Source organism: Nuphar pumila, chromosome 5, assembly GCF_984573655.1.
Source record: "Nuphar pumila chromosome 5, dmNupPumi1.hap1.1, whole genome shotgun sequence".
In the NCBI taxonomy this organism is placed as follows: Eukaryota; Viridiplantae; Streptophyta; class Magnoliopsida; order Nymphaeales; family Nymphaeaceae; genus Nuphar; species Nuphar pumila.
Genome location: NC_143253.1, coordinates 12,289,779 through 12,361,867, shown reverse-complemented (window position 1 = coordinate 12,361,867; position 72,089 = coordinate 12,289,779). Strand labels below are relative to the sequence as shown.

The 72,089-nt window shown below is 37.1% G+C and overlaps 2 protein-coding genes across 2 annotated transcripts; one reads left to right on the top strand and one right to left on the bottom strand.

The window, feature by feature from the left end:
• Positions 1-22,298: 22,298 nt before the first annotated feature.
• On the top strand, positions 22,299-49,092 carry LOC149836809 (uncharacterized). The gene is made up of 3 exons (XM_090005590.1): positions 22,299-22,553; positions 22,644-23,053; positions 48,462-49,092. Exons 1-3 carry the CDS (start codon positions 22,389-22,391, stop codon positions 48,901-48,903), a joined length of 1,017 nt encoding a protein of 338 aa, XP_089861716.1. The 5' UTR covers positions 22,299-22,388; the 3' UTR covers positions 48,904-49,092.
• Positions 49,093-51,100: 2,008 nt separating this feature from the next.
• Positions 51,101-52,969, bottom strand: LOC149836808 (peroxidase 7-like). Its single transcript, XM_090007916.1, has 4 exons — positions 52,745-52,969; positions 52,440-52,619; positions 52,025-52,187; positions 51,101-51,507 (listed from the first exon to the last, which is right to left on the bottom strand). Exons 1-4 carry the CDS (start codon positions 52,967-52,969, stop codon positions 51,101-51,103), a joined length of 975 nt encoding a protein of 324 aa, XP_089864042.1.
• Between the last annotated feature and the right edge of the window lie 19,120 nt (positions 52,970-72,089).

Below are 72,089 nucleotides of genomic sequence, written 5' to 3'. Positions count from 1 at the left end.
CAAGTGACTCAAGTATGACAAGAGGAGACACCCAACTACACACTCAAAGATAGTGCAAGCCATGTTTTACAGAGTCTTTGATTCATTATTAAGAACCAAAACTTGAATCTTACTCACATTCATTTTCAAGCATGAGGCCTCCCCAAAACACCTTAGTAGCATGCATGAAACAAACATGTTCTCCTCACTAGCCTCCCCAAACACCTTTAAATTATCCTCAAAAATCAAATAATTAATAGAGATTGAGTTGGAGACCATGCACCTATGAAACAAACTCGCTCGACCAACAAAGTCAATCATGACAAATAAAATTTCCATAGCCAAAATAAATAGTAGAGGTGAGAGAGGATCACCTTAATCCTCTCTTCAGTTTGAATGGAAGACCCTTCTCACCATTTATGGAGACTACAATAGAGGAAGTATGGAGAAGTCCCTATACCCAAGATAACTAATTAGTATCAAAATTTATGCATCTCAAATAATTAAGCAAAAAACACCAATCAAGAAAATCAAATGTTTTTTCAAAGTCAATCTTCAAAATGAAAGAAAGCTTACCCCATAGCTTGATGGAATGAATGGATTCATATGCCATGATGCATGCCTCATGAATCCTCCTACCCAAAATGAATGCACTTTGCGATGGAGAAACAAACATTTTGATACGACTCTTCAATCTAGTGGCCAAGACTTTTGAGATAATTTTGAAACATGTTTCAATCAAAGAGATGAACAAAAAATGAGAGATGTCAACTGCATTAGCCTCCTTAGAGATAAGAATAAACATCGATCTTCCCATAATTGCTGGGATCTTGGCATTCTCATAAAAGTCAATCATCAATACAAATAACTCCCCATTAACACATTCTCAGTTATCTTTAAAAAACTTTATAGGGAACCCATCGAGGCTAGGTGTCTTGCCATGCGGAAGTGACCAAACTTGTAACGCCCTGAAAGAGCGAGAGAAGAGATGCGGGATGAGAGGCAGAGGAGAGCGAGAGAGTCAGATTTGAGGTCCCTCTTTGTAGGGGAAAACCCAAGAAGAGAGGAGCTCTCCTCCGGTGGCTACGCTCCGCCTCCCTCCCCATCATGATTCTTGTGTGTTAGGGTTCGTTCAGAACCCTAACAACCTATTCTTTTATCGGGCAACCCGTATCGGGTTGCCTTTAAGCTATTCCATTTTTTTGTAGGGTGCGGGCCGAGTCCAGATCTGAGATCCAACCGTCCTGGGTCTGCACCTTACAGGCAATATGGATCCATAGGTTGGATCCGAATGGATCCAACTGTGGATCCTTGTATTAAACTCCTTTCTTTTATTATGATTATTATTATTTTCTTTCCTAATATATATATATATATATATATATATATATATATATATATATAACTTCGCCTGTGTATAATTGTTTAGTTATCCACTGCCGATCCCAAGCCCGGATAAAGGAGGAGGGTTGCGGTAGGCCTATGACAGCCAACATAAAAACTTAGTCATACCTTATTAATATGAACCAATATGAGAATTTCGTTGGGGCGTTCCCTACTGAGCGACGCGTTGTACTCTATAGGCCCGGAGGCAGTGATAAATGAGCAAGGGTTGCTAGGTCGTCGCCCGAAAGTGACGCGTCACACCGGCGCCCGAGTGTGGTGTCAAATAGGCAAGGGTTCCCTCACTTTGGTGGACGGGTGGGGGTAAAGAAGTTAGTCCAAGACCATAAAATTAGGTTAGCCACTTGGAACATAGGATCTTTAACTGGTAAGTTGGTAGAGTTAGTAGATGTTATGTGCAGGAGAAAGATTGATATTTTATGTTTACAAGAGACCAAATGGGTAGGTGAGAAAGCAAAAGTGATAGAACCTTGGGAATATAAGATTTGGTACACAGGAATAAATAGGAATAGAAATGGAGTAGGGATTGTTATGAGTCGTGAGTTTATAGATAATGTAGTTGAGGTCCGTAGGAAGGGTGATAGGATTTTACTTATTAAATTAGTATTAGGTTCAAAGATTATTAATATTATTAGTGTTTATGCACCTCAAGTAGGTTTAGATGATTCCATTAAGCGTCAATTTTGGGAAGATTTGAATGGAGTAGTACAAGGGATATCTTATGGAGAAAGGCTTTGCATTGACGGTGACCTTAATGGGCATGTAGGCATCAGTAGGGATAGATTTGAGAGTATCCATGGAGGCTATGGTATAGGAGAAAGAAACGAAAGTGGAGAAAGGATTTTAGATTTTGGTGTGTTCTATGATACGATCTTAGCAAACACTTGGTTTAGGAAGAGAGAGTCTCACCTGATAACATTTAAAAGTGGGGTTAATTCGAGTTAGATATATTTTTTCCTACTTAGAAAGAGAGATAGGGGTTGTTGCATCGATTGTAAGGTTATACCGGGAGAAAGTGTAGCTACACAATATAGAGTCTTAATTTTAGATCTTACAATTAGAAAATGCCACAAAAGGGATAGACATAGGATAGATCCTAGAATTAAGTGGTAGGCACTGAAAGGAGCTAAACAAGGAATGTTTGTAGAGAAGGTAGTTAAGGAAGCTGATTGGTGTCTCGAGGAGGATTTAGAATCAATGTGGAATAAGATAGCGGGTGGCATGAGAAATGTGGCTAATGAGGTATTGGGTGAGTCTAAAGGCGGTGCATCGCTAGGTAAGGATACATCGTGGTGGAATGAGGATGTCAAATTAGCTATTAAGGTTAAAAGAGAGTGTTATAGAAATCTAAGTAAGAGTCGTGATAATGAGAATTTGAAGAAGTATATGATAGCAAAGAAGGAAGCTAAAAAAGTAGTTCAGAACGCGAGGGATAAGGTATATAAGGAGGTTTATGACAAGTTTGATACCAAAGAGGGCGAGAATAATATTTATAGGCTTGCAAAGATGAGAGATAGGAAATCGACGGATCTGGGTATGGTTAGATGTATCAAAGATGAAACACAAAGGGTTTTAGTCAAAGATGAGGAGATTAAGGAGAGATGGAAAGATTATTTTGATAAGCTATTTAATGAAAGTCATGCTCAAGATCTTGGAGACTTGTCCATTCCTTTTCATGAGATGAATCGTGACTTCATGCGCAAGATTCAAAAGAAAGAAATTGCAGAGGCTTTGAAGAAAATGAAATCAAGAAGGGAAGTTGGCCCAGATGGTATACCTATCGAGGCTTGGAAATGCTTGGGAGAGAAAGGTTTAGAATGGTTGACAAATCTTTTTAACAAGATTTGGCAGACAAATAAGATGCCTAATGAGTGGAGGAAGAGTACTTTGGTGCCTCTATATAAGAATAAGGGTGACATACAAGATTGCACAAACTATCGTGGTATAAAACTCATGAGTCATACTATGAAACTTTGGGAGAGGGTGATTGAGTCTTGGTTGAGGAAGATTGTCATGATATCGGAGAATCAATTTGGTTTTATGCCTGGAAGATCAACTATGGAAGCTATACATCTTCTTAGACAACTTATTGAGAGAAATAGAGAGAGGAACAAAGATTTGCATATGGTTTTTATTGATTTGGTGAAGGCATACGATAGAGTACCTAGGGACGTTCTCTGGTGGACAATGATGAAGAAAGGTGTTTCTCTCAAGTACATTAGTATAATTAAGGATATGTATGAAGGAGTAGTAACCAATGTCCGCACTTGTGGAGGGGTGACAACCAATTTTCCTATAACGGTTGGGTTACATCAAGGATCTGCTTTAAGCCCTTTCCTATTTGCTATAGTGATGGATAAGCTTATGAGATCAATTCAAGAAAATGTGCCATGGTGCATGTTGTTTGCTGATGATATTATTTTGATTGATGAGTCTAGAGCTGGGGTTAATGCTAAGTTAGAATTATGGAGACAGACATTGGAAGCAAGAGGTTTTAAGTTGAGTAAGACAAAATACATGGAATGTCGGTTTAGTAAGCAACGAAGTAGTGATGGAAGTGTAGTGAAGCTTGGTGAGCAAGAAATACCGGTGGATGATTCTTTCAAATATTTGGGATCTATCATTCAAAAGTATGGAGAAATTGATGGAGATGTAAATCATAGGATAAAGGTTGGGTGGATGAAATGGAAAAGTGCAACTGGAGTATTGTGCGATCGTAGAATGCTATTGCGGTTGAAGGGAAAGTTTTATAGGACGACTATTAGGCCCGCTTTACTATATGGTACGGAATGTTGGGCTGGCAAGAGACATCATATTCAAAAAATGAGTGTAGTTGAGATGCGTATGCTGAGATGGATGTGTGGAAATACAATAAAAGATAAGATTCAGAACGAGGAGATACGTAAGAAGGTAGGCGTTGCACCCATTGAAAATAAGATGAGAGAGAATCGTTTACGGTGGTTTGGACATATTCGGCGAAGGCCTAATGATGCTCCACTTAGAAGGATGGAGAAATGAGAAAATATATTAGTTAAAAGAGGTCAAGGTAAGCCTAGGAAGACATGGATGGAGGTGGTAGGAAAGGATATGAATGCTTTGAACCTCACCGAGGACATGGCATTGGATAGAAATGATTGGAAGAGAAGGATTCATGTGGAAGACCGAGAATGATTTTCTTTTTTGGTTCATATCGCCGACCCCAATTGTTTTGGGATGAAGGCGTAGTTGTTGTTGTATATATATATATATATATATATATATATATATATATATATATATATTACTTATGGATCCTAGATCCAAAATGCGGATTCCAGCCCAAATACTGATTATCTTGCAATAATTTAATTATATGTTTTTTTTTTAAATGAGGTTCTTATATCCACTCTCTTAACCTCATCCATACTAAAAGCCCCCTTTAAAAAATCTCGACCAGCAACACTAAGATGGTAAAAATCCATACAAGAGATATTATATTGCCCCATAATTATTTGTGAAAAATAGGCTTTTGAAATATTCAGATGCTTTAGAGAGTATATCGGGTCCTTCCCATACTTGGCCTCTAATTGATAATGACAAGATCTTATTTTTTCGCAATCTAGTAGAAGCCCTCATATAAAAATATTTGGTGTTCATCTCCTCTTATTGCAGCCAATGGGCCTTTGCCCATTGTTTCCATCTCAAATTTTCTCTCACTCGCCATTCACTAATTTGCTTGGGTAATTGCTCCCATTGTTAATTTAATGAAGCGGCTTCCAAAGCATCACTCACCAGCCCCTTTAGCACTGAAAGAGATGCCAACTATTGCTCCCACTCTTTGAGGGTTGCAAATTTCTTGGCAAGGTTGTTCTTGCTCCACTCGATTCACTTGCTTTGAGTAAAGGCAAGTTTAGATAACATATGTTGTGTCACCCGCCTCCACGAAGATGGTGCCGATTTCCAGTAGTTTTAGATATGATCAAATATACTTGGAACCGTAAACCACCAAAGCTCTAAACAACTCACTGGAGCACCCAACACATTCCTAGTGAGCCAAATAGGCGCATGATCTAAAATAACAATTGGATCTGACCATGCCTTCATGTCATGGAGTTGATGTAGTGATAGAATCTCGTGATTTTGGGAGAATGGTTGACACATTTTATTTTTGAGATCTCATTGATATTGTTGGGAGCTATCATTAGCAACTTCCTAATATCGTGTAAACCCTCATCTTTATCTCTTACTGGTGCTCTCCTATTTAAAAAGTCCACCATGACAAACTAAATAATGAAGCAGTGTGCCGTTCTCCACCGTGGATGTAGGTCAAATGACCGAACCACGTAAAACCTGCTCTTTATCTTGCTTCTTGTTCTCTTTCCTATTTTTTTGTGTTTATTTCTACATGGTATCTGGTGTGAGTTTTATAAAAACTCTTTTTAAAACAATATTTTTAATGAAAATCCAGTGAAAGCCAGAGACCACAAATATAAAAACCGGCTCACACGAGTGGTGGAGTCCGGATCAAACTCAGGGAATGGGAAATACTCTTATTCAAACACACAATACACTACTCTATTGCCAAAATAAAGAAAATGAATTAAATAAATAAATGAATATCTAAAGAGTACTGCCCTACGCAGAGGGCTTAAACAAATAATTAAAGTGCCTTATTACAAACCCAAATGAATTGAATTAAATGAAATAAAATCCTAATCTAAAAAAAAGAAAAGCAAGTCTTCAGTGCTTGAGACTTTCTGTCCCTTCTTGACGTAATGTATGTTTTCTTGAACTTTGGCTTTTCTGAGGGCGCTTTATAGGTTTGAAATTACTTCTCTTGCACATCCAAACGCTTTCCTGCAAAACACAAAACAAAACACGAAGCAAAAACAAGAAATCTACAAGAATATCAACAGTAAATATGACAAAACAAAAAAAAATCACAAAAATATAAAGTAAAGACATGAACTATAAATGCACCACTCACATTGGATGACAAATAGCAACACTATCTAACACGAGAATTCAAAAGCTATTTTCTACAGACTACTCAAGAAACTAACTAACAATCTAACTACTTCAAGAAATCACGAGCTCCTAAATCACAAAAAAACTAAAAGATCACGAACATACTCAGCTGAACTACAAAATTAATCTAATTAATCAATCTACTATGCACATATAGATCACATGAACGAGAACTATCAAGATTGGCTAATAGAGACTATAAAAATTGGTAAGGTTGCTTCAAACAACTTTAATGCTAATTGCGGATGGAAACAAAACTACGCTAACTTAACTCAATATGACACACACACCTGCTGACCTTAATACCCAACACAAGAAAAAAAAACAGAACTATGTGCTGAAATAATTGAGCTATATATGTACGTGAGAGGTCACGTTACTCCTTAAAGGCATCGGCTCTTGATATTGCAATAACTCTACTTATGAAGGAATTAACTAACAATCTGATCTACTATCAAATTTAACACACAGCTAGCACACATTAACATGATTTGAACTAACTAGTGCAACTAATTAGACAACAATATGTAAAACAACTAAAGCTAATACATTAACCAATCTATGGAATTCACAAAAAGAAGAACGTGACATTACCCATCACCGATTGAACATTTTATGCAAGAGATGCCACACTAACTACGTCAAACTTAAAACAAATAAAATTAAATAAAAAAACTAAAATGTTATATGCTAACAACGTCAAAAAAAAAAACTAACCTATATGAACTTGAATTACTAACTAAACAGACTACAAATACATCAAAAAAAATGCTGGACCTAAATGGTAAACACGGTGCAACTAATAACAATATAAATGACTGACAAAAAGAAAAAAACTTGCTGAACCTAAATATGAATCACAAAAGAGAAAGAAAGAAAATGTTCAGACTAATAACAAAACGCTACTAACTTTACTCATTTTTTTCTTTTTTTTTCAGATGATACCAAAAATATGCAATACAGTTATGAGCTAATATGCGTGATGCGACTTGCTTAAAGAACTAACAATATGCTATGCAGTGTACTACGTGAGGGAAAAGGAAGAAGAGGGAAACAACCTATTACAGCTTGTTCCAACTGATGGGTTGAGGAAAAGAGTGGTCTCTCCCAATGAGATCGTCCCGCTGCACCCTTTGATGAAGAAAGACGAAACTGCCGAGGGGAAGAAGGGTAGAAGAAGAAAAGAAAGAGAGGAAAAGAAGTAGAATAAAGAAGAAGAAGAAGAGAGGAGAATAAGAAACCGGCTGGGAAGAGAGAGAGAGAGAGCTTCAAAGTGGGAGGCGTGAATTCCCAAGAGAGAGACCCCTTTTTTTCTGTTGTAGTATACTATTTATAATATTATATTAGGGTAAAACAAAATTTTCAAAATAAGTCCAACAATTTTCAATAATTTCCAAAAGACCCACTTTAGTAAAACATGTTTTATTGTCTAAAAAACAAACTTCCTAAACTAATTAAAAATTACAAATTAGCTAATAAAAAACTGAGTTATCATCTATAATGAAAAATCAAGGAAATGCAGAAACCATTATTCTGCATGAAGCCTTAAATCCATCTAGCAAAAGCACCTCAGCTTTGTTGAACAGATCCGGGAACTATTTGGCATGGGCTAGATCTGCAATGCTTTATCTTAATGGAAAGAAGAAAGCGGATTACGTCATCGATGACCTTTCGCAACTAGTAGTAAATGATGTCAAATACAAGAAATAGAAGGCCTCTAATGATATCATCATGTCTTGGCTCCTAAACTCTATGGAACTCAAAATATCATAGAGTTTTATCTTCCTCGAAACTGCAGAGGACATGTGGAGAATGGCTCGGGACTTATATAGCGAACAGAATGATATTGCTCACATGTTTCTTCTGTCTCAAAGCATCAATGAGCACAAGAAAAAGACTCAATCCTTCAGTGAATATTTAAGCAACCTGAAAGGTATGTGAGATGACTAGATTATTATACGAATATGTCATTTGGTTTGAGATCTATTCATAAATTGAAGGAACAACAAAAAATTTCCCAACTCCTTGCGGGTCTTGGGCCTGAATACGAGCCCATTAGAAGTCAAATTTTAATGTCTCCTGAACTGCCCTCTCTTAATATAGTATGTTTTATTTTAATAAGGGATGAGTCACAAAAAAAAAGGTAATGAATCCATCCATGTATGAAACTAGTTCAAATGATGCAAGTGATAAGGTTGCGTTTGCTTCTATGAGTCATGAACGTTTTCAGTCAAATAGAGAAAAGAACATGGTGCAACATTTTTGTTCACATTGCAAGAAGGATGAACATATCAAGGAGAGTTGTTGGATGTTGCACAACAAACCAAAATTCAAAAAAAGGGGGAGCGAGTAAGAAACTGCATCACCCAAATCTGCAGAGTCGATGCAGTCTCCTGACCTAGTCGACATAATAGAAAAGCTTAATGAAATGATGGTCTGCCTTAAGGATAAACCATAACTACATGCCACTACCGCTTCAGCCAATACTACTAAGGTTACAAGTAAAAGTGGTAAGGTTTTTTTTCCTACATGTTGGATTGTGGACTTAAGTGCCAGTGAACATATGGCACAATCTCAAGAAAATATGATTAACTACAAGAGTAATCCTCTTAAAAATGTGGTCACTATAGCTAATGGCTCTACAATGAGTATTGAGGGGCACAATGATGTCGCTTTTATGAATCAGAGATTCCCTTCAAAAGTCCTATACATGCCTCAACTTGCATCTAATTTATTGTTTGTCTCTAAAATTACTAAGGATCTCAATTGTAGAGTCATCTTTACCTCAACAAATTTAGTGTTTCAAGAACTTCAGACGAGGAGGACGATTGGTGAGGGATGGATGTTGAATGGCATATATGTCTTGAAGGAAACACCAAGAGCCTTGATTTCACAACACAAAGATAGCACTTTATGGCATAAGAGATTGGGTCACACATCCAGTCGGCGTATGAAAGTCTTATGTCCCACTTTGATTTTTGATAATTCCATATGTGAGATGTCTAAATATGCTAAAATGAGTAGACCTCCATTTCCTATTTCTATTAATGAGTCAACCAACTGTTTTGATTTGGTCCACTCTGATATATGGGGACCGGCTCTCACAGACTCTTATTTGGGTTTTTGTTATTACTTATCATTCATTGATGATTTCTCAAAAAATGCATGGGTTTATTTGTTAAAATCAAAAGAAGAAGTGTTTGAAAAATTTCAAGACTTTTACAAGATGGTAGAAACGCAGTTTCATGCTTACATAAAAGTTCTCTATACCGATAATGGCACTGAATTAAAAAATCATATGTTTGAGCAATTTGAAAAAAAAATGTGGTCTCATACATCAGTTTAATTGCGTCCACACGTAACCTTTTTTTCGACCCCATTTTTTTTAGAATGAAAAGAGAAACAAAGAAGAAAATGAAGAAGAAGAAGGGAAGAAGCCTTACCTCATTGCCGGTGAGAATCGATAAACCCTCAACCTTTTTTTTTCTTCTCTCAGTCGTTCTCTGCTGCTTCCTCTCTCCCTTTGTCATTCGTTTGATGCGAGGTAGAGGGGCTGCATGAGGGCTTTTATAGCCCTCACGTTGGGTGAGGATAAGCCTTGATCATGCATATATTTTACATTTTATTCATCTTATTTTATGCATGATCCATGATAAAACAACATTAAAAACTCATTTTTATCATTAGTTTTGAGAAATTGCATTGAAATAAAAATTATCAAAAAAGCATCAATTTCAAAGCTTGCCTTGCGTTTTTCAATGTTTTATTTAATTTGTAGTTTAATTAGATTAGGAGAGTAGTTACTAATTTTAATTAGTTTAGGAAAAACTGTTTTGAAAAACACATTTTTGAGGAAGTCTTGTTTTGGAATTTCTGAAAAATTTTTAGACTTTCATAGAAATCATGTAAACCTAATATTTGTATTATAAATAGTATTTTCTAGCATAAACCCACATTTTTCCTTCTTGGAAAAATGCAGACCTCTTCTCTTCTCTTCCTCCTCCTCTTTGTTCCCAGCCAATTCTCGCTCGTTCTCTTCTTTTTCTCCTCAGATTTGTCTTGCTTCTAGTGTATCTCCATCTTCGATTCTTCTTGCCTTACTCAACAGAGGCACGTGCTGCTCAAAGAAAAATCTACCTTCTTCTTCTCAACCCCTCCATCGGAAGCAGATCGTACGATTTGTTTCTTCTTCTCCGCTTCACTGTAGTTTTAGTTTTTGCATGTCATAAATCATAGCATTGCATGTAGTTTCGTTCGATTATTGCATATTCATCATATTTAGATTAGATTAGTTTAGATTCAACATCTGAAAGTATAAAAAGGAAAAAAATATATAGCTTAATCTAGTTTAGTCATTTTTCTTGGTTTGCGCATAAAATAAGATTATTTTATTCAAATCAGTAGATCTAACATAGAGTAGTTTTATGTTTTTCATGAGTTTTACTTCAGTTTAGGTTCAGATTTAGGGTAGATTTAATTTAGATCATGTTCTTTATTTTTGGTGTTTTATTAGATAAATTAATTCAAATTTCTTAATTAATCAATTTAAGGCTTTTGTAGTTTCTTTTATTTCTTTTTAATTCTTTGTCAATTAGATATGAATAATTTATGTTTATTTTTAGTATCAGATTATTTTAGTTAGTATTTAGTTTATGTTCTTGCTTTCTATTAATTTCTTAAATTAGTTTAAATTAGATAAATCGGTAGATAAATAGATTGGTCATTTTAATTTTTATTATTCCAATTGAATAGATAGTTTATTTACTGATTTTATTGGCTAGTTAAATAATTATTTACTTTCAAAAATTAATGTGTAATAGGTTAAATTAGGAAATCGTGTTTGCGTTTAAATAGCATTTTTCGTTAAATAGATTAAGTAACCAATTTAGGTAGATCTAAATTCTAGCAAGTAGTTAGTTTTACTTTCATGTTAAATCTGATTTTTTACATCAATTAAATTAATTAAGTTCAGTTTATGTCAGTAGATTATTTAGTTAAATTAAATTATTTGAATTACATTAGTCGATTTTCATTATTGAATTAAATTATTGATTTTGGTTAATTAGTTAATTTGTTGCTTGCTTGCTTAATTAGTTGATTAAATTCCTTTTTAGAATTCAGTTAGTATAGCATGTAAGTTAAATTAATTCAGTTTATTTTATAGTTTATGCTTTCTTTTAGTAGTTAATTAGTTTAGTTTATTTCTTGTTATTTGCATTAGTTAATTCCATAAATTGTTTCTTGTTTCTTGTTAATTAGTTATGCTAATTTATCTTTTAGTTAATTGATTCATGTTAGTTCTTAGTTAGTTATAGAATTAGTGATGTTATTTTGTCTTATAGTGTTGTGTTATTTCATAGTTTATTTAATATTTTTGTGATTTTTCGTAAAACTAACATTTAATATTTTTGTAGTTTTTTATCGTATCATTGTGTTTTGTTTGTTAATTTTTGCAGGAAAGTGTTTGGACGTGTGGTGAGCCCTCAAAAGTACTCCTAAAGAACCCTCTGAGATCTCCAAAAGGTCTCCTCAAAAGACCCTTCAAGCCCTTCAAAGAGCCCTTTAGAAGGACCACAAAGTGATATGCAAATAAGAAAAGCAAAAGATCAAGAGGACTAACGACTCGAAGAACTGAAAACTCTTTTCTCTTCTTTTTTAGCTTAGGCTTTTATTTTATTCTATTCAATTAATTTGGTTTGTAATAAGACACTTTATTTTTATTTCTTTATGCCCTTTACAAAGCGCCACATTCTTATTTATTTAGTTAATTAATTTTTATTTTCAAGGCAATAAAAAGTAGCTTAGTTATTTGTAGAATACAAAGTATTTTCTCGTTCCCTGAGATCGACCCAAACTCCACCACTCATGCGAGTCGGTTTTTATTCTTTGGTGTCTGGCTTTCACATTGTTTTGACATAAAAATATTGTTTTAAAAACCGTTTTCCAAAACTCACACCAAATTTTGCCAGGGAATAGCGAGTAATATGAGTATTCACTTTATTGCCACTATTTCTTCATGTTTTATAGGTTGTTAGTTTCCCTTCTATTTTCTGTTTATGACTGCTTAGTTTAAATTCTGTTGATTATTTCAGATTGTTTAGTTTCTTTTCAGTATTTAAGTTAGAACCATATGTTTGCGTACTCTAGATACCAGCTTACCTTTCTTGCACGACCCACCTATTAGGATACCCTTAGAGGTGATTGCGCACGATTGGTACCGTACTCTTAGTTTATTTTCTAAAAGATATCTATTGAGTACAATTGTGTGATGCTTGTTTACTGCTTTTAATATTATTTTTCTTTTATCTGCTTTGTGGTTTGTTGTGGTTTGGACACACTGCACGTTAGGTAGGTAGGAAACCAATGTCTTAGGACGGTAGCTGCATCGATTTACCCTCAAGTGCATGCATGAGAGACGCTCGCTTGACCCCGCACTTGCAAAGATAATCGAGGACCCAGAATCCCTCATTAGGAAAGCCCATCTATCCAGCCCCATGATAGAGGATCAACAATTGACCTGTCTTTTGAGGGCGTATTTCATTTCAAATGAATATACTCCCGCCTCTTGCATCGCTAGACACATTGTAAGAGCCAACCAATTCGAGATAAAGGCCAACATTATACAAATGCTATCATCTTTCTATGGCCTGAGCAACGAAGACCCCTACCATCATCTCGATGAATTTCTTGAGATCTGCTCCACTATGTGAATCAATTATTTTGTAGATGACGTATTGAGGTTAACGTTGTTTCTGTTCTCCCTCAAGGACAAAGCCAAGCACTGACTGAAGACCTTAGATACGGTTCAAATTACCACTTGAGAATGCATGCAAAGGGAGTTCCTCAATAAATACTTTCTGATTTATAAAATGAACTAATATCGAAAAGCCATCACCAATTTTTCTTAAATTGAGGAAGAACAATTCCATGAGACTTGAGAGAGGATAAAAGATCGTCTCCAGAAGTACCCCCACCACCAGGTATCTCGTTGGCAACTAGTGCATTACTTTTATGATGGTCTGACCGAGAAGGAAAGGAAAATGGTTGATTCTTCGTGTGGGGGCACGTTTATGCTCAAGAGCGAGGATAAAGCATGGGCCCTATTCAAAATGTTGAGCGAAAATGCTATGCATCATGCCATGTCTTCTCGACTTGATAAGACCACACATGTTCTTAGTGGTCCTAAGAAGGGAGAGATTTATGAAGTTGGGTTCGTGCATGATCTGCAAATCAAAGTGGACCAGTTGACCATGAAAGTTGATCAATTACTGGCCAACCTTGCTTCATTAAATCCAGTAGGAAAAGTGTGCGAGCTATGCGCTAGCCCTGCACACTTTATTTCTGAGTGTCCGGCAGCAAATCTATATCCTTAATTTGTTCAAGAACAAGTAAATGTTGCCCGAGGTTTCGTCAGACCGATGCACGATTCTTATGCACCCACCTATAACTCGGAATGACAAAATTATCCCAACTTTGCATAAAGAAATCTACAAGAGTCAACCCACATGCCTCCCCAGACACAACAAAGATAGGGTAACCTCCCACAAGGTTACCCGCATTCCACATTTCCACAGGCCCCTCCTTAGTTTAGCTTGCCTTCTCCTCAAGCGCACACATCAAGCCCATCTTTTCAGGAGAAGCTGCTTGAGACCTTTTCTGACATTAAGGCTAACCTCAGTTCTCACATGCAGTCGATAGCGAGGCTAGAGACTCAGATGGGACAATTGGCTGAGGCCTTAAGCGGGTGAAGCGAGGAAAGTCTCCTCGGTCAGTTTGCCATCAACCCGAAGGGTAAGGAACCCATGTATCACAACCTACACCTCACAGAGTCCCACCAAGAGCAGGCCAACTCTGTTATGACCCTTTGAAGTGGAAGGCATTCCACCCTACTCAAGAGTCGACTAGCGAGCCCACTGTCATACCTACTGACCAATCGATCTCCTCCACCAGGCTCAAGGAGAACGGGCAAAGCCTATGACCTGTGCCTTCTTTGTATATTTTCAGAGCCCCTTTTCTTGAGACCTTGGCCAAACTACATGATTTTGACGAGGAGGCGCGCATGCACAAGATGCTTGACATGTTTAAGCAGGTTCATATAAACATCCCTCTACTTGATGTCATCCAACAATTGCCTATTTATGCAAAGTTCCTTAAAGAACTTTGCACGGAGAAGAGAAAATCGAGGTTGTTGCCCAAGATAATCTTTTTGACTAAGCAGGTGAGCTCTGTGTTTCAGCAGCAAGCCCTGCCCAAGCTCAAGGATCCTGGGGCACCGATCATCTCTTGTGTTATAGGGAACAAGACCATCGAGCGTGCATTGCTCGATCTTGAGGCCGACGTGAATATTTTGCCGGGTTCCTTGTATGACACTTTTAAGATTGGGGATCTGAAGCCCATGACTACTGTCTTGTAGTTGGCTGACAGGTCTACCAAGCATTCAAGAGGAATCTTGGAAGATGTGTTAGTTAAGTTTGATGACTTCTACTTTCCTATCGATTTTCTTATTCTAGACATGGAGGGCACTGATGTCGCTCACTAGATCCCCATTATTCTAGACAGACCGTTCTTGGCCACAACCCATGCTCGTATCGATTGTTATATTGGGGAGATGAAGGTTTTTTTTTGGCAACAAACATGTACGATTACATATCTTTGATGTTGTCATGAGAGTGACAGAAAATGATGAATGCTTCCACGTGACATACGCCACAGGGAAGCAATCCGATCTACAGTTGGATGTATGTTGTTTGGTTTATGACTCTTCATCTTTTGATAATAGCCTCCATGTGAAGACTAATCTCGTTCTTTCTACTAGTTTAGAGAGTCATCATAAGATACTTAGGGGTAGAGTTGAATGAAACATACTACACAGTGTCACAGATGACACTCTTTTTCTCAGAGCCACCTGATTGAGCATGACTTCACGTCCATTGATCTCATGGATGATGAAGGGTCTTCAGAGATCCGTCTGGCTGAGGATGTAAAACCTAGCATTTTATGGGAGGCAACCCATATTTATGATATATTATTAGTAGCTTTAGTAGTTTTTCTATTTTTCTATTTTTTTTCATAAGCATAAATGATAGAGCATGTATGTATTGCATTTTTATGTATTTTTATGAATTGCATAACAGGTAGACAGGTGAAACCTATGTAGAGCCATTTACATGCCGTATCAAGTAAGATTCCACAACGTGGATAAGGTGTCTTCTACTACTTCTCTCTCGTTTATTTTTGTTCTCATATGCATTCACTCAGTTTTATGCAAGCATGAGAGAGTGCCACTGAGGACAGTGTCATTCAAACATGGGGGAGGGTATAGTTTGCACACTCAAACTTTTTCTGTCTTTGTACTTGCACTTTTGATAACAACTCATAAAAAATAGGTTTTTAAGGAATGTGTTTGACCTTATATGAATGCTTTATATAATCTAACGTTTTTAGAGAATTTTGAAGTCCCCCCAATTTTTTTTTTGACACTGATCTAGAAAACCGTAGTTATTTATGTGGATTTCAAAGAAATGGTGATAGATGCATGTTAGAGTTTATTTTAAATCATAAGTATGAATATGCACAGTTTTATTTTTGAAAAACTAAACAAATAAACAACATTGAAAATAAGAACTCAAAAGTTAAAAAGGGCATACATTTAGTTGCACGATCTCTTTATATTCTCCAGTAACTTAGCTTAGACACAAGTTGAAGTATTTGAGTTCCATGACGAAAAATATAACAAAGGAAGCCACTTCTTTGTCTAAGTTGATATATGTGACCTATTTTGTTCGAGCAAGTAGAGCCTGAGGGGTGTTTACACCTGGTGCCCCAAAGCCATCTGGTTTGGGAGCCATCGGCTTGAAAGTCCGCTACATGGACTTTATAGAGAGCCTAATTGATGTTGACATTGTATACGACAAGAAGTAGACTAAACATAAAACTATGAAAATTGAAGGTCTAGTGACTTGAGCAAGTAAGTCTGAGGGATACTTAGTATCTGATGCCCTAAGGTTGTTTGACATGGGAGTCACTGACTCAAAGCTCATTACACGAGTCACGAAAACTGAAAAATTAATATAGTGCTCAGCAAAAAGAAAGAAAGAAAATAAAAAACTTTTGAAAATCAAGAAAAAGAAAAGAGCATAAAAGAAAAAGTTCACTACTTAGAAGTAAATATTAAGAAAACCTGTGCAGAAAACATATGAGTGAGAATTAGTAAATAATATGCACATATTTAATTTTCTGAGAATAAAGTATAAATAATTATGATATTTAGAAAGGTGAAAGAAAATGTTTTATTCTGTGATGACCTATAAAAGACTCTAATTATGTTTTGATAATGTAATGACACAAAATATTTACGAAAACAAACTCCTTAACTGCCTAAGGGTTTTTTAAGTTGGTTATTTTATGCATACATGACAAAGATGTTTGTGGGTAACATCACTGCAAACCCTCACGAGACCTTACTCATCCTCAGGGGTAACCCAAGGAATGAAAGGGCTTATTGCATATGTTAAATGCAACTGTGATTCCTACGAAAGTAAGTTAGGTTTTTGCTTTAATTAGTTAGTTTATTTTTGTCTTTTGCTTCAGTTTGCTCGAGGACTAGCAAACAATAAGCATGGAGTAATTTGATCATGCATATATTTTATATTTTATTCATCTTATTTTATGCATGATCCATGATAAAATAGCATTAAAACCCTATTTTTATCATTAGTTTTGAGAAATTATATTGAAATAGAAATTATCAAAAAATCACCAATTTTAAAGCTTGCCCTACATTTTTCAGTGTTTTATTTAATTTAGGAGTTTTTAATTTATAGTCTAATTAGATTAGAAGAGTAGTTACTAATTTTAATTAGTTTAGGAAAAACCTCTTTTAAAAAACATATTTTTGAGGAAGACTTGTTTTGAAATTTCTGAAAATTTTCTAGACTTTCATAGGAATCGTGTAAACCTAATATTTGTATTATAAATAGTCTTTTTTCAACATAAACCCACATTTTTCCTTCTTGAAAAAACACAAACCTCTTCTCCCACTTCCCTTCTCCTCCTCCTCTTCGTTTCCAACCGATTCTCCCTCGTTCTCTTCTTTTTCTCCTCGGATTTGTCTTGCTTCTAACGTATCTCTCTCACCGATTCCTCTTGCCTTACTTGATGGAGACACACACTACTCAAAGAAAGAGTCACCTTCTTATTTTCAACCCCTTAATCGAAATCAAACTGTACGGTTTGCTTCTTCTTCTCCGCTTCACCATAATTTTAGTTTTTGCATATCATAAATCATAGCATTGCATGTAGTTTCGTTTGATCATTGCATATTCATCATATTTAGATTAGATTAGTTTAGATTCAACATCTGCAAATATAAAAAAAAAATATATATATATATAGCTTAATCTAGTTTAGCCACTTTTCTTGGTTTGCGTATAGAAAAAGATTATTTTATTCAAATTGATAGATCTAATATAGAGTAGTTTTATGTTTTTTGTGAGTTTTACTTCAATTTAGGTTCAGATTTAGGGTAGATTTAATTTAGATCATGTTCTTTATTTTTGGTGTTTATTAGATTAAATTAATTCAGCTTTCTTAATTAATCGATTTAGGGTTTTTATAGTTTCTTTTATTTATTTTTAATTCTTTGTTAATTAGATTTGGATAATTTCTATTTATTTTTAGTATCGGATTATTTTAGCTAGTGTTTAGTTTATATTCTTGCTTTCTATTAATTTCTTAAATTAGTTTAAATTAGATAAATTAGTAGATAAATAGATTAGTTATTTTAATTTTTATTATTCCAGTTGAATAGATAGTTTATTTACTGATTTTATTGGCTAGTTAAATAATTATTTACTTCCAAAAATTAATGTGCAATAGGTTAAATTAGGAAATCATGTTTGTGTTTAAATAATGTTTTTCGTTAAATATATTAAGTAGCCGATTTAGGTAGATTTAAATTCCAGCAAGTAGTTAGTTTTACTTTCATGTTAAATCTGTTTTTTTTTACATCAATTAAATTTAATTAAGATGAGTTTATGTCAATAGATTAATTAGTTAATTTAAGTTATTTGAATTACATTAGTCAATTTTCATTATTGAAAAAAATGATCGATTTTGGTTAATTTATTGATTAAATTCCCTTCTAGAATTCGATTAGTATAGCATGTAAGTTAAATTAATTTAGTTTATTTTATAGTTCATGTTTTCTTTTAGTAGTTAATTAGTTTAGTTTATTTTTTGTTATTTGCATTAGTTAATTTCATAAACATTTTCTTGTTTCTTATTAATTAGTTATTCTAATTTGTCTTTTAGTTTGTTGATTCATGTTAGTTTTTAGTTAGTTATAGAATTAGTTATGTTATTTTGTCTTTTATTGTAGTGTTATTTTATAGTTTATTTAGTGTTTTTATGATTTTTCGTAAAACTGACCCTTAATGTTTTTATAGTTTTTCATTGTATCTTTGTATTTTGTTTGTTAATTTTTGTAGGAAAGTGTTTAGACGTGCAGTGTGCCCTCAAAAGTATTCTTAAAGAGCCCTCTGTGGTCTCGAAAAGATTCTCTCAAAAGGCCCTTCAAGCTCTTCAGAGAGTTCCTCAGAAGGACCACAAAATGATATGCAAATAAGGAAAGCAAAAGATCAAGGAGACTAAAGACTCGAAGCACTGAAGACTCTTTTTTCTTCTTTTTAGCTTAGGCTTTTATTTTATTCTATTCAATTAATTGAGTTTGTAATAAGGCACTTTATTTTTATTTGTTTAAGTCTTTCACAAAGGGTCGCACTCTTATTTATTTAGTTAATTAATTTTTATTTTTAAGGCAATAAAGAATAACTTGGTTATTTATGGAATACAAAGTATTTTCCTATTTTCTGGGATCGACCCAGACTCCACCACTCGTGCGAGCCAGTTTTTATTCTTTGGTGTCTGGCTTTCACATTGTTTTTATATAGAAATATTGTTTTAAAAACTGTTGTCCAAAACTTACACCAAGTCAATGAGGCGGTTCACACAAATGGGGAACCGTCTCTCTTTTTTTTTTTTAAGAGATACAAACAATTATTTTTTTGGATGTAGCTACCAAATGTTAGATCTAACGATATAGATGTGTTTATTACAATTTATTTAATATGTTTAGATTTTTTTTAGATAATCCAAAGAAAGAAAACCATCACCAACCTCATATTGACTAGCCACCGCTTGATAAAACCTTGCATGTTTGGAAGCCATAAAATTATAAGAAAAATGCAAGTAGGAAAGAAAAAATGACAACTTTTCTTTTTTGAAAGGAAAGGTTTTCTAAAAAGTGTGATTTTTGAGAGAAAAATTTTCTCCACCTAAGGGAGTGACTGGAACTTTTTCTATAAAAATTTCTTTTTGGTTACCCCACAACACATCTCATCTCATGGGCTGCCACAGGAAAAACTTTCTCTGTCTTCATCTTCCTGTTACTACCACCATATCCAGGTCTCTCTCTCTCTCACACACTTTTCATTCTGTTTTTTGCATCCTACACAAACATGTAAAATTTTTTTATTTAGAAAAGTTATCATATCAAAACATATTATGAGCAAAACTTTCTTTTTCTGTGAGTATTTTTCTTGCTTCTAAAAGTGCCCTTGAGGTCATCCTTGCCCACCAGGGAGTCTGATGTCTTCAATTTTAAGATGGATAAAAATCAACTATTTACAATTCGACCAACTAAAGCCTCGTTTGTTTGGTAGGAACAGTTTAAAGGAAGGTTGCAAGTACAAACCCCATTAGTATGGGTGGTTGAATAACTATAGCCACTAGTAGGGCTTGTCTACGGGAAAGGAGGGGGGCTTAGTCTCATAGCTTGTTCATCAAAAAAATAAAAAGCCGATAATTCATAAAAATAATAAAGGATTAAAAACAAACAAAACATCCTGTTGAAGATAATTTTATGACATAAAAATAGTAAATAAAACATTATTCAAATTTAGTTTTTAGTTTTGGATATCATATGTTGGGTGTCAATGGGTCGGGTTTGACTGGGACCTGTACCAAACCCTATAGGGTTAGGGTTTGGTGATAAATAAAAAGGTTCTAATAGAATCTGGGTCGAACCCAAAGGATCTCATTAATATATGGAGCTGGGTGTGGTTTGTAAACTTTGGTACCAGACCTGAGTTTGATCCAAGTTCTGGCTAAGATCTACAAATTTTCAATATAAAAGAGATACAAAAATATAAATTTATTGGGTATGGTTATGCTTTGATTTATGTAATCCTTATAAGATCTAGGTACGGTTTTTCTTATGATAGATCTCATTGAACTCGGATCGAGACCCGGTACCAGCATCTTAAATCAGATTTGGGTTGGTTCTACCTGGGTTCGAACCAATGTTGTCAGTATTGGTGCGTATCGTCTGGGCATAAAATCAATACACTTTACCTTGAATTAAATACAAAAATATTTAAAATTATTTTTTATATATCATTTTAATATTATTTTAATAGCTATAAAACGTGTCATGTTTTGATGGACACATAATAATTTTTTAATTATTTTTTGGTGGGTTAAGAACAATTCACTTGAATATCAGTATCAATCGATTCACCTGAATAGTTGGCCAAACGATAGAGGGTCGATACTGATACTAACAACATTGGTCTGAACCAAACCTGACCCATTGACACCTATTAGATGTGTGTAAATCAAGTGTGTCGGAAGCACTCAATCAATATTAATTTTATTTTACCCGTTACACTTAGGGGTGTCAACGGGCCTGGTTTACTTGGACTCGACCCGATTAAGACCCGAGCATGGTGATAAATAAGAAGATCCGATTAAGACCCAGGTCCAGACCCGAAGGTCCAATTAATACACGAATCCAGGTATAGTTTGTGAAATTTTATATGAGACACATACCCGACACGAGTTTCGATTAAGGCCTGCAATTTTTAATGTGAAAACGATTTTAATGGGTATGGTCCGGGTTTGGTTCATGTAGTTCTTATCAGGTCCGGTATAATTTTTTTTATAGTGGACCTGGGTCTCTCGACTCAATACCATACCCAAAAATCTGGTTAAGTCTGTTTCACTTGGATCCGAACCAAACTAACACCCCTTAATTACACGTAGCTAAGTGTAACAATAAATAAAATCAGTTACACATGCCACGGAGACGGAATCAAGCTGATTGTTGTAATCTATCATCATTGTCATTGTTTATTATATTATTATTTTTTCTATTATTATTAGGCGAAAGAAAAGGAAATAAAGGAAAGGGTAGGAAGTAGGAAAAGCAGATAGTTGTAATTACCAATATTATTGTTTGTTATATTACTAATTTGTTCCAATTATTATTAGGCGAAAGAAAAGGGAAGGAAACTACGAAGGCAGTAAAACTAGGGCGCAGATCAGGTCATGCTGAAGCTGACATCGTGGCCGTCTGTTTTCATTTTGGATAATGCCACGTGATTTTGTTGACTTTTGACCTTTTAAAATGCAAATCGGATGGCCACGATGTCAGCATGAGCAAAAACGCTCATGTTCAGCATGACCTGATCCGCTTCCGTAAAACGATGGCTCTGGAAGTTTCTGGATGGCTCTCATCTCCTCAACTTCCACTCTTGGTTGCCTTCGAAGTTGTTTGTAGTGCACGAATTCTCACCCTTCCTACTTTCGCTTGTCCTTCCGTCTGCTCCTCCACCACCACCAAATCAAAACAAACCGCCCTTTCTCTGCAAAAGGAGAATTACTTAAAAGTGAAACTCAACAAAGCGTTGAGTCCCACAAGCACAAACACAACAGCAAACACAAAAAAACAAAAACAGAAAAACCCGAACACAAGGATCGGTTTGGGGCCTTTGAGATATATGCGTAAGATAGCATACACAACACCAAATCAAAACAAGCAGCCCTTTCTCTGCAAAAGAGAGAGAGAGAGAGAGAGAGAGAGAGAGAGAGAGAGAGAGAGAGAGAGAGAGAGAGAGAGAGAGAGAGAGAGAGAGAGAGAGTAGAATCGGGGCGGAGATATGGGCGTGGATTACTACAAGATCCTTCAGGTGGACAGGAACGCCAAGGACGATGATCTCAAGAAGGCCTACCGGAAACTCGCCATGAAATGGCACCCCGACAAGAACCCCAACAACAAGAAGGAAGCCGAAGCCAAATTCAAGCAAATCTCCGAAGCCTACGACGTACCCATCTCCTCTCCTTTTCTCTCTCTATCTCTCTCTAGATTACGTTCATCGTAAGGTTCCACCAAAGTGAATTATGCTTTTGATCAGGTATTGAGCGATCCCCAGAAACGTGCGGTCTATGATCAATATGGAGAGGAAGGGATCAAGGGGCAAGTGCCCCCACCGGGATCCGGTGGCTCTTCCTTCTTCTCCACCGGAGAAGGTGGCCCCAACGTCTTCAGGTTCAATCCCAGGAACGCTGATGACATCTTTGCTGAGTTCTTCGGGTCTTCTGGCCCGTTTGGTGGCGGAGGCGGCGGGTCGCGGGGTGGTTCTCGGTTTCCGGGTAGCATCTTTGGCGATGATTTCTTCGGGTCCTTCGGTGAGCCTTCGATGAGTCAGAAGCAACCGCGTAAGGCGCCTCCGATAGAGAACCATCTGCCCTGTAGCCTGGAGGATCTCTACAAGGGCACAACGAAGAAGATGAAGATCTCGAGGGAGATTGCTGATGCGATTGGGTAAGTTGGTCAATCCATGGAATTAGTTGAATAGCCCTTTTGATAAAGATATGATATGAATTGGGTTCTGGCTAGATTGTCCTATACTGTTTATATCCTCTGAGATAGCCACATTTAGAATTGATTAACTAACAAACTTAAGCTTCTTGTTTGCACCAATGTAGTGAAAACCAAAGCCAAATGCCTTTTTCTTTCTCTTTAATGCGTCATTTGGTGTTTTCGAGCTTCATTCACTTGGATTAGGATGGCGTCGAGTAGCTGAGGCGCTGAAATATCCTAACTGCTGTGGCCTACGTTGCTCTGTTTTGATGTCTTCCAGCAACTTTGCTTGTTGAGTTGCAAAACTGTGTTAAAATTGTTAACATAAAACATTAACATTCCATTAATTGGCCTGAAGCGTACTCTTTGATTAGGCGAACTTCATATCTGGAATGATTTCAAGTGACTGGAGAATGTGCTCTCGACTTCTCCTATATCCTTCCGAAATCTTGATTAACAACTGCTTTATGTGCTTCATTATGCAATTATGCTTAAATGCTGCAACAATATTTCTGTTTCAACAGTTCACTTCCAATGGCCACAATAAATGGCCATATTAAAAATTAAACTTCTTAGTCAGCTGGTTCAGCAGCTATATAGAAGTCCTAGGTACCAGCGGTTTCATTTCCCTGATTTCTTATCTTGATTCTGTCACCAATTGTTTAACAAAGTGATACCAATTTTCCTGTAAAAATTAAACTTCTTAGTCAGCTGGTTCAGCAGCTATATAGAAGTCCTAGGTACCAGCGGTTTCATTTCCCTGATTTCTTATCTTGATTCTGTCACCAATTGTTTAACAAAGTGATACCAATTTTCCTGTCTCACGACTCGTAAACAAAAAGAGAAAAGAGAGAGAGGGGAGACCACTTTGGTGAATCAAAGTATATAACATTTGCAATGACATTTTCTTGCTATTTATCTAGTGCCTCGACCTATACACTGCTTTTCCAGGATGACATATACACAGCCGTGGCTGCTTGAAAAGCTCATGCAGAAAGGTTGTCAGACATGCAGTTACTTAACGATCCCTTCTATTAGGGCTAGAAAAAGAGGTCTTGTGGACACTTTTTCTATTAGTTGGGGCCTTCTGTGACCAAGTTTCACTTGCAACACTCAGGTTCCTACTTTGTATATTTCGCTTACTGCCATAAGATGGTGTTCTATATTTTGTTAGTTTCATCAATCTGATCCATGTGCAATTGCTCTTAGCATATCACAGTTTACATTTTCCTTATATTCAATATTTCAGACAAATCCATTTGAAAAGCATGCTGGCTAACTTTGGTAGGTCACAGGTTGATGATTATGTGTTTGAGTTGATCATTCTTGTTTCCTCATGTTTCCTTTCTATATGCCTATTCAATTGATTGATTTTTATGGCCTGTAAGTTGGTTTTTCTCATGTTGATAGGTAATTTTATATTCACCAACCATTAGTATATTCGGAAGAAGTGTCATACGGTTCTCAAGGGCATCAACAAGTGTCTCAGCTGGTGTAGAATTATTTATCCGTCACATGTGATTCCGTGCACACAAGTTCTTTTGGCCTTTGATGTTTACAAGTTCCAGGAATGTAGTTTTCCAGCCTTTTTTGCATCCAAAGCTGGTGTCTGTAATTGATGGCCCAGGTGCCATTGACATTCTCATACAAAGTTTCTCAGCAAGTATATATGTATCCCTATCCCGATATGATTCAGGAAAGCTAGTTTCTCTTGGCCTTTCATGTCTGGAAGTTTCAGGGATTTGGTTTGATCTGTCCCATCCAAAGCTCTTATTATGTATGATTGAAGGAAGCAAGTCCTCTTGGCCTTTCATGTTCATAAGTTTCATGGATGTTGTTTTCAAATGCTCTGACCATTCAAAGCTATTGTTTTCTGGCCCAAATGCCTCTAGCAGTCTGATAAAGCTCTTGCAACCATGTCATAGTCCTTGAGTTGTTCTATTTCTGTCATGGGAAACTCATATAGGCCTGCCTGCATTCCACACCAGAATAGTTAAAGTTTACCTAAAAAACCTGCTAATTAACTCTGTTAATTTCGATATATAGATCAAACTTACACTTATTTGAGTGTATAATGTGAAGATCAACAAACCGGACAATGTTTCTAAATGTGCTAGGCCTACATGTGGAATGTATGAGTGTAAAATCTTGCCTTATTCTGGAAAGTGATTCAAGTACAAAACGGGCTAGTATCACCTTTGATATAGTTGGTAACTCCCAAGATGAGCATAAGATTCTTTACTTAAATTGGAAAAAGAATGGTCATCACTCATCAGCAATGAGATGCAAAATTGTGAATTTTTTGTGTGCTTGAATCTATTCTCGTTCAATATATTTTTGAATGTACTGTTGTTTGGTAGCAGACTGCTAGTGTTGCTGAGATGATCCATCATGTGCATTCTTTCTATTTGCAGCAATTTACTATTCAAAATTTTGTGGTTGTCCAAAGACATTCACAAAGGGACATTTCTTTCCATATTTGTAAGTTGTGCAATATGACTGGATTGCATCTCATGCCTTAAAAGGTGGAAGTCATTGCTTAGTTGTAGATGTCTAAATGCATTAGACTTTTTTCAGTCATGTAAACATAGGAAAATCATCAAATACTTACATTTAAAATTGAGGATTTGAGGACCAAAATCAGGGCTGTACACCTGTACCTCATGAACTGTAGTAACAGTTGAAAATATGATGTTGAATGTTAATTTTACATGTAGTAGAACTTCAAAGTTTTGACCCATTTGGCATCCAACTCACAAAAGGTGATCATAACATTTAACCATAGCTCCTTAAAAGAAGACAAGCTTTAACAATGGGAAGAACCATCATTATTTGGAATAACTTTAAAACCTTTACCATATAAAGGTAAGTGATGTTGGCACATCTTTACTAGAATTGAGGAAATAGGGAGGTTGTGTTTGTCACGAACTGAAATATATGCTTTGGTGTGCCACTTATGGGCAAGAGAACACTTAGAGAATGTGACCTCTTATAGGTCAACACATGAAAACACAAGAATAAGCCACTAAAGGCTGAGAACACACATAAAAATAGTGGATATTATTGGGGAATAATCCCTTGGAATAGTTAATACAAATGAGAGGAGGCAGACCCCTTTATATACAAAAGATGACCTATAGAAAGTCGTTGGGTAGGGTCCAACGACTCCCTATCAAATACACAAAAAGCCCGTCAAGGTTGGGATTTATTACATTACTAGAAATAAATAAAAATAAAAAACAAAAATATAAGGATACTTATTTTTGACATGTGAAAAAATCAAAATACCCCTGAACTATAAGTAAACAGAAAATGTACATAAACAAGTATATATATATATATATATATATATATATATATATATATATATATATATAACACTCTCCCTCAAACTTACGGTGGAATCACCGAAAGTTTGTCCAATAAAAAATGAAACCTCGGGGAAGGCAAGACTTTTGTGAAGAAGTCTACAAGCTGACATCACATATGGTAGTGAAATAGTCTTCTTCAAAAAAATTTCACGAACATAATGATAGTGCGCTCATGAAATGTATGATTTTCAACAATGTAGATGGCACTTTTGTTATCATAGCATAGTCCTGGCAGTTTTGTCACGATTACTCCCATATCTTTGAGAAGATGCATCAACCATACAATTTCAATTGTAGTAGTTGTCATGACTCGATATTCGGTTTTTGTAGATGATAGAGATACTTTCTGTTGCTTCTTGCATTTCCATGATATCAAAGAATCTCCTATAAAAACACAAAAACCATTAGTTGAGCGTTTGTTATTTGGGTCTCCTCCACAATCAGAGTAAGAATAAGCAATTAAATTAAGAGGAGAAAACGAAGATAAAAATAATCCTTTAGAAGCAGAATTTTTTAAATATTTAATGATACACGTCACAATACTCATGTGCACAGAAGTAGGAGAGTGCTGAAATTGATTGGTCGTGTGAACTGCATGTGCTATGTCTGGTCTAGTAATAGTCAAGTATGTCAATGCTTCAATCATCTGCCCATATGGAGTAGGATCTTCCGGAGGTTCTCCATCATCAATTTTCGTTTTTGCATTTATCACTTCGGGAGTATCTATTCTTTTGTCATCAGTAATTCCAGACCTGTCAATAATTTCAGCTGCAAATTTGGATTGAGACAACAAATACCCTTGAGAGGAATGTACAACCTCGATCCCTAAGAAAAATCTGAGAAAACTAAAGTCATTTCAAAACTTTGCTTGAGAATAAATTTAATTTGATCTACTCCCTGTTTATCTGCTCCAGAGTTATGATCATATATCATCAACATAAAGCAATAGAATAACAATACTTGCAACATAAATCTTAACAAACAAAACAATGTCAGTATAACATGAAGTATATCCAAGCTTAAGCATAACAAAAGTAAAAAGATCATATCAAGCTTTTGGGTCTTGTTTAAGACCATAAAAATTCTTTCTAAGGCGTATAATTTTTTTTTTAGGAACATTATATCCAGGGGGTGGATCCGTATATACTTCTTTTAAATCGTCATTTAAAAATATATTTTTAACATCCATTTGATAAATTAGCCACTTTCTAATAGAGGCTATGGCTATGAGAATTCTAACAGTAGTCATACGTGATACAGTGGCAAATGTTTTATCGTAGTCAATACCATATTCTTGAGCATATCTTTTAGCGACTAACCTAGCTTTATGTCTTTCTAGAGATCTATCACTTTTAGTTTTGACTTTAAAAACCCACCTACATCCTATTGATTTTTTTGGTTGGTATATCAGATAATTCCCAATTTTGAGATTTTTCTAAGGCTCTAATTTCTTCACTCATAGCATTTTGCCACTTAGGATTGTTTTTTGCTTGATTATATGTGGAAGGTTCAAAGTTTGAATAAATTTTTGCTAAACAAGCTCTATAGTGAGGTTCAAAAGATTCATATGACACAAATCTATCTGTGTATCTACGTGGTCTCTCTGAGTGACTAATTCTTGTGTTTTCTTGTTCTTTTATGGTTGAATATTTTTTTTCCAAATCACTTAGTGGTTCATTATCTTGTCTTTTTTGAGATTGAATGACATTTGGATGATCGCGAGACTCAGTGGCTTGAGATTCATTACAAGTTCTCTCATTAATGTCTTGATTTAGTGGGAATATTTCTAAAAACTTGTATTCACTTTCATCTTTGGATAAGACAATGTTAAAACCATTTTCTTGTTCTAGAAATGTGACATTCTTAGAAATATAAAGCTTGTTATTTTTAGTATCATAACATCTAAATAATTTTTGGCTTTCTCCATAACCTAAGAATATACATGGAATTGCTTTAGGAGATAATTTATTATTCTTATGAGTGAGAACAAAGCATCTACACTCAATGACTCTTAGTTTTGAATAATCAGGAGAGACATTATAAAAATTTTCATATGGTAAAAGATTTTGAATTTTTGAAGAAGGTAGCCTATTTATAAGATATACGAAGGTGAGAGCTGTTTCAACCCTAAAATATTTGGGAATACTTTTAGATATGAGAAGAGTTCTAGTGGTCTATATTATGTGTCGATGCTTTCTTTCAGCCAAACCATTTTGCTGTGACGTATTAGCACATGACGTTTGATCAAGTATTCCATTTTTTCTTAGATATTGTTGAAAATCATTAGACCTGTATTCACGCCTTGAGTCAGAACGAAAAATAGATATATTGGACTTTAAGAGATTTGTTACTAATGATTTTTTTTTTAAATTTCAAATACTTTATATTTATGTTTGAGAAAATATATCCAAGTACAACGAGAGTAATCATCCACAAAAATAGCATAATAAGTATATCTTCCTTTGGAGCAACAAGGGCAGAACCCCAAACATCAGAATGAATTAATTCAAGAGGTTTAGTAGTACAAAAAGACCTTTCTTGATATTGAATTGATTTTATTTTTGCAAGAATACAATCGGTACAAGAGATTTGTTCATTACAAAAGCGCGTCAGATGAGGAATATTGGATAATTTATGCATACTATGGTGTCCTAGTCTTTGATGCCACAAAACTTTATCCAATATTTTAACATCAAGGTAAAAAGTGTTGACAGGATCCATATAGTATAAGTATCCTTCTCTATGCCTTTCCTCAATCTGCCTCCTGGACTGGAGATCTTGTATTAAGCATTGGTTATAAGTGAATGGGACTCTACATCTATGATCCGTGATTTAAGAGACAAAAACTAAATTTAAATTTAGTTTTGGAATCTTATTTGAGGAATACTAAAACTAAGACATTTTTCAAAATTTTTAATTTCATTAATATCAAAAGAGGTTCCATCATCAATGCAAACATTTTTTTACTATTAAAACTTCTACAATTGAAAAATATAGATTTATTACATGGTTGCCAGTCAAGGAAGCGAGAGTAGGAAGCGAGTCCGAAATGCGCTTCGGAGAAGCGCGCTTCCCCACGATTTATCATATGTCAAATGAATTGATACACCTGAGTCTAAAAACCAAGAAGTCTTACACGAAGGAGAAGATAAGGAAACAGTGGCACCAATCACAGATTGTCTTTTGAGAAGAAGTTGCAATGCTTTTACTGGTTGAGAAAGAGACATGTTTGAAATTGTTTTGTTTGAAGAGTCTTGATCAACTTGTGAAGTACCAACCGTGGCAACCTTTTTTTCTTTTTTGTTCCTGAATTCTAGACAAAATGGTTTGATATGACCTGTTTCCTCACAATTATGATAAAAAATACCTTATCCTTTTTTTTCATCTCCTTTATTCTCCTACACACGATTCTTCTCATAATTATTATTTTTATAAAAGTGTAAGGGTTTATATGTTTGAATCAATGTTGTGAAAAGCGTTAAGGTGTAGCGAGACGCTCCACCAAAAACTGAGGCGAGGCATAAAGCGTAAGCCTCAAATGTTTTTTTTGAAAACTTAAAAAACTATAAAAAAATATCTAAAAATGCAAATAAATAAAAAAATGCTTTATTGATGAAGCAACAACTAATAAGAAATAGAAAATCTAAAATAAATACTAAAAAATATGAGACTAACATGTAAAAGTAATTGAGAAACTGACTGTAAGGCTCAATTTTTTTTTGAAAACTTAAAAAAAAACTATTAAAAATATCTAAAAATGCAAATAAATAAAAAATGCTTTATTGATGAAGCAACAAGCAATAAGAAGCAACAAACAATAAGAAATAGAAAATCTAAAATAAATACTAAAAGATATGAGAGATTAACATGTAAAAGTAACTGAGAAACTGATTATATAACTTAAAAAACAATTAAGGATTAACTTCTTCTTCTTCTTAAATACTAAAAGATATGAAAGATTAACATGCAAAAGTAATTGAGAAACTGATTATATTACTTGAAAAAAAACTAGAGAGAGAGTACTTGTCGGTGAGAGACGATAGACGAAAGCGATGAGAGAGAGAGTACCTATCGGTGATAGACGATAGACGAGAGAGAGCAGCAGGGAGAGCCCTCGTCTTCTTAATTTTCCTTTCAGCAGAGAGACGGAGAGCGAGAGATGAGAGAGACAAAGCATGGAGAGCGAGAGACGAGAGAGCAAGAGAAGAGAGCAGGGAGAGAGAGAGCGAGAGACAAGAGAGAAAGAGATTAGGGGAGAAAGAGAGGGAGAACCCGACCCTAATCGGTGCCTCCCTCTATTTATCCCTCTAATTTGGGTCAAATGGGCGCTTTGACCCCCATTTGATCCAACATGTATGAGGCACGTGCCTCTGTGAAAATGTCTATGAAGAGACAATACGCATACAAGCATAAATACTTTATAAAAGAAGTGTACGAAGACACTCTCACAACACTTGAACAAAATACGCAAAAAGCGTAAAAATAGCAAACATGCAATAGTGCATGTATTTCATAAAAAGAGCAAATGCTTGAGACTCTCAAGCTTGGAGAATAACAAGGGGGAACACCCCTATTTATACAAAAGCAATGAGGTGCAAAGGGGGGCTCCCAAAGGAGTCGTTGGGGAGCCCCCAACGGTCACATTTGTGACCGTTGCACCCCCCCCCCCCCAACGGTCACATTTGGTGGGGTCATCACATTCCTATTATGCTTCGATACCTGGTGGGGTCATCACACAGATTTCCATCATGAGCGCTAAGTTTTTGATGAAGTACACTCGGAGTTCCCAGAGGTTTGCAGTCTTTAATGCTTGCCTTGCTGAGAACATCTACGGTGTACTTGTGCTGAGTGAGTGTCAAGCCATGAGCCTGATTATCAACTTCTATACCAAGAAAATAGCGCAAAGCTCCAAGATCTTTCATTTTGAACCTCTGACTTAGTAAGTCTTTTACTTCTTGAATGTGGGTCGCAGAGTTTCCTGTGATAACAATATTATCAACATAAATTAATAACAGAGTGGTCACAGTCTGACTTCTGAAAATAAACAATGAGTGGTCCAACATGAAACGTGAAAATCCATGTTTCTGAATCTCTAGTGAGAAGCTATCAAACCAAGAGCGAGATGCTTGCTTTAGACCATAAATAGCTCTTTTTAACCTGCACACATGAGTTTTACAATTTTGTTCTTGATATCCAGGGGGTTGCTCCATGTATGCTTCCTCCTTCAAGTCCCCATGCAAGAAAGCATTTTTTACATCAAGTTGACTCAACTTCCATCCATGTTCAACAACCAGATAAATAATAATTCGAATTGTTCTCATTCTTACAACCAGACTAAAAGTCTCATCATAGTCTTGCCCTGCTTCTTGAGTGAATCCTTTTGCCACGAGCCTTGCCTTGTATCGTTCAATGGTTCCATCTGGCTTGTACTTTATCTTGTAGACCCATTTACATCCGACAACATTTTTGTCAGGTGGTCTGGGAACAACTTCCCAGGTTCCACATTCATGCAAGGCTTGCATTTCATCATTCATGGCTTCTACCCACTTGGTAGAAGTGACTGCCTAGTAGTACATAGTGGGCTCATCTTCCTTATTGAGAGCAGTTAAAAAGAGTTGAAGATCCAAGGAGAAGTTGTTATAGTTAACCCACCTGTCAATGGGATGTCGTATGCGGCTTGATTTTCTGACCTGAAGAGTGTGAGGAGTCGGATTGCTGACTGAGATATGATCTGAATGGCTTGATGTTGTCGGTCTTTGTCTAGAATAGACAATGCCTTTGTATCTGCCCGGTACTTTCTTTGAATTCTGTGGCCCCGACGTCTCAGTGTTCTCAGACATCTCTTCTTCTTGCTGCACACAATCTGATGAACATGCTTTATTGGAGCCAGCAAAAAGTTCTGAACTCAACCAAGGATAGTAAATTTCAGTTGGTATATTCGTTGCATCAGCTTTGTCATCAAAATTATGTTAATCAAAGACAACATTTCTTGAAATTCTGATACGTTTGTTGGTGGGATCATAACACCTATATCCTTTGTAGTCATCTGCGTATCCCATAAACCTACACTTCTGGGCCTTGTCCTGAAACTTGTTTCTCAGGGACCGATCAATATACACATAACAAACACATCAAAAAACACGCAGATCATGATAACTAGCATGAGCTCCAAAGTGACAGTGATAAGGAGACTTATTTTCCAGAACGACCATGGGCATTCTATTTGTTACATGCACGACAGAATGAAAAGCTTTTGTCCATAGGTTGATGGGAAGATTGCTGTCATGAAGCATACTCATGGCACTTTCAACAATATGTCTATGTTTTCGTTCAACAATTCCATTTTGTTGAGGAGTGTGAGGGCAGGACACCCTTCTTCCTATTCCGTTATTTCGAAGAAAAGAAATAAAATCACGGGATGAGAATTCTCCACCTCCATCACATTGGAAAAATTGATTTTTGACCAAGAAAAGGAAATTTTGAAACAAAGAGAAGACTTCTGACTTATTTTTTATGAAATATATCCAAGTGTATCGAGAATAACTATCAACAAAGATTAGATAATATCTACTTCCAGACCCAGAGACAATTGGGGCGGGTCCCCACACATCAGAATAAATAATCTCAAAAGGTTTTGAAGCTCTCTTATTAATGAAATAAAAAGGCAATACATGACTCTTGCATAAAAGACAACTAGAACATTTATGACTACTCTCATCTCCATTAAGACTTTCTTTTGGAATGAGATTATTAGAAACAAGTTTCTCAATAAAATGACTCCCACAGTGTCCTAACTGACTATGCCATAAGAATGACTTATTACATTCAGAGATACTAAAAACACTGGCAGAAGAGGATGAACACGACTCTAATGAAGGCTTCAAAATCAGGTGAGCAGGGCGAACATCATGACATGAAGCTTCTTCAAAGACATACATGTTGCCTCGTCTCTTTCCTTCAACGAATGTTTCCCTCGTGCGTAGGTCCTTGACCTGCACAGAGAAGGGAGTGAATTCAACTGAAGCATTATTATCATCAATAAGTTTGGAGACGGAGACAATATTTTTCTTAATGTCATGAAGAACGTCAGAAAGAGTAAGAGTGAAATGTGACATGGGAATGACAGTCTTTCCAACATGAGAAACAGGATGGTGGGATCCGTCTCCCGTGACAATCTTACTTTTTTCGAAATAAGGAATATGGTTAGAAATTTTACCTGCATCGTCGATTACATGAGTTGCTGCCCCTGAATCGACAAACCATGTGCCTTCATCACTCTGCTTCAATTTTAACTCTGACAAAGCAGATATCAGCAAATCTTTAATGTCTCCACTGTTTCTGGTATTTGTGAACTTTCTTTTGGTTTCTGTCTGCGGACCCTTTCCTTTATTCTCTAGATTATGCCAACAATTCGCCTTGATATGCCCCTTCTTGTTACAAAGGAAGCAAGTAGGAATGGATCTTGGTCCCTGCGCATGAGCTGACATGTTTGGAGTGGGAAGCAAACCACGCCCTCCGTGTCCACTTTGCCCTTGTCCTCCTCGTCCCCGTCCTCTACCATAAGTCACTCTTGTAGTCAAAAACTTCTTGAGTATTTGGATGATTATGAGTTTCTTTAGAGAATCCCTTCAGATTTCATACTGGATCAATTTGGCTCGTAGCTCATCGAAGGTAGGAAGAACATGAAGGCACAATAGTGATGTAACTATCATATTGTAGTCAGATCCCAATCCACTCAGAGTTTGTTGCACCATGTCATTATCACTAACGGCACACCCTATAACTGCAAGCTGGTCTGTGATGATCTTTATCTTGTTCAAATATTCCATAATGGTCATAGAATCTTTTCTTAGCAACTGAAATTCCCTTTTTAGAAAAACCACCCTTGTTTGAGAAACCTGCGAATACGTTTGAACCAGTCGTTCCCAGAGTTGTAGCGCTGTACAATTGTTAGGAATGACAACGAGAATCTCTTAAGACAGAGTTGATGTGATGTATGCAACAACTGATTGATCTTTCCTTTTCCAATTAAGAAATTCAACATTTTTGGCATACACGATTGAACTCGCCCCTTGGTCGTCTTTTTCTTCTCTCGAGATAAATTCTGGTGGGACTGAAGTGGTTTCATCCAGGTGACCGAAGAGGCTTTGACTCCTTATGAAAGGAATAATTTGTCTCTTCCAAATCAAGAAATTTGAGGTGTTTAACTTTTCAAAAACAAGCTGGTTGAGAAAACTTGAAGAAAGGTTTGATTGAGAGTGATAAGAATCCATTGAGAATGAGAATCAACAGGAGTATCCACGAAAAATTCTAACCCTTTTTTTTTGGAACAGAGGGTCGTAAATTGTCAGAATCGGAGGATGCAGGAACTGATGTTCAACTTGTGAAAACTGCTATTCAACGACGTGTGAAAAACACCTTCACACGTTAAATATATTTGCAGAAATAAGAATCAGGAAGGGAACTATACAATAAACATATATTTGAATGTGCAAGTACGAGGAGAAGGTTGGACACAGGAAGATCGAACAGACAAGCAATAAAGGAATGTCAAACAAGCAATATCAATAAAATGAAATAGGGATCGTGATTGGTCTGGTGTTTCACGTGAGTCGATTTCAGCGATTCACGTGAAACACAACCACTCCTTTTTACGGTTTGGGTTCACGTGAACAGGATTCACGTGAGCCTCAGATCCAAGAGAGAAACAGACCCACTTGAGGTGTGGGTGCACAAAATAATGTTAAAATATATGTAATCATATATACATATATATGTAATCATATATACATATATATGTATTTATCTCATCATACCCGATAAAGTGTATTTTTTGTAATTCTGCCTATTCGGGGCATTTTAGTCTTTTTACATCTTTTTGCATGTATTTTATTTTACATTTTCTTTTTCCTTTTTATTTTTTCATTTATTGTAAAATGCATTTAATGCATTGCATTGGGGGTCCCAACCAAAGGAGGCGTTGGACCCCCAACGATCACAAATGTGACCGTTGGGGGCCCAACGAGTCTCTTTTTGGGCCTCCCAATGTTCTCTCTCTCTCTCACTCTTTCTATCACCCCTTTGTGTATAAATAGAGGGGTATTTCTCCATGTAAGGCATGGCCTTTTAGGCCCTCATTCAATAAAGTTTATGTAACTTATGCCTCTTTGTAGGCTTCTTGTGGTGTCCCTTAGTGGACCATTGTGTTATTCCCCATTATGGGGTTGTGTTTGTCCAATGTTGGACCTTATGAATGCATTATGCATTCTTGTAATTTATTTCCGCATACTTTCTAACATGGTATCAGAGCAAGGTTGTGACCAAATTGCTCTTTGGTGCATCGGAAAGCGTGTTATTCAAGAAATATTAAGAAAAATGGTGAAGTTTTCTTGTTCTCTCTCTTTTCTTTCTTAAAGTTATTTGGTATGTATTCTTTTTCGTTTAATATCATGCATTATAAAGAAATATCTACTTCCTTAATAATCTATATGTATGTGTTTTTTGTTTTCTAGTTCTTGTGTTATTCGGTTCTTCATTGAGCCTTTGCTTTTGTGTATATCACATTTTTTAAAATCTCTTAAAAGGTAATTAGTTAAATCGGTGAACTTGTTTGTCATTGCTTAAAACTTTCTTTAATAGGGTCGTTAATCGTGCTTATCTTTGAAGCATAAGTTGATGTCAATCTTGAACTCGTGTGTATGGTTTTATGAGTCTTTGTGATCTTATTATTGTTTTTCAAATCCTACATATGATTTAAAAGATTTGTATTGATGTACATCTTTGACTCCTTGAATTTAAATTTTTATCTAATAACTTTGGTACTTTGAAGTTATCTCTTGCATATTTGCTTAAAAGCATGAATTATATATGTGTGAGAAGTTTTTTAAAGAAAAGTTGAGTTGAGATTGAAATTCTTTAACATATAAAAGCTTGTGATAATTCACATCCTTTTCTACACACTTGCTATCATATATTATGAGTAGTGATGTTTATTAGAGATTTCTCATATAGTTATATTTTTTAAGAATCTCAAAAATGATTTCAAATCATGTGTCTTAGTGCATTTTTTTTTGTAATTAGAGATTCCTCATGTAGTGATGTATGAATACCTCTAGTAACTCTTGAAGTATGGTTTTCTTCCATTTGGAGTTAAGTTTTTTTCTTCTTTGCTTTACATACTCGTTTTTTAGTGTTGTGTGGTTCTTATTGGTGAATACTATGTGTGAGACTTTCACAGTTCTTGTAAGAAGAGTGTTTGTTCTTGTGAAAATCCTTCAAAGTTTTGGTCTTAAAAGGATTATTCTTTTGGGAAGTTTTTGTTGTGGGCATTTGAAGGTCTAATTGTAGAAGTCCAATTCTTTCTACAAGCTTGGTCCTTTAGTTTTTGATTTTCTACTAATATTGCAAGTTTTACAAACTTGTTTTTTTTTGTGAATTTTTCCGCATGAGTTTTTTCCAAATTTTACCGCATCTATTAAAGAATGCCCATATTAAACTAAATTTGTTATATTGTCATTCGACATCTTATATTACATAAAAATTGCATCTATTATCATTTGGTGTGTATATAATTGCACTTTATATCTATCATGGTTAAAGCTTGTGGGATTATAGCCCAAGCTCTGTTAGTGAAACTTATGACTTTTGGGTTCGCATTTGCGAGTTTGTATTGTGCTTTTTGTGCACAAGTGTTCCTGTTGTGCGTGTGTGCTCACATTTGTTTCCCAGAATATTGTAATATTGTTCTTGGTATCTTATTGAAGATACTTTTACATGAGTAGTTAGGGTTTGATTTGACTCTTGGATTATTCTAAATAAGTTCTTGCACATGATGTTGCTTAATATTGTAAAATTGTCTATGGAAAGACAATACGCATACAAGCATGAATACTTTATAAAAGAAGTGTTCACAAACACTCTCACAACACTTGAACAAAATACGCAAAAAGCGTAAAAGTAGTAAACATGCAATAATGCATGTATTGAATAAAAAGAACAATTGCTTGAGACTCTCAAGCTTAGGAAATACAAGGGGGGAACACCCCTATTTATACAAGTGTCAAAAGGTGCAAAAGGGGGGCTCCCAAAGGAGTCGTTGGGAGCCCCCAACGGTCACATTTGTAACTGTTGGGGGGCCCCAACGACTCTATTGGGGGACCTCCAATGCACTTTAAATAATATCAAAAAATAAAAAAAGAAAAGATAAAAAAGAATTACAAAAAATAAATAAGAAAATTACAACATATTCCAAAAGGAATATGCGCAAAACAGGAAATTACAAAAATACCCTTTTGGGTAAATATATATTTATATATATAGAGATATATGTACATATGATATATTATATCTAAATGTATCTCTATGTATATAAATATATATATATTTATATTTACAATAATGATTTTAGGAGATACATTTTAACACCCTCCCTCAAACTTACGGTGTGATAACCGCAAGTTTGTCAAGAAGGAAATGAAATCTGGGCGAACATAGAGCTTTTGTGAAGAAGTCGGCAAGTTGATACTCAGATGTCACATATGGTAGATCAATGACCTTCTTCAAGTATTCTTCTCTGACATAATGATAGTCCATCTCTATATGCTTTGTTCGTTCGTGAAATGTGTGGTTCTTGGCAATGTAGATTGCACTTTTATTGTCACAGCATAGCTTTGTTGGTTCTTCGACAACTACTCCCATATCTTCCAAAAGACGTCAAATTCATACAATTTCCATGGTGGTAGATGCCATGACTCTATATTCGGCTTCAGTGGATGACAAAGAGACCTTCTGTTGCTTTTTACATCACCATGAGATCAAAGATTCTCCTAAGAAAATACAAAAACCAATTGGAGTGACGGTTACTAGGGTCACCTCCCCAATTTGAGTCAGTATAAGCAAGCAATTTTAATTCAGAGGAAGAAGATAGAAATACTCCCTTGTTCATGGTTCCCTTCAAATATCTGATGATGCGAAGGACAACACTCATATAAACGGTTGTAGGAGCGTGCTGGAACTGACTGACGATGTGAATAGCATGCGACAAGTCAGGTCGAGTAATGCTAAGGTACATTAGAGAGCCTACCAACTGCCTGTAAGGAGTAGGATCGGTTAGGGAAACACCATCGTCAATCTTCATTTTTGATCCCACGACTTCAGGAGTTTCGCATACTTTGTCATCAGAAATTCCTGATCTGTCAATAATCTCACAAGCAAATTTAGACTGAGATAGGAAATAACCACGTTGTGAATAAGCTACCTCAATTCCAAGAAAATATGTCAGAAAACCCAAATCTGACATCTCAAATTTTAAAGTAAGACGGAATTAATACCCTTGACTCCTTGAACATCATCACCTGTAATTAACATGTCGTCAACATAGAGTAATAGAATCACAATTCCTGCATTAGATCTTCTAGTAAATAGAGCAGTGTCAGTATAACATGAGGAAAAACCATTTTCCAACACTACACTGGTAAATCTATCATACCAGGCCTTGGGGGCCTGTTTCAAACCATAGAGGGCTTTACGAAGACGAAGAACTTTATCTTTAGGAATCTTCAAGCTTGGTGGAGCATCCATATGTACTTCTTCGTTAAGATCACCATTTAAAAAAGCATTTTTCACATCCATTTGAAAAATGTTTCAATTTTTAATAGATGCAATAGTAATAAGACAACTAACTGTAACCATTCGGGTTATAGGGGCAAAAGTTTCCTCATAATCAATCCCATACTCTTGCCCATACCCTTTAGCAACTAAACAAGCTTTATACCTTTCCAAGGATCCATCGCTTTTAGTTTTAACATTAAAAACCCATCGACAACCTATAGTTTTCTTTCCTATGAGTAGAGTTTGGAAATCTCAAGTTTCAGCCCTTTTAAGGGCATTAAGTTCATTTTGCATAGCTTCTTGCCATTCTATGCATTTTTTGGCTTCTTCAAAATTCCTTGGTTCAAAATAAGAGTGAATGGCACTAAGGCAAGCCCTATATCGGGGTGAGAAAGAATCAAAAGAAACAAAACGAGTTGGAGGTCTTCTATTCCTTTCAGATCTTCGGTGGTCGACAGTAGGAACAAGCTCACTATACTGGTCAATAGCACTTCTAAAGGTGTCTTGGTTTCTACGAGAGTAGGTTATTGGATCATTTGAAAGTCTACTTTCTTGTTCATTGAATGAGTTATGTTCACCAATGTCACCATCATTTTCCTCATCGTGATTTGATGATACATCATCATCACTAGATATATCATCATTACTAGACAATAGATCAAATAAGAAGGAATAATCAAAGTTTTCTTGTTGAGAAACAATTTTTTCAAAGTCACTTTCATTTTCCAAAAAAGTTACATTTCTAGAGACATATAACTTATCATCTCGAAAATCATAACAACAAACCCTTTTTGAGTTTCGGAATATCCAAGAGAGGCGCAAGGGATAGCCTTGGGAGATAGTTTGTCATACTTATCCGTAAGTATAAAACACTTACACCCAAAGACTCGTAACCTATTATAATCCGGTTCAAGTTTATATAAAATCTCAAAAGGGGATATTTTCCCTAATATCCTAGATAGCAGGCGATTTATCAGATAAACAAAAACAAGAGTTGCTTCTGCCTAAAAATTTTTAGGAATGTTTTGGGAAATAAGAAGGGTCCTAGTGGTCTCAATGATGTGCCTATGTTTTCTTTCGGCCAACCCATTCTGTTGAGGGGTTTTAGGACAAGACCTTTGATGGATAATTCCATGATCCTCAAGATATACTTTAAATTGATTAGAGAGATATTCCCCTCCAGAATCACTCCTAAATATCTTTATATTACTGTTGAATTGATTCTTGATCATTGAGTGAAAGGTTTTAAAACACGAAAAAACTTCATGTTTGAACTTAAGAAAATATATCCATGAATATCTGGAAAAATCATCCACAAAAATGACATAATATGAAAAGCCTCCTTTTGAAGTCACAGGTGCGGGTCCCCAAACATCCGAATGAACAATTTCGAAATTTTTAGAAGAGAACATGGTTCTTTGCTCAAAAGGTAAACTTTGCATTTTTCCGAGAATACAATCATTACAAGAAATGAACTTTTACATAGGTCTTTTGCAAAATGCAAATAAGACAACTTGGTGATATTAGGATGACCAAGTCTTTTGTGCCATACATTTATATCTTTGTTTTGGGCCACATTACAAAAAGATTTTGGAACTCGAAGAGATTCCATATAGTATAAGTCTCATTTTCTAAAGCCTTCCCAATCAATTTCCCGGACCGGTGATCCTGTATTAAACATTTATCACAAGAGAACTTAATATCGCAACCATGGTCCGAGAGTTGAGAAACAAAGAGAAGATTTAAATTTAGTTTAGGTATAAATCTAATTTTTGGAATAAAAAAATCTTGAGATTCGAAATTACCTATACCTTTAATTTCAAGAGATGTTCCATCCGCAGTGGAAACAAAAGAGGGGAAAACATTTTTTGAGAAATCGGAAAGTGAAAACATGTTTGGGGACATAAGAAAAGATGCATCGGAGTCCAAAAGCCAAGAGACTTTACCTGGAAGCGATGAGGTAGACACGGCGGCACCGGAGGTGGCTCCCTTGAGTAGGGGTTGAAGGGCTTCTATTATTTGATTTAAAGAAAGTGACCCACTTGATGATGCCTCCTCCTTCTGTGGGACACCGGTGGTAGCCATTGCGAGAAGCTTTTTCCATTTGGGACATATGGGTTTGATATGTCCAGGTTCTTTACAAAAATGACAAATAATTTTGTTATAGTCCCTTTTTCCTCTTGGCCCACTATTTTCACCTTGATTTTGTGGTTTAAAATGAGGGGGACGATAGGCTCTTACATTGTTCCGGGGTCTTGATACGGCAATGACCTCATTACTTTCTTCTTGATTACAAGGAACCATAAGAACACTTGATCCTTGTTTACATAAACTCATACGAGTCTCCTCACCACTTAATTTGGTGAGTACATCTTCAAGAGAGGGAGGAGAAAAAGATTATAGGAGAGAGGACCTTATTTGCTCAAATTCGAGCCTTAGCCTATTCAAAAAATTGAAGAACCAATCTTCTTCAAGTTGCTTGTGACGGAGTTCAATTGCTTCTCCACTCCATTTTGGTTCAAGCATGGCAAGCTCATCCCAAACGGAGGAAAGATCGGCAAAATATTCCCTAATAGTCATTTAACCTTGAGTAAGAGAGAGAGCCTTCTTTTGAAGATAATACTTATGAGATAGATCCCTCGATGTATACATTTTTCAAGATAATGCCAAGCTTCCGATGCCTTTTTGAATTTAATAATGTTGGCATTAATCTTGGTTTCAACGGATGAGAAGAATCAAGAAAGAATTTTGAAATTCTTCATTTCCCACTCATCGTGTTTCTTAGAATATTCTTCAAGAGCTTTAACTCTTTCTTCTCCTTCAAGAATCTTGATCTCACTTCCGTTTACCACAGTAATCTTGGGTTCCGGTTCGGGAATTGTGCCTTGCACATAACGGGGTCACATCAAAGCCAACTGTTGGTTCAACCCGCAGAATCGAAACAGAGCGCAAAATAATAGAAATATTGCTACACCAGGAACTGCAGGTACCTTTCGGGTCAGTGATGATGCTAAGGATCTTCTCTTATCTGCAATGGCCAACTTGAACTTGAAACAGAATGATGATGGAATATGGTATGTTGACTCCGGGGTAGCGACTCATGTTACTAGCAATGCAGGTAAATTCTCTACTTTGGTTCCCTATTCTGGAAAATCAAATATTGTAACTGGAGATGGGACTCACACCCTATTTCTAACATAGGCAATGTCCTTATTCCTTTGTCTGAGTCATCTATTTCTTTATCTGATGTCGTTCATGCACCAAATATAAAGAAAAACATTGTCTCTGTATCTAAACTTGTTGACTCTACTAATTCATCTGTGGAATTTACTCCTACTTCTGTCTTTGTCAAGGATCTTCAAACGAAGGAGATGTTCGCTAAAGGAGAACGACGTGGAAACATGTATGTCTTCAATGAAGATCCAACCTCCAGTGTCTTGAAGCCCAAGTCTGATCATGTCTCTAAAAACGTCCTAAGTTTATCCAAATGTAATAAGCCAGATCTCTGACATTCTCGTCTTGGTCATTGTAGTCAAGTCTTTATTGAAAAGTTAGTGTCCAATGGTTTTCTTTCAAAGTCTGTTTCATTTTCATTAAAGAATAAAATGTGTTCCAGTTGTCAAGTTTGCAAGAGTCATGTACTTCCTTTTCATCAAATAAATAAAAGATCTTCTATTCCTTTTGAGGTAATATGTTCTGATGTTTGGGGTCCAGCTCCCAATGCTTCTTCTTCTGGAAGTAAATATTATGTATCCTTCATTGACAGTTTCTCTCGTTTTACCTGGATATTCTTCATGAAACACAAATAAGAGGTTTTTTTTATTTTTCGTCACTTTCATGCCTATGTTAAAAATCAATTCTCCCAAAATATTCAAATTCTCCAATGTGATGAGGTGGTGAGTATTCCTCCAAAGAGTTTTTAGACTTCCTCCAAGATAATGGGATACATCGTAGAGTTTCTTGCCCGTATACTCCACAACAAAATGGAATTGCTGAACGTAAACACAGACATATTGTGGAGAGTGCAATGAGTATGATGCATGGTTGTAATTTGCCCATCAACCTTTGGACAAAAGCTTTTCATACTGCCACTCATGTGATAAATCGTCTTCCTATGCCTATCCTTGAAAATCAGTCTCCCTATTATGTTCTCTTTGGTATACAGCCTAATTATGATGAGTTACGAGTTTTTGGGTGCACATGTTATGTACATGTTGACAAATCCATGAGAAACAAATTTCAGGACAAAGCCTCTATATGCCAATTTGTAGGTTATGCAGATGAACACAAAGGGTACAGGTGTTATGACCCTATCAATAAGAAGATCAGAATTTCCAGAAATGTTGTCTTTGATGAAAATAGCTTTCCAGAAAATAAAGCCAACTATGGTCGTGAACATGGTGATATGGCTGATAATTGGTATAATCCATGGCTCAGTGCTGAACTTATCTCACATGCTGCTGAATGTACCGCTTTGGCTCCTGAAAACATACATGATGAGACGGTTTCAGATAAGGTGTCGGAAACAGAATGTCAGAGATACAAAGGGAATGTCTACACAAGAAGACCCAAAGCGCAAACAGATGCACCTATTGGAGAACACATGACATTCCCCAATAATGTGGAGGCACCAAGAAAATCAAGCAGGATAAGGCATCCAATTGAAAAATGGGTAAGTTACGATAACTTTTCTATGGATTTTCAGATTTTCCTATCCAAGGTTGAAAAACATGAAGAACCACTTGGATTTTGTCAAGCTGTTCAATCTGACAAATGGATTGAGGCGATGAATGAGGAAATAGAGGCACTTCATGAGTGTCGAACATGGGAGATAGTTGGTCGTCCCCCCGATAAGAATGTTGTTGGCTCAAAATGGGTGTATAAGATTAAATATAAACCGGATGGGAGCATTGAACGATATAAGGCACGTCTTGTTGCCAAAGGGTTCACCCAAGAATATGGTGAAGATTACGATGAGACCTTCAGTCCAGTAGTGAAAATGGGAACCATTCGCATTATTCTTGGCCTGGCCATTGAGCATGGGTGGAGCCTTAGTCAGCTTGATGTCAAAAATGCATTCCTTCATGGGGACTTAAAAGAAGAGGTCTATATGGAGCAACCTCAAGGTTATGCAGAGGGAGACCCAAAAGCATATGTATGTAAATTAACCAGAGCATTGTATGGTTTAAAGCAAGCCTCCCGGTCATGGTTTGAAAGCTTCTCCTCAGAGATTCAGAACCATGGTTTTATTCGTTCCCAACTAGACCATTCTTTATTCATATACAGGGATGGAACCACTGTAGTTTTCTTACTTATATATGTTGATGATATAGTGGTCACTGGAAATGCTCCAGAACGTATTCAACAAATTAAAGTTTTGCTGAGTATGCGATTTAAGATGAAAGATCTTGGAAAGCTAAGGTATTTTCTTGGTGTAGAGGTGGACAGACAGGATGGAGAAATGTCATTAACCCAACACAAATACACTCTTGATCTTTTGGCCAAAGCAGGAATGACAGATTGCAAACCTGTACCTACACCCAGTGTTGTCAATAAAAAACTCAGCATTTGTGATGGCGAGTTGTATCCTGATGCAACCAAGTATCGCAGTTTAGTGGGCATGTTACAGTATCTTACTTTTACTAGACCAGATATTGTATATTCTGTAAATCAAGTATCTCAGTTTATGCATGAACCAAAGACTGGTCATATGGATGCCATCAAGCGTATTCTCCGATACCTAAAAGGCACGGTGGGTGATGGACTCAAATATGCTCAATCTTCATGGGCAACACCGAAACATGACATATTGGCCTATACAGATGCAGACTGGGCAGGAGACCCAGATGAAAGAAGGTCGGTTTCAGGATACTGTGTTTTCATTGGAAGCAATCTTATCTCATGGAGTAGCAGAAAACAGAAAGCTGTGGCAAGGTCTAGCACGGAGGCAAAATATAGATCTATGGCAGCTACCACAGCAGAAGTAACCTGGGTTAGGCATCTCCTTACAGAAATGGGAGAGAGTATCTCAAGTTCAACTCTCATGTGTGATAATAGAAGTGCTGTACAAATTGCTTTCAATCCTGTTCATCACGGTCGGACCAAACATATTGAGATTGACCAACATTTCATCAGACAAAAGATAGCAGACAAAGAGATTGAACCAGTCTATGTGCCTTCAGAAGACCAAGTTGCTGATATGTTCACAAAAGGTCTCACAAGTAACCGCTTTTGGTATCTGAAGAACAAGTTGCACATGGTTCAATCCCATGTACAACTTGAGGGAGGGTATTAGAATATAGATTGGATATGGATCCAGTACTGGATCCATATCCATATAGAATAGCCTCACGTGGTTTGATACATCATAATGTATTTTACATTACTAACCAAGGGCAATCTTGCCATTGTAAAATATTATTGTAAACCTATTCTACATTAATGATGTTTAGTGCAGCACGCAGGGATTGAAGTGGCTGCCGATTCCAAGGAAATCCCCTCTCCTCTCTTCCCACTCCTACTTCTCGGTATTCACGATAGAACTGCCAATCCAAGCAGTTTTAACAAAAAGTAACTAAAAAACTGATTACATAACTGAAAAATATATGAGATTAACCAACAAAAGTTAAAATATATTAAGAAACTAATTACATAACTGAAAAATATACGAGATTAACCAACAAAAGTTAAAATATAGTAATAAACTAAGAAACTGATTACATAACTGAAATAACTGGAAAATATATGAGATTAACCTACAAAAATCGTGTTGATCATGTCTTAGAAATCTTGTTGTAAAAAAAAAAATTTTTTTTTTTTGCGCCTCAGGCTTGCTTCTTGAGGCACAGAGGGCCGCACCTCAAGGCAAGGCACGCCTTTTGCGCCTCAAGACGTGTTTTTGATAACACTGCTTTAGGCGCGTTTTTAATAACACTAACCCTGACAACAAAGTTCAGAATAGAAGATATGGAGTTAGCAAGTAAATATGATCTCTTGTACAAAGTTGGAGAGAGGAAGTGAAGCCTCAAATCGGATGAAGGAAATGAATGACTAAACAGCAAGAGAGCTCCCATAGGAAGGATAGTATTCTCTGTTCCATTAGGTTAAAATTCAAGCCTTTGCTTGTCTGAGTTCTTGTCTATTTCTTCATGTCAGCTTCAAAAATGGAAATTCAACTTTGTGATTTGAAAGTAAATTTCTCTTTGTCCTCTTTTTCATTTGGGGGAAGTTCAACTTGAGTTGGAGTGCAATAAAGTTTATGTTGGTAAATGCAATAAGTATTGGTTTTTTCTTTTCTCCAAGATGGGGTTAGTTGCTTGTGGGATTTTCACGTAGGTCCTCAGTTGGAAGTCTTGTTCTGCCTGAGGAAGAAAAAGGGTGGGCTTGTGAAAAAGAGAAGCATGCAGATTCTAGAAGAAAGAACTCTAGTCAATGAAGATACAGAACTAATGGAAAAAGAAAGGGTGAGAAGAATTCAGAAGAAAGAATAAGGAAATATGTTAAACATGCTCATGAAATAGATGACAAAGTAGTTTGAAGACTGAAATGTGCGAAAGAATTTGCCACTTATTGCAAAATGTGTAATATGCATTTGTGGTTTGGTGGTTGATATAGTGAGAGCAAGAACAGCATGTGACATTCTGAATCATCTCATCATATCTCATTTTTGTTGTGCATAAATTGAGAATTTGGTAGCTGGCAAGTAAATGTTCCAGGTAGAACACCATTGAAATGTTTATTGTTCCATGTCCCTGTTCAAATTTTGCTCCTTGAGATAGCTACAACATGTCTGAGTTGGAAAAAGGTTTGAGTTGAAATTCATCTTAGAGTTATGTATCTTTATGTTTGTGCATTTTTGTGTAGCATGTTTCTTTTGGACAATGGCATGCAGGTGAAACTTGTCTCCGTGGAATATAGGTTTACGAACATCCATTTTGGTTGGGGAAATGCCATGTATGTTTTATTTTTATGCAATTTCATCAAATGCAACTGAAAACTCTTCCAAAGTGGAAACTAAACCTTCAATTATGAGAAATGCCCACAGAAAATTAACCACTTGATAATTGAGAATTGTTCTGTTGTATCTTACATTGTTGTTTATGTTGGAAGCGGTACTATTTATTGTTCATAAACATATGAACAATAAATAGAGTGCTACTTTTGAATTTTATAAACAATTACTTGTATATAGACTGCCTTCTTTGGATGTTTAAATAAATAAATGAAATGAGGAAACAGCCTCCTCCACTGACATCCCCACCGCTGGATATTCCTCCACTGAAAAAGCCTTCACTGAAGAGTCCCTCACTGCTGGAGGCTCCTTTACTTTTTCTTTCCCCTTCTCCCTCTCCCTCCCCTTTTCCTGCCTCATTGCCACCTTCCCCTTGTTCTTATCCCTCATTTTCCCTCCCCTTTTCCTGATCCTTACCTACCATCTAAACTCGCTACTCGCTAGAGAGCTCTTTCATAGATCCAGTGGAACAAGAAACATTCTGCCGTTCTGAAGAATGAAATCAGATGCCAGAACACATGGAAACAAATCTTTAAACGGTAGGTTTTCTGGCAATTGAGCGAGTGCAATTTGTTCTTGTGGCCATTGTCTGTTAGAAATGATTGGTGGTGTTGGGTTTTTGGGGGGCGGGGACCGCTGCATTTGTTTGATGAAAATCTGTAACTGAAGATATCCAAACAATGTGTAAGCTATTTAAAATAAACATAAACAAAAATGAGGTATCTACAAAGCATCCATACACCTACCTAAAACTTATCATCCGTCTTGGTGTTATATTTTTGACTGAAACCATAAAATATCAGACATCTTTATCTGTTTGCTATTGTCTTAGGTGCCCTGTTACGGCCTGTTGCAATGACCAGTCTCATGGTGACTCAGTAAAAGGTTGTGTATGTCTAAATGTGGATACTGCCTTTTCAGATATGCCTAGTTTTCTGGCATCCTAACATTATGCAGGATAATGTAGGTTCCAATTAAGAGGGCTTTTATGGAGAGTAATTGATTTTCATTTGGATTTGATTGTACCATTGTGGTTGAATCTGAGCACCCTTCATTTTGTCTGCTTTGATAGTTTCTACCTCAAGAGTTGAGAAAAAATGTTAAGCTACAGGACTTGGCCTAGACACCATCCACCGACCAACCCACCAACCCACCCCACCAAAAAAAAAGAAAAAGAAACTTTGTGTTGTATTGTTCGACTGAATTGCTAAAGTTGTCATGTTTCTTTATGAGCTCACCAATCCATTTTGTTTTGACTTTGATTGTATTTTTTTGTGCTGTACATAGAGATGAGAGCCTGAAAGTTAGCTTCATCTTGTATGGTGAGTGGATTAATGGTGCTCACACTATTATCTTTTGCTCTTGCTGATCCGGTCAGGAGAACTGTTGCAATGGAGGAAATACTGGCGATAGAGATTAAGCCAGGATGGAAGAAAGGAACAAAGATCACGTTTCCAGAGAAAGGCAATGAACAACCCAACATCATTCCTGCAGATCTCATCTTCATCATCGACGAGAAGCCCCACAGCTTGTACACGAGGGAAGGGAATGACTTGGTCACTACACAAAAAGTATCTCTACTGGAAGCTCTAACGGGTTTTGTTGTCCATTTGACAACTCTTGATGGTAGGAGCTTAACCATTCCCATTAATAACATTATATATCCGGACTATGAAGAGGTGGTGCCCAAGGAGGGAATGCCCATACCTAAGGAGCCATCTAGGAGGGGAAATTTGAGAATTAAGTTCAACATAAAGTTCCCTTCAAGGCTAACAGGGGAACAGAAGGCTGGGATCAAGAGGTTGCTGACAGCTCCATAAAATATGAAGAATCTCAAAAGATGGATACATGGTATAATTCGTGTAATTTAGTTGCATTAGCTATTTGTGTGAAGAGGTTGATTGTGGATGTGCAATAGCTAATTTAGAAAGTTGAGTGTATTTAATAGTAATAGATGCAACCATGTCTATCACAATTCATTTCATGATTAATTTTTTTCATTTCATCTTAAGATTTTTTGCCTTAAGGCCAGCCCGGCTGTCCGTTACTGTCTGATGAAAACTGTGGTTTGGAAATTTAAGAGGTTACTCTGGAGTTGCAGATGCTATGTGGTCTTTGCTTAGCTGATAGACTGTTGATGTTGGTAACGGAGTATTTATCTTTTGTATGCTGGATGTTTCAAAAAAAAATTTTCTTTTGCTTTTGCTTTTTTATAACAAGGCAATAGCCTCTTCCATGTCATAAGAGTCAAGGATTAGTAGTCTAATTTGGGTTTTCAATTTCTAATGCGTTGTATCCTCTTGAGAATTTTACAATTGTTGAACAATATACTCATAATATAATTAAAGGTTGATGAAGTGGTTCAAATTTACAGAATTTGGTCAGGTTCGGTTTGAGTTCAGCTCATATGGATGCTATAAAAAGAACCGGTTATGGAACCAAGTTAAATACAAAATTCAAGGTATAGATTGGATCAAGTGATATGATGTGGAACCCAATTCCATCGTGTTTGAGAAGAGTTGGGTGATAAATCAGCTACTTGCACTTAAGATCACACCCATTTCTAATCAGGTCAGGCTTTTGCATCAGACCTGATCCGATCTGAAGCAGTTGGTTTGCGAGTCTTCAATGCACTTGAGGCTGTGTTTGGAAGCCAGTGTTGGGAAGGTGACCTCATTCATGGAATTCCAGCCAATCTCTGCTGTTTGGGTCTCGGACTTAGAATGGAGATTTGGCCCCATCTCATGATTTTCAACTACATCCTCATGAAGATGTAAAATTCACTTCCGTTGGTTGTCTCACCTTGGTTTCCAATCACCCATCTTGTTGCCCTTCCCATCTCCTTTCTGTTACGGGCTAACAAATAGTGCCCAAGGAGTGTCCCTTACATCAAAGGTGTCAGCTTCTTTTTTGGCCTATTTCTTCTACTGCAATACACAATCATCGTGAATAGCACCCATAATGTTTTGATTAGTTGAGAGAGATTCGGAAGACATGCGGCCAACGGAAGGCAAATGCATAACATATCTAAAGTTTTATTTGTTTCTACCTTAAAATCACATTGGCAACTAACCGAGCAAAAACAAGTGGTAAATGGATGAGATCACCTCCATCCATTAGAGAAAAGGATTGAATGCAGAGAGGAAATACAGTGATTGGATCGATCGAGTACATTGTAAAGTACTTGATCCAATCAATGGATCTGCTCTATGGAATGCAACTTGGATCTTCCAAGGGATCTCTACTGTACCGTTTTACATGAATCTTGACTCGACTTGTCTAGTATCTTGATGTTTCACCTCATGGCATTTTGCTTGCTTAGGGAGTGTTTGTCAAGCTCCTACTCAAGGGAAGCCTCTTTCCTTTGCAAGGGCCACTTCGGAGGGAAAATGCTTCTTGTTTGGGGGAGAAGGGGAGCGATGGAGGTATGAACTCATTTTGACAGGAAAGCTGTTTTTTGGCATTTATTATGTAGGTCTGTTCAGCCATATATTTTTCACTGATACTTGGTTCACCCTTCGTAAGAAAGATGCTCTATTTCCTATAAAAAGATCCTTTTTCATAAGAAAGGGCATGAAACAAACGCCCCGTGAAGGAGTGAACTCAACCTAGACAGGTGAGCAAAGGATGTATAGCCATGGGTCTTGAACTCGCGACATCGCTTCAGCGGGTCGCCCTTGCTTGGCATTAAGCAAACTTTAACGATTTTGATAGCTGTATGATAACATTTAACCCAACTTTTCCGTTGTTCTATATAAAAAGTTACCACTTACATCCACAATAATTCAACAGTATACCCCAACCACGGGAGGATAACACTGTGAAGCCTTTCTTTACCAACAAGAAAGAGAGCAAAAGACTCCGTGAAACGTTCCATTTCCACAAAACAAGAAAAAGAAAAGAAAAAATAAGACCCCATGAAGCATTTTCAATTACAGTAGCTACATGTTTGATTTATTTTGAGCATTCATGATCACCATCATCATCATCATCATCATCATCATCAGGAGAGACTCTTCAGTTGCTGTTGGGGACACTGCACTGCTTCCTGATCTCACCCTCGTCGGGTCCTGTGAGTACCTCGATGGCTGCCAGATTGGCCATGGACACGGCGAACTGGCGAACGAATAGCTTGTTGCTGGAGGCGAAGGCGGTGACGAGGGGTCTGGTTCTCGGGTCGGACGCAAGCAGTTGGTCGGTGAGCAGCAGACCCATCTTCTTCTGGAGGTTGATGTAGTAGGCATTGTCGAATTTGTTGGGCGTGGTTGGGTCGTAGTCGACGAGCGTGCCTCCCCATTTGCACTTCCTCTGCAGGTAGTTCAAGTACTTGGGGTTGATTCTCGGGTCAGGCTTGCCGGTGCCTTCGAAATTGTAGAGCCTGAATCGCACGGCATCGCACGTTGTTTTCCCGATCGTGTGAGCTCCTGACGATGATCGTGCAAAATTTAGCACAATGACTACCATCCATACGAAGTTTGATAGGAAAAGAAGAAAACATTGCCGTCCCTTCAAAATCTCTACCTAAACTTTGTTATTGGAAGTTCCCAATAGCCCCGCCTTCCTGACCGGGGACGCGGTTTGAATAATGTGATTGTACACTTCTATTGTGCTGCTCCACCTAATCACCGGCTCTACTTGGAGCTGATGGGTGATCATGTGCAGTCAAATTGCACTTGATCTGCCCCAGTCTCCAACCTATAGAAGGCGTCCTCTGCTCCGAGGTTGAAGGTGACCTCGAGTAGGGATGCAAATGGGTTCGAATCCAGGATGGACTTTTTGCAGTTTTTGGCTGTTTTGAATCCAATCAGGATCCTACTCTCCATGTATTTAGCTCTTTCGGATCAGATCGGCTTGCATCAGTGTGACCTCAAGGGTTTTACCAATCAGAGGCCCGGTCAATGTGCAACCGGTGACAAAAAAAAAAGAAAAGAAAAAGTGTACCAGAGAGAGTGACGAGATCGAGTATGTTTAGTCCTCTTGCTTGGAAGAACTCGACGAGGGAATCAACGGTTTCACGGCCCACGGGGATTTCCTCTGCTTCCTTGGCGATCGAGACGTTGCCATCCTTTCTCCCGAACTCAACTTCCCAGAAGGGTCCTCCAGCCTGCCATCGTTTCGAGCCAGCATCACACAATCACAAAGTGTGGTGGGGTGAAGATCATAATATGCACACGAGTACCATAAAAACGAAACCCCAAGAACCAAACGGTCTATAACCAGCCAAGAGGTAATTTTCATATCAATTTTCAAATCTTTGCAAAAGAAGAACAATTAAACTTTTGCACCGGTGTTTCAGATTTAGCAAAGTGAGAAAAGGCAAAGCATTCTTATGAAATGATGACTCATGAGAACTGACCAAGCCGGTTGCATCTCGAGCAGCAGCAGCCAGTATATCAGCACATGAGACTATGCCGGGGCACTTCCTTTCCAGCTCCGCCTTTATGTCGTCTATGACCTGAAACCCTCTCAAGTCCTTGCTCGGGCCCGCTTCCAGTTCGCTTCCCGAGTGCTTAAGTAGAATCGAAGAATCACAGCCCTGTACACCAAACGAGGTGATCACCCTTTTATCATGCATCAAGATGATTCTCAGCTTACGTTTTATATATATATTCTAGAACAGTATGTCAAAAATCAAGAAAAAAAGAAAGAGAAGCATCTCACTCTAACAAAACAGTCATGAAAATGGAGGTCGATAAGGCTGGCAGCAAGAGAAGGGTCAGACCTCACCCATGCGGCGACCCTCCTTTCGACGATGGACTGAAACTTGGGGCAGGTGGGAGTGTAGTAACCTATCCGGAACTCTTGGGGGGGCAGATTATGGCGTCTCGCAGCTGCCAACGCAGAGCACCAAAGAATGACAAGGCCGAGAACAAGAAACGCCCTCATCTCTGGAATATGAGTATGGAAAATGGGAGGAGAAGACAAGTGCAAAGTGGGTTATACTCCCTGCCTGTTGTGCGGGGGTGCAAATTTATGTGTAACAGAAGCTCTATGTGGGGATAGGTTCAACGTGAACTGCACTAACTCAGAAGACGTGATGCCAATCATAGCATAACCTTCAACCCGTCCCGTCCTGCCTTCCTCTTCAAAACGTGGACTCCGGCGTTCAACTTTCAGAACTCTGTTTGTCAAATCAAATGATATGGTTGTTCATGATTTTTTCCTCCTTACTTGCGTACCACTAAGGAGAAGAAGGCTGCATTTAAAATTTAAAGAGAGGTGATGTAACAGTTCTTTGCTGCACCTTTCTTTGAATAACGTGGATCCCATCATCTGACATAGGGTGAGATCCATCCTATTGAGTCAATCGTAACCGTCCAACCAACGTCTAGGGTCAGTTCGCATTCTCACCTTGAATGTGGACAAATTCTAGGACATAGGATTAGGGATGGCAGTGCACCGGGGCGGGGGACAAGGTCTCCACCCTGCACTCTCTCAAAATCCAAACCAAAATCCATCCCTGCAGGGGTTTGGATTTTAACCACCATCCCTGCCTCCATCCCCATTTCATGTCCTCCATCCTCGGTCCAAACGGGGTGAGGCAGGACAGGGCCCCGTTTTCCCTTGGTCCATTGCCATCTTTAAAAAAAGATTGGGGAGGAGGCCGGGCAGGGCCGGGATCAGAACACGGATGGGGTGGGGCAGGGGAAAGCGTAAGTCCATCCCTGAACAGGTTTTGATTTTAACCTTCATCTTTGTTTCATGTCCTCCATCCCCAGTCTAAACGGGGCGAGGCGGGGCGGGCCCGTTTCTCCCAACCCACTTCCCTCCCTAAATAGGATCTTCCTGTATCATATGTCAGAGTATAGGGTCATCTTATCCTTTTTTTTTTTCTTAAGCCCTCAGATTTTGCTAAATCCAGTCCCTTTGGCTTTTGTAGGGTGTCAATGGGTTTAACCAAACCCTATAGGGTCAGGGTTTGGTGACAAACTATTGAAATCCAGGTCGGACCTAAAGGATTCAATTAGTATATGGAGCTGGTATGGTTTATGAAATTTCATAGCAGACTCAGGTCCGATCTGAGTTTCTGTTAAGACTCGTGATTTTCAACGTAAAAAAGATAAAAAAAATATTATTGTACAAGGTATGGACCAGGTCTGGTTCATATAATTCTTATAGGGTCTGGGTATGGTTTTCTATATGACAGAGCCGATAGTACCCGGTACCCACACTTCTAGTCAGATCCAGGTTTGAAGCTACCTGAGTCCAAATCAGATCTGACCCGTTGACTCGTGATATTAAATATAACCATTCGGCAGATATATTCAATTTCAGCGGCACATCTCACTTGGGAACCATGAGATATATGTGTAGGGACCACATAGACCTCCAAGTAGGGGTGGCAATCGGGTCGGGTTGGCGGGTTGGCGTGTCAGCATACCTCAACCCGAACCAGACCCGTTTATTAAACGGGTCGGCTGTGGCAAACACGAACCCGACCCGTTTAATAAACGGGTAACCCGACACGACCCGCCAACCCATTTAATAAATGGGTTGGGTCGGGTAAACGGGTTTTCAGGTTCGCAGGTCAGGTTGGCGGGTCGGGTTGGCGGGTTGACGGGTCGGGCAGACGGGTTGGCGGGTCGGTTTGGCGGGTTGACCCACCCGCCTAACCCGTTTATTAAACGGGTCAGCCGGGTTGGCATACCCCCAACCCGAACCCGACCTGTTTAATAAACGGGTTAGGCGGGTCGACCCGTTTATTAAACGGGTTGGCTTAAGCCCAACCCGAACCCGCCTAAGAGGCGGGTTGGTGGGTCGGGTTGGCGGGTCGTGTCAGAAATTGCCACCCCTACCTCCAAGATGTGCAGTGGCCATGGAATATAATGTCATGTACAATATGACTGTAACTGTGCTCGGTCCAAGTTACTCGGTTACCTACAGTCATGAAGGTTGAGTGGAACACATGCAGTTAAAGAAAATGGATTGTGTGCATCTTGGCCGTCCACAATCTCAACCATTCATACATGTGACTCTAGGTAGCTCAATGGTTTCCACTCTTCCCCCAAAGTCATCCCTATCTGCATACCTCTCGTTGGGATTTCATTGATGCAAGTTGTTTTGATCAATTGGGACTACATATAGCTGATCTACATCATTCACTTAGTGAAGATCCATGTTTAAATCATCAGAATCCAACTTGTGTGCAGGATTTTTTGGGGACTCAAAAATCAACAGTTGATCAAACACAAAATTTCGCGTTTGAAAAAAAATCATATTTTTTCATCAAAAAAGTATGATGCAAGGGTCAAATCTTATTAAATAAACCATACTGAATTCATCTATAGGTTCATATTGTGATAAAAACAATTGCATCAATAAGATTTAAGAAGGGTAAGAAGATGGGAGATGACATAAGGGATGAGTGGAACCCAACTCCTTGGTAGCTATCCAGATGCATTCAATTGGAGGGTAAGATTGAGATATGATATGCAGCATCATATATCATAGCATAACTTTTTTCCTTAATTACTATCGTCCTAATACCCTTCAATCTCCTCTTTGTCATATAAAACTGGCCTTACATGATTTATTATTATGAGAATAGTAGGGGTGTGATTGGAAAACCAAACCGAATAGTTGGGTAGCACCTTCTTACAATATTAAAGTCTATGGGAATTTGGTATTTGATAAACTTGAAAGATGCTTGAGGACTGAGGGCATCACTAAAGTTTGAACCATTATATAGGGCTTCATCAGTCCAATCTGGCCTTATAAATATGTTGATAATAATTTGTTTGCTAATAAATGTACTGACAATAATTAATTTTTTGCTAAGGATCACGTATTGGATTGTGTTTTAGTGACATAAAAATTAACATGATCTTTTAAGTGGTGAAAATTTGGTACATTGTGACTTGATTTTTAAAGGTCTTGGAAATCTTACATGCACGTCATAGTCACATGATCCAAAATGAGAAAACATGCGTTCTACTTAATTAGCAAATCATATTCTTATTAATTATGAACCTTTGTAGATATAGTAAGTGTACCCTATCATTACTAGTGTTAAGTGTAACCAACTTAATTTATGTTGGTATACTCTTCATTTACATAGGTCCAATCTCCAAAAAAAGCAAAAGTTTTATATCATGTTTAGTATGATCTATTTGCTATTTTCATGTGTTAAAAGTTGACATCAATATAATGTTTTGGATCATTTTTAGAACATCCTCATTTATGAATTGTGAGCAGTTGATTTGTTTACTGCTGTCTTGGAAATTGGATCTTATGATGCCTTGGAGATTATTAAACCTGTAATAATATGGTAAATAAACCGTGTTAAACAAATTAGGAGTGCCAACCGGTCGGATCTGGTTCAGACCCAGGTGAGTCCAAACCCGAATCTGACTTTGACGTGCAGCTACTGGGTTTGGACCTAGGTACGATCGGGTCTGCCATAAAAACAAGTATACCGGAATCCTATAAGAATTATATGAACTAGACTCCGTCCATACCCAGTAAAATAATATTTTTATCTTTTTTATATTGAAAAATCATGGTTCTTAAATTGGAACTCAGGTCAGACCCAGTTTGGTATGAAATTTTACAAACCATATCCGGCTCTATATACTAATCAGACCCTCTGGATCCAACCCAGTTTCTAATCAAACCTCATTCTTTATCAGCCAACCTTTGTTTTTTTGAAAGGCAAGCTGGGGTTAGGCAGACCCCTACCAGTTAGGGAACATACCATTGGGTTTTGAACTTGAAACGTCCCAACACATGGCGACATGCACTAACAGCTCCTACCAAACATGAGGAGCCCCCGTTGACTCTATAGGGTCTGGTACAGGTTGGGTCTGGGTCAAACCAGACCCATTGACACCCCAAAAACAAATACTTCTGGTTAGATCTAACATTCGGTGGTTAGATCCATGCAGACAAGTGATTGTGCATCTAGTTAATGGACATCAAAATATCCATAAGGTACCAAGGTTTTTTTTTAAAAAGAGAGAAAATTCCATGATAATTAGTGCCACAATATTCTTTCAACGAGCATGCATTTTTTTTTTATTGATGATAGGGCACATAATAGTGAGAAAAGCAAAATGAAGAAGAGAAATAAAACTTTACTTGTCTCATTCCATACGGTTCGGATCCAATATCGATGATACAAACCAAGCCTATAAGATACAATTCCAAATCCCATCACTTTAGCTATTCTTACTTAGATAGGATATGGAGCAACTTACCAAAACAAACTAGACAGTATCTATGTCACAATGACATGGGTGTGTATGCTTATGTGCCTCGCATACGTGACATAGGTTCGAATTTTTTTTCAAAGATATATATATATATATATATATATATATATATATATATATATATATATATCAACATGCTTTCATAAGTATTAAATAAAAAAAACCTTTCGAAAAAGAAACAATACAAAATATTTTCAAAAGGTTTTTTTATTTAATACTTTTGAAAGCATGTTGATATTAGTAATATAATTAATATAAAATATTTTATATCACCCACCTAAAGGGAATTTTTGTAATATTTATTGACATGACTCTCTCTCACACGCATAAATCAAATCATAATGTAATCACGTGATTGGTAAAAAATAGGAAAATTTTCATTTAGGGGCCAACCTTTAGGCTTAATTCTAAATATGGGCATCAAATTTCTGAAATCCCAAATATGAGGCCAAAATTTTCCTGAAAACTGTCAAACAAGGACTTGCATTTAATATTGTCCTCTAACTCAGGTTATATTATAAGCCAAATTATCACAATGCCTTCATTATTAAGAGTTCAAACTGATTAATTTTCCTCTTTTTAAGAGGATGAATAAGTACTTTTCAAGTTTTTTTCAAAGTTTATTTTTTATTTGCAATGTAGGAGACAAGGAGTCAGAAACATTTTGAAGTGTCACCAGCTTGTTGCGCGCCAAAACGTGTCTGACTTCGTGTCAGAGCATGTTATTCATGACAGAGACCTATTTGGGCATGGGGCGGTATCCTAATGTTTATATTTACCATTTACAAGAAATTTTCAAATTCCCCTCAATTATTTTGGTTTAATTCATTTGAGTACTTTGCAAATTTTCACCAGTTAATCAAATGACCTCAATTATAAACTAACGTTGTTCTTGAGTTAATCTAACTCATGTTTGTGAAGTTATCATTTTACCCCTATAACTAAAAAAATAAAATGTGTAAAATGACACTTGATTCAATAACCTCCCTAATATACACCACAACTCTAACTACTACACCACAAAGCTCGTTGTTAATTAATTTTTTTAAAAAAATTATATATTTAGATTGTGATAAGCCAATAAACTCAACGATTATTCGACCCACTATAACACAATTGATTCTGTTTGGTTCCTCAATAGTTGATCTCATAAATATATGAACACAAACTAAATGCATTTTCATTTGACCCAAAAGCCGATGTGGTTGTATATAATTGACAAAAGTTTTATTAATTCAAGAATTAAGATTAATTAGTTATTGCTATGATAGTAACCACGTGTGTTTTAAGGTTTTTATTTAGATATGACAACTTAATCCACTTAATTTTGAGCTGGTAGCCGCCTAATATTTTTTGAGCCTATTGTGAGCCTATTACCAGTAAATAAGGGGTCTGAGTTGTTTTTTGCAAATTTGACTTTGCAAATGCGTTCAACATGGTTGATTAGATAGAAAATACCACTTTGATCATGTTTTTTTGATAAAAAACCATGATTTTTAAGCATTGATTATTTTTGAAAATTGTAGACCGTTGATTTTTAAATCTTATAAAAGCCTATGTATCCTAATCGAAAGATTCAAGAATCTATTCATATAAAATTAAGCATCTAGATCACATGTAGTGGTTAGAGTTGTGGTTTATGTTAGTGAAATCAATGGTTCAAGTATCATTGTAGGTAATAAGCCTACGTCTTTACACGTTTTATTTTTTGAGTTATAAGGTTAAAATGGTAACTTTACAATATGAGTTAGATTAATCCAATAACAACCCAACGTGGGGTTTATTTGATTAACCCAAATAACAACTTTGGAAAACATTTGGTGTGGATGAATTAGACCCAAACGCTTGGGGGTACTTGCCTTCATAACTTGTTTTGAGACGGTGGAACTGATATCGTCCAAGAGCCTTTGATTGATGCGTTGAAGCTATGTATATGGATTAAAGAACGCCACTTTGAATTTTGTCACAAACCACCTGACAATCATTTTCAATACGTTTCATTCCTTCGTGAAAAATGAAATTGGAGCAATACGTAATGCAACCTTATTATCACAAAAAAGGGTGACAAGGTTGAAATGGTGAATACCAAGATCATGTAATAAATATGTAAGCCAAGTGAGCTCACAATAAGCAGAAGCCGTAGATTGGTATTTTGCCGATGAAAGCAAGATGGTGGTTTGCTTATATTGGGTTGTTTCTAAGCACAGTGCATACTCTAAAATAGATCGTTGGCTCATAAGGCAAGCTTCTCAATTAGAATCACAATATTCAATAAGTTAGGTAGAGCTAGAAGCTAAAAGAAGGATCCCTTAAGTAACACCTCGGATTTTCAAAACAAAACTAAGTTGAAAATTTCATGATTTTTTTTTACAACGAAACTTAGAAAAAGTTTTAGCAACGAAAATGAAGGATAATGAGTCATCGATTTTAGAAAATTTTGGGCAAGTCACAGGTATGTAGTCAAGCATTCATTGACTACCAATGTGTTTCATTTATCAAAACAACTTGTTTATTACAAACTTCACTGCTTGAAAAAACAATATTTAGTTTTTATAAATGAAGCAATACAACATTGTCTATAGAAACCCTGAAACTCGATGCCGCCTTACTCCGTATATTGCATCACAGGTTCAACACCTATAATTCTCATTAAACGAAGTCAGAACCACGGATGGTCTAGTAAGCAAGCATTCATCCACACATTCAATCAAGTATCAACTCATGAAATACACAGACTACTCAGGGTCACAATACGTAACAACAATGCTCAAGTCTCCACGACTTAGCGTATATCGCGAGAGCCTTCTTAGAGCTACGAGTTGAACATTTCGGTCAAGTCTCCCAGACTTGGCGTGAGCCTCTTCAGGGTCTCAATTGGATCATCAAGCTCAAGTCTTAAAGACTTGACATATATATGTAATATGCATAAATCTGGAGCCTTGACATCGTTCGACGTGATGATAATCTCAAATACATATATACTACCTTAAGCAGAAGCTTTTATCGTAAAATATCCAACGATAGTTGAAAGGAGATGCGTGTGAACACCAAAGTATTTCAGAGGGTGTAAACCAAGGACTAGGATCAAATACTACTTCAGAATGTATACGATATATATCACAACACAAATCATTAAATACTTTAGAGAGAGTGATCAACTAATCAAACTTACATTCCGATCGGTGAAGAATGGCTTCTACTGCTTAACTTGATTTGAACTGGGTTCAAACCTTTCTTTGAGAGATCAAACTAGGTCAGATGAGTTCGACCTAGTTGAGAAAAAGGAAGAGCAAGTCAAACTACTAAATCCAAGTGGTTTGGACAAAATTAGGTTCGGTCCAAGTCAACTGGTCAGGTGGATTCAGACTTAGCTTAAGTAGGCTAGGTATGAGTCAAGTGAATCGAACCTAGGTTTAAGATCAAAAGGAACCTTGACTTTTGACTAGACCCAACTAGGCTCAAGCCAAGTCAAGTGAGTACGAACCAGGTCAGGCAAGCTCAAACGAGGTCAGGCAGGCTCAAACCAAATGGGTTAGGTAGGGGAGGTTTTAGAGAGAGAATGGGGGGGGGGGGCAATTTTTATGACAAGCGAGAGTGAGGAAATGCCTATTTATAGGAAATAGAAACCTCTTTTCAAAGTTTCTGCCTTCCCATTTTTGCCCTTGGCTTTCTAGATAAAGACTAGAGGTTCCTTTGGTGTAGGGCCCACATAAAAAATTCATGAGATATTTTGTGAGTCCCACAAGATATTTTCTGAGGAATATTTTTGTGGGTTCCGCAAAAAATTTAGGATTTTGGTGATTTTTTTTTGAAAATTTTTTAGTACGACATTCTCTTTGTATTGACGAAACTAAGAAAGTTAGCTCATACAAATCTCATAATTTTACTCAAGAAAAAAGTTATAATTTCTTAACAGTTTGAGCATATATTTGCAAAGATACAAATATCCTAATTATAACTAGTTCGTAGAAATCGATTCAATTCATATTTCGGGTTCATATGCTATTTTCACATGAAAATGTATCTTGAATTTATTCAAAAAATTTACTAAAAAATTGCAAGTCTTACACCTTGACTCGGTGTGGCTTTAAGATATCATAATAAACACAAAGCACCATCATAATGTGGCTTCTGAGGTCGATACACCAATTGATTTAGCATATTAACGTACATTATGTTTGATCGAGTGATGGTGAGGTAGATAGATCTTCCAACCAAGCATCTGTATTGACTTGCATTTTCAAGAACATCTCCATCCATATTTTTAAGTGTTAGATGTTGCTCTATAATAAAAATTGTAGGTCGGGCCCCCAAATATCTGATATCATCAAAGATGTTTATTGAGTATTTTCTCAGCAAGAGAAATATGCTTTATTTGGAGGAAGCAACTTTTTTAAGAAAGTATTTGATGATGCCAAGATCTTTGATTCGTAATATGAAATTGAGAAAACTCTTTAAGGAGTTTATTTGAGTGATGTCATTGCACATGATGGTTATATCATCGACATATTCCAACATGGATGTGCATCCTTCTTTGGATAGTGAATAGAGAGTAATCAACTTAGAGGGCATTTGAAAATTTGGAAGGTCAATCCTGTGAAGACTGCTTATGATAGTAAATAAACTTGATGAGACGATAAACTCTTTGCTCATCATTTAAAAAAAAAACCTAAGTGGCAATTATATATATTTTCTCGTGTAATTCACCATGGAGGAAGGCATTATTGACATCGAGTTAATGGCAGCAATGATCAGTAATCATTGAACAATGACTCATTTAGCTATGGGAGCATAAGTTTCATTACAATCCAGACCCTTAATTTGTGTGTAACCTTTAGCCACTACTAGGCGAGCTTTGTATTTTTTAATAGTTTTGATTTATATTTAATTTTATAGATTCATTTAGAACCAATAAGATATTTTTAAGTGGTAAAGTTGTTTACCATTTGTATGTAACCTTTAGCTACTAGGCGGGCTTCTTTACCATTTTATAAATTACAATTATATACAATATTTACAATTATATTTACTCTTAATAGGAAAAGGTCATTGAATTTTTATGTCATTGAGAGCTACAACATTGATCTTGCATGTTCTAATACCCTTGGGCAACATCTGCAATACAGTGCCACGACCTTTTTTTTTACCTTCTTGTCTCACGCGGAAAGGAAGCTTGGGAGACTATTTGGGTCGTGCAACACATAGCTTGCTTTAGAGGTGAAGAGCTACGTAAGTCTAACATAAGCAAATTCGAGGTCATGCATATCTCATGCACGCTTAGGACAACAAAATGTTTTAAAGTAACAGACTTAAACATGTCGACATCGGGGCAATACCAAAGCCTTTAACATGTAACCATTTAAGCCAATAAGGGACGAGTGTGTCGCCTTCCTATAACGAGTGCATAAGCAATCAAGGGCCGTAGAGCAAGCTACACATTAGAATGGGTATCACAAACACTAGAGTGAGCATCGAGTTCTCAAGCAGCACCGAACGAGGGACATAGTGATTTTGGGGGCATGTGGACCCCGCAGAACATATATTGGGCCTCATGAGAGACTCTCATTACGGTGGAGAAGGCCTTTTGACCCTCATCTAAAGTCAGTTGCTAGTATGGCATAGTGAAACTCCCTAACCAAGAAAAATTGTCGTCGCTTGACATGCATTCGTCGAGCCCCTCACAAGGGTGGCAGGTTGGACAACTGTTTTGACTACACAGACGTGTTCCCCACATATGATTGAGCGAGAAAATACTTGACCGTGGGACATAAAATATGCGTGGAAGTTCACTATTTACTGGCATGAATTTGAGATGGCCCATGGGTGGCGTAGCACCCCTGAAGCATGACACGTAGCTGCGGGTGGTCGGAGAGACTCCTTTGACGTGAAGCATGGAGTTAAGTAGATGCCCTTGAGATTTGAGATGCACATTGATGCTTGTTTGCTGAACTGCTAACGAGCATGTTGTGTTGCCTCGTGCCACCATCGCATGTCATATCCATTGACATAGGCTTTCCACTTAGTAACACATATGTCACATAATGTATGCCCCATCGTGACGCAGTGGCGGAGCCAGAAGTTTTTTGTTGGGTGGGCAGACTTCGGGTCTCGAGGACAATGCTATGGTCTTGAAGGGCGATCCATTTATTCGAACCAGTGGAAGAGCCAAAAAAAAATCGCTAGAGGAACAGTTGTTCGTGGAGAGATAAAACTTAAATAAGCCTTTGAATTAAAATAACAATTGTTACAAACACAAACAACTAAATTTATGAATATAATAAGATACAACCTTAAATTGTACTTTTACACTAAAATAAAGATTGTTCACTTAAGAAATACAAACAACTAAATTCATGAAAATTTTACAACGGGCATCTTCTATTTTTTGTATTTTGAAAACAATTCATAATTGCATCATCACTGATGGTATCAAATGTCTCCTTCTCTATGTAAGTAACCAAAGCATCATTGATCCATTCATCTCTCATTCTATTACATAGATGACTTTTGATATTGTTCATAGCTGAAAATGCTCTTTCAACACTTGCTATTGCAACTGACAAAGTTAATGCCAACTTAATCAATAGATACACATGAGAAAATACAATGTGCTTTTGAGTTGCTACCATCATCTCTGCTAGCTTTGCTAAAGATTTTAAACTTGAAAACGGATCACTGTTTCACATTTCTGCAATATATATATCCAATTGATTTTCAAGTTTAATTATGTTTACTCTAGAAAGTCCTTAGGGTAAAGCTCAGCAAGACGAATCAACTTATCTTTATCAAAAGCAAAAAAAGAATTCTTTGGACTCAAGCATGCCATTGAAAGGAGGAGCTATGTATTTGCTTCAGTGAAACAGTCATTCAACTTTTGAAGTTGCAAATCAATAATAGCATAAAACACATCAATACGATAATAATGTAATGTGGTGATCTTTTCAACCTTACGTCTTGATCGTCCTTGAGGTGTATATGAGTCCCCCAGATCAGGAATCAGAATATCAAATTTCTTACAAAATATGGATACTTTGTTTATGAGAGAGTCCCATCCATTGTCTCTCAGTCCTTGAAGGCACTGTTTTGATGTAGTGACTAAACTCATAGCATTCACAATGTCTTTATCTTTTCACTGAAGTGCTTGTGAAAGGTCATCAATTATTCCCAAAACTTTACACATCAAATGTAAGCAAAAAATAAATTCAAAATTTTGCAACTGATGATATACAATTATTGCATCTGAACTTTTTCCTGAATATCTATCTTCTGCAATGAAATCTAACACTTGAATAACAGAAGAATATATACTGAGTAAATTAACCAAAGCATCGTAATGAGAATCCCATCGAGTATCACCAGGTCGTTTGAAACTTATTTTTTGATTTAATCCTCGTCCTATTTCAAGTTCACCCAATGCAAGTGCTTCAGCATTTTGCATAAATTCTGCTTCTCGAATAAGCTCAGATCTCTTGCATGAAGTGGAGAAAAAAGTTGACAACCTGCCTAATATATTATGATTTGTGAGCAAGGCATCATGGCGTCTTATCAAAACTTATGTAACACCAAAGGCAAGACAATTGCCAAAGTTGAGGAGATGGGTTTGCCTCGGGGCCAAGAGCAGATGACTGCAACTGTCAATAGGTTGGTAGAAGATGTGACTTTACACGAAGAAGCAATTTCACGCACAGTTGAATCATTCAGTAGACTGAATGATGTGGTGGCAAGTCTGCAAGAGCAGGTGATCTTGTTGATGAAACAGGTCACTTCGTTGATGACAACAGTGGTCGACTTGCAGACTGAAGTAGGGGAGCTTCAGTTAAAGAATCAAACATTGCAGCGGACAGTGACCCTAAATGGGAGAAATGGTGAGAGACCATCAAGGATTGATGTGCCAAGACCAGCAAAGTTCAATGGTTCTCGCGACAGCAAGGCCATTGAGAACTTTTTGTTCCAAGTAGAAGACTAGTTGGATATTCAAAATGTGACTGTTGAAGAGGTCAGGATCAAGGTTGTAACAACTCTACTCGATGGAGATGCTATCGCTTGGTAGAGGGAAAAGTGCAGTGACATGGAGAGGGGTCAATGTGTGATATACACTTTTGATGACTTTAAAATGGAGTTGCGCAACTACTTCATGCTGAGAAATGATAGAGACAGACTTACAGAATGGTGTCAGATCTTAAACATATTGGTTTATTATAAGACTATGTCAGAATATTCCAAAAGCTTATGTTTGAGATGCCTAACATGCCAGACGAGGACAAGCTCAACTGGTTCATTGTGGGACTTCAGTCATGGGCACAGTCCAAAGTAGAAAGGAGCAACCCCAGTACTTTAGAAGATGCATATGTGACGGCCGAGCGTTTAGCTGACACTCAACACAAGCCCTTCACCCCATCAACCAAGGTCGGGAAGAAGCCTGACCACGGAAGCAAGAAGGATAAGTTATGCGAAAACAAAGGTAAGGCATTGACATCCCACTAATTTGATAAGAAGCAGAACTTCAAAAAGTATAACAACAACAACAAGGGAGCAGTTGTTACTTGTTGCTTCTGTGGGGATAAGCATATCGCAAGGCAATGCTCAAAGTGACTCATGAAGGACGACGAGCAAGCCAACACAACGTAGGCATAATGCAATGATACTAAGACCATGCAACTAAGGATGGGAGTCATGCGGTCGATCAATGCAGCTAGAAGTTATGTAATTGAGAACATGCAGGTTAGCAAAGAACTGATGTATCTTGAAGTCATTATGAATGGAAAGTCTACTTCAACAATGGTAGACTCTAGGGCCACACACAACTTTGTCTTGCAAGAAGAGGTGAAGCAGTTGGGCTTGAAGCCCGAGCCAAAGCAGAGGACCATCAAAATGGTGAACTCTGAGGCCAAACCCATCCTTGGTGAAGAAAGATATGTAGCTATCCAAGTGGGGAGTTGGGCCGGCAAAGCCAACTTCTTTGTGGTGCCCCTGAACGATTTTAAGATGATTTTGGGTATGGAGTTTCTACGGAGCCAGAATATTACGATGTTGCCAAAGTTTAACACGTTGATGATCATGGGGCCAAACATGTCCACACAATGCAGTTCCTTACGAAGAAAGGCAAGTCTTCAGTGTTATCGACAATGCAACTGAAGAAGGGTGTCAAACGTGGGGAGCAGACATTCTTAGTTGTCGTGCGTGCAGAAGAAGAGAATGTGCAAGCAGCAGTGTCGCCAACCCTAGCCCCACTGTTGGTGGAGTTTCCAGGAGTGATGCCTCCAAAATTGTTGAAGTGTATATCACCAAGATGCGAGGTCGACCATAAGATTGAGTTGACTCCGAGAGCGAAGCCTTCTACAATGGTTCCATACCGTATGGGGTCAGTTGAGCTGAAAGAGTTGCGCAGGCAGATAAACGAGATGTTGGATGCAGGCATCGTTCATCCGTCAAAAGCCCCATTTGGCGCACCAATCATATTTCAGATAAAACATGACTGCTCTAAGTGATTGTGTGTGGATTATCGAGCACTAAATAAGGTCACGGTAAAGAACAAGTACCTGTTGGTTGAACTTTTTGCAGTGGTATTTTTAAAACATTATTTTCATTAAAAGCATTTGGAAAATCGTCAACCAAAGATAATAAAAACCGACTTTCCACGAACATGGCGAGTACGGGTCGAATCCATATGGAACGGGATACATTCACATTATATCTAAAACTTCAATTTATTAATATCACAAAGGGTTACAACTATGTTAATATTACAATTCTAATTAAATAACAATCTAAAAATGAAAAACAACTGAAACATGATTGCTAAGTCATCTCCGGATCGCCAGGAATAGTTTATTTTTTTCACCACACGTGCATCTGCACTTCACATTGTAAATACACCTGTAGATCTGTTTCTAACTTAACAACCTACAACAATGAAAATCAAGAGTCAGTAAACAATCAATAATTAAATAGAAGTCACACTCTAATTATTTCTGAACTAATTAATAAATTAAACTATGATTAATAAACAAAGAAAACTAAGACTACAATTTCTAACTAAACTGACTAAGCAAATCAATCATAACTAGTCTAACTACAGTTAGTTTATTACTAAATGCTAGAAAATACTAAAAACTACCAAAAACCAACTAAGCAAGCAAATGACTCTTTTGTCCCTAAATAGTGCAAAATTGAATTCAAAGAGGTTTTCGCAAACAGGAAGTATAAAGGGTCAAACAAAGTCCGATTTTCAGTATTTCTCTTTTGTTCTCTTTCTGACAGACTCAAGAGTCTGACAAACTTTACGGAATTGAAAAAATTATCCAGGAACTCCAGATACAAGCGTTTCAAGTTCGATAAAAATTACATAACCGTTTGACCCGAAATCTAAAATCGCGTAAAACCTAATCTTGCAGAACACTTAAAAGGTAACCCAAATCAACTTTGAATGAGTTGATTTTTGGTTTGCACGTATGTAACACATTAATGAATAGCATAGAACAGTAATTTAAAGAAAACTCAGATGATTGCATGTAGGGTAGCAAGTGAAAATCAATGAAAAAATTAAATTACTACTTCAGTGCACTATTCATTTGAATGAATACAAAGCTTGCACTATTGCTTGAACTATCTGCAATTACAGTCATTCATAGTTCTAAAATGAGCTACATAACAGGAAATATAAGTGGTTAGGCTACGAAAAGAAAATCTAAATTAGCTACCTACGTGACCTATGAGAACTACAAAGTAATGATAAAACAAAAGGCTAGGTTAGACTAATTTAAACTAACCTACAATTATAAATTAAACTAAGTTACCGTCATTAACTAACATACTCTAATTACTTAATGCAAACTAACTACTTAATTAGCCTTGAGAAAACAAACTTAAATATGAAGCTAACTATCGATTTAATTTACATACTAACCTAATTCTAACTAATACTAATGCACTAATCAAACTAACTACATAACTCAACACACTTATTTAATCTTAACTGCATTACTAACAGCAAATAAATAAATATACTACCCTGCTAGAACAGAATTAACGATTTAATCTAAAACATGATATACATTTCCGTTATTAACTAGAACATTTAAATGAATACAAATATTTTCTAAACTATGTGTTATTCAATTAGCACACTAATACAACATTGAAAACACATATTAACTACAACTAATTTAACTAGTTCTATCAAACAGAAAAACATAAAACAGATAATCTACAAGTTAACATACTTATGCTAAAAACGCCTAAATTGGCTTGCTCAAAACAAAACAAAATTTCATCAATCAACTAAATCTGCTACAATATTAAAACTGTTTAAACCTGTACAACACTCAACTCCATTAAACTGATTTATTTACACTAACATGCTAACATAAAACGCTACAGCCGGCTAGACTTAAACTAGTCGATTTAGACAAACCTAACGAAAATTGATATTCAACAATACCTCAATAAATCAAAATGAAAACTAGAAACAAAATAAAACTTTAAGACATCTACTCGACCTAATGTGCTGGTTTCAGCACAAACTAATTATGCTATGGCTGGACGACAAACAGAAAAACAGAAAAACAGAAATCTACATTTGAATCTTCCAAATCTAAAAACGCGTAAAGAAAGTAAATGCTACATGGTTCCTAATGTGCTGGTTTCTGCACACACACACACACACACACACACCTACACTAAGGTTTAAAACAGTAAAAACACACAGCAATCACAAAAAATAAAACAAAACCACACGCACTTGGGTTTTTATGCTAAAAGAAAGGAAAAAAGGAAGATCATACCTCAAGGGCGATCCAACGAAGGTGGGGTGAGGTAGAGCAGACTTTTCCATGGATTTGTGCCACAAGGAAACCTCGTTGATGTTGTGCTATACCCTCTTTGTTGCAAATTCGTTGGAAGGGACAGGATGAAGACTCCGAAGGTGGCGTGATGGTTGGGATGAAACAGACAGTCGTCGGGGAAAGGGGCGGCTAGCCATGGAAGGGCAGACGACGCCCTTGCCATGGCTGGAGTGCTCCATTGTTGCCTCAACCTGCAAAAATGAAGCATGGGGTGTTAGTTACAACAAGGGGAAAATAAAGGGAAGGTGTGGAACAAATGGAAATGGAAGAACGAAGGGCAACTTCTCCAAGGGCTGCTGCGATTTCTCTTGGCGTCCATGAATGTTGAAGAAGGTGGCTGCAAAGGGCGGCTGGGGAAGAAGATGGAGGAGCAAGAATTGTGCCCCTTAGGGCACAAAACCCTAGGCAAAGACGCCTATTGCTGGGCGTCATTTTCTATTTAAACAAGAGAGACTCTTTTCTGGGATTTCCAGAAAAGAGATTAAAATGAAAAGTTTATCTGAGCGCCTCTTTTCAGGAGGGGTTTTTAGCAAAATTCCTAAAACTCGAGTTAAGGCTGGACTGGGACAGATCTTGGTACGTTTTGGCTCAGATCCAAGGTCCAAATGGACCAGTTGGATCCGAAATGACTTGGTTTGCTCCGAGGTTTGACCCGCTTCACTGTAAATGCAATAACTTTCTCGTTTTAAGTACGATTCGAGCAAAATTTGAACTGTAGCTCAATGACATCAATATGCATCTAAGTGTCAGTTCTAAACCTATATTTGATGCATTTATGTAATGAAAATGTATTAAGATTACGTGTATTTAATGCATCATCACCTGTTGTCACTAATAGCGAACTTGTTCGATCAGTTGGGTAGTGCTCGAGTCTTTTTAAAGCTAGACTTGAGATTAGGTTATTGACAGGTGAGGATTACAAATGGCGATGAGCCAAAGACAACTTGTGTCACCCACTATGGTGCTTACACATTTTTAGTAATGTCATTCGGGTTGACGAATGTGCCAGCCACATTCATGACTTTAATGAACCAGATCTTCTACCCTTATTTAGATAAGTTCATGATAGTCTACTTGGATGATATCGTGATCTACAACAGCAACATGGAGGAATATGTCAGGCATTTACAAATAGTGTTTCAGGTGATGAAGGAGAATGACCTCTATGTTAAATGAGAAAGTATGAAGGATCAACTTCCTTGGCCACGTTGTGGGGCATGATGTGCTACGTATGAATAAGCAAAAGATAAGGGTCATCCAAGAATGGGTTTCGCCAAGCAACATGCCAGAGTTGCAGTCATTTCTTGGTTTGGCAAACGACTATCAGCGTTTCATCGAAGGTTACTCCCTCATTGTTGCACCCCTTACTGACCTATTAAAGAAGAATGAGGTATGGCTATGGACAGAAGCATGTCATGATACCTTCGACGGCTTGAAGAAAGCCTTAGTGAGAGAGCCAGTGTTGTGATTGCCTGATCACTCGAGACCCTTTGAGGTCCACACAGACACCTCAAACTTTGCCATCGACAGAGTTATTATGTAGGAGAGTCATTCAATCACATATGAGAGTTATAAGCTGAAGGATACATAGAGACATTACACGGTGCATGAATGTGAAATGACCGCCATTGTGTGTTGTCTCAGGACCTGGCGGCACTACCTCTTGGGTGCCTAGTTTATCGTCAAGACGGACAATGTTGCCACAAGCTATTTTCAGACACAGAAGAAATTGATGCCCAAGCAAGCTCGGTGGCAAATGTTTTTGGCTGAGTTCGACTTTGCCTTGGAGTACAAGGTTGGAAAGACCAATGTTGTGGTCGATGCCTTAAGCCGCAGAGTTGAACTGACAATTGCGTGGGCGGAGCCTTCTGAAGTGCATTTGGAGGGTATATTACTGAGCTGCACCCATGAAGGTACGCAGTAGGATTCGACATCACAACACCTTGTTTCTCTGGTGTAGGCAGGGAAGACTCGACGATTTTGGCTACAGGACGACCTCCTCGTGACAAAAGGAGAACACAACTTCGTGCCGTGGTGGAGAAGCCTCCACCAAGAACTGCTTAAGGAGTGCCATGATACACTATGGGTCGTCCATCCTGGTCAGGAGCTAACCTTAGCACTCCTTAAGCACATCTATTATTGGCCGCATATGAGAGAAGACATAGAGGGGTATGTGCAAACATACCTCATTTGCCAGCAAGATAAAAGGACAAATTAGAAGGTTGTTGGTCGCCTTGAGCTTCTACCAATTTCAAAACATTATTGGGATAGCATCTTCATGAACTTCATTGTTAGTCTGCTAAAGGTAGAGGGCCTCAATTCTATCCTGATTGTGGTGGATCGTTTCTTAAAGTATGTCACCTTTATCCCAGCTTCAAAAAAGTGCTCTGCAGAGTTGTTTGTAAGGCATGTGGTGAAGCACTGGGGCATACCAAAGAGCATTATGAGTGATCGCGATGCTCTCTTCACGGGAAAGTTCTAGCGTGAAGTATTTTGGCTTCTTGGCTCTGATTTGCTATTTTCAATAAGCTTTCATCTACAGACCGATGGGCAAATAGAGTGCATCAATGAGATACTCGAGCAATACCTTAGGCACTTTGTTAGTGTCAATCAAAAAAATTAGGTAAAGCTATTGAACATGGCACAGTTTTATTATAATCTACATAAGAGCGAGTCTTCAGGCTACAACTCATTTGAGATAGCCATGTGGCAACAGCCACTGACTCCGCACACTCTTGCCATGCAAGAAAAGGGAAGGACATCCTCCGCTTATCAGTTTGTTCAAGACTGACATGAGAAAAATGAGTTGGCAAAGGCATTCCTACACAAGGCAGCAAAGAGAATGAAGAAGTGAGCGGATAAGCATCGTCGACCTGATGAGTTTCAAGTTGGAAACCAAGTGTTGGTGAAGATTTATTCTGGTTGCACATGCATCTTTCATGGGCGGCATCA

Bases quoted from the DNA above. Each gene is read 5' to 3' on its own strand.
- LOC149836809 (XM_090005590.1), top strand. From the start codon at position 22,389: ATGGGCGTGGATTACTACAAGATCCTTCAGGTGGACAGGAACGCCAAG. The intron at 22,554-22,643 runs GTACCCATCTCC...GCTTTTGATCAG, and splicing joins AAATCTCCGAAGCCTACGAC to GTATTGAGCGATCCCCAGAA. The intron at 23,054-48,461 runs GTAAGTTGGTCA...TGATCCGGTCAG, and splicing joins GAGATTGCTGATGCGATTGG to GAGAACTGTTGCAATGGAGG.
- LOC149836808 (XM_090007916.1), bottom strand. From the start codon at position 52,969: ATGAGGGCGTTTCTTGTTCTCGGCCTTGTCATTCTTTGGTGCTCTGCG. The intron at 52,620-52,744 runs GTGAGATGCTTC...TTTGGTGTACAG, and splicing joins TTCATGACTGTTTTGTTAGA to GGCTGTGATTCTTCGATTCT. The intron at 51,508-52,024 runs GTACACTTTTTC...GATCATCGTCAG, and splicing joins CGATCTCGTCACTCTCTCTG to GAGCTCACACGATCGGGAAA.